At 46.1% G+C, this 72089-nt stretch overlaps 2 long non-coding RNA genes across 2 annotated transcripts; one reads left to right on the forward strand and one right to left on the reverse strand.

The window, feature by feature from the left end:
• Window positions 1-14344: 14344 nt before the first annotated feature.
• On the forward strand, window positions 14345-15325 carry LOC121005200. The gene is made up of 3 exons (XR_005779888.1): window positions 14345-14355; window positions 14488-14507; window positions 15199-15325. It is a non-coding gene; the product is annotated as an uncharacterized LOC121005200 (long non-coding RNA).
• A 15469-nt stretch (window positions 15326-30794) lies between these two features.
• On the reverse strand, window positions 30795-58570 carry LOC121005267. Its single transcript, XR_005779900.1, has 4 exons — window positions 58392-58570; window positions 51833-51842; window positions 35984-35990; window positions 30795-30804 (listed from the first exon to the last, which is right to left on the reverse strand). It is a non-coding gene; the product is annotated as an uncharacterized LOC121005267 (long non-coding RNA).
• Between the last annotated feature and the right edge of the window lie 13519 nt (window positions 58571-72089).

Here is a 72089-nt window from a genome sequence, read left to right on the forward strand (position 1 = left end):
AGGTGGTAGAAAGTTTTATTCTCTGATGAGAAAAAAATTAACCTTGATGGTCCTGATGGTTTCCAACGTTACTGGCATGACAAGCAGATCCCACCTGAGATGTTTTCTACGCGCCACAGTGGAGGGGGTGCCATAATGGTCTGGGGTGCTTTTTCCTTCAGTGGAACAATGGAGCACAAATAGCCGCTGGCTATTTCTAGATGTTGCAGAGAACATTCCTCATGACTGAGGGCCCTCGTCTGTGTGGTAACGACTGGGTTTTTCAACAGGACAACGCTACAGTACACAATGCCCGCAGGACAAGGGACTTCTTCCAGTAGAATAACATCACTCTTTTGGCCCATCCTGCGTGTTCCCCTGATCTCAATCCAATTGAGAACCTTTGGGGATGGATGGCAAGGGAAGTTTACAAAAATGGACAACAGTTCCAGACAGTAGATGGCCTTCTTGCGGTCGTCTTCACCACTTGGAGAAATGTTCCCACTCACCTCATGGAAACGCTTGCATCAAGCATGCCGAATTTTTTTTTTTAAGTGATAAACAATAACAGCGGAGCTACTCATTACTGAGTTCATGTTTGGAAGTTGGATTTCTGTTTTGGGGGGGGTTTAGTTTTTTTTTGGAGGTGTGGTCCTAAACTTTTGATCAGCTGAAAAACAGCCTGTTTCAGTTTATTCGTTGTTTTCATTAAATTGAATGCTCAAAAAATGTTTTGTCTCACTCCCATTTCTTCTTGTTGCATATTGAAGCTCTACTTGGAACCTTGTTAAGATCCAGCCATGCTAAATATTATTTTTTGCCATTTTTCAAGTGGTCTTAAACTTTTGATCAGGACTGTATATCATGGAGATGACTGGCTACCCCACAAGTAAGAAATGCCAATGTAAGGCCTCATGCACATGACCGTTGTTTTGGTCCGCATCCGAGCGGCCGTTTTTGCGGCTCGGATGCGGACCCATTTACATCAATGGGGCCGCAAAAGATGCAGACAGCACTCTGTGTGCTGTCCGCATCCGTTGCACCGTTCCGTGGCCCCGCAAAAAAATATAGCATGTCCTATTCTTGTCTGTTTTGCGGACAAGAATAGGCATGTCTACAATGGGCTTTTTGCGGATCGGAAGGCACACGGGCGGCTTCTGTTTTTTGCGGATCCGCAGTTTGCGGACCGCAAAAAACAGCACGGTCGTGTGCATGTAGCCTAAGTGAAATCCTCCCTTTCATTTTATATGAAGGGCCACATTATACCTGATTAGGTTGTTCTGAGGGTTTGTCTCTTTGCTTTATTTTCAGATTTGTGTCAAGCCCTGTTTGTTTATTGGACCTCCTATATGGGACTGACATCTTGTTACTTTTGGCACATAGTAGCTATGCTAAATATTATATAATATATTGATTAGTTTCCTTGACTTGAATTGACCACTCCCATATTATTTGGATTAACCGTTTTCATCGCTGTTTTACTTCATCTTTATATCTATACGTCTATGTATCTACATGTACTACTTTCTCATTTATGTTTGTACTTGAGTAGGGATCCACCCATTATACTGACCCCTGAGGAACCCAGTGTCTGGGGGAAATGCGTTGGGGTATGAGGACCCATTAGGGCCATCCAGGGTGTGAAGGGGTATGAGGACCCGTTAGGGCCATTTAGGGTGTGATAGCCCAGGTACGAGGACAGAGAGTCCCCACCATTAGGGGCCGTCTCTGGGCTGAGCTACATCATAGGGTGATCTCAGGGAAAGAATTCCCTACCCTACACCTCTATATGTACCTCCATCATTATTATCTGGAGTCTATGGGCCAGATTTATCATTAGTTCAAGTCAGAATAATGGAGTGAAAAAGTTGCAAATTTTTGCGCAATCGCTTAAACTGCACAAAAATTTGCGACTTTTATTGGCTCTGCGCTATTTAGCATAGTGCTGTAACCAACACCTCCAATCTCATATCATTGATTGGACTCCAGTTGGCTGACACCTCACTCCAATTAGCTCTTGGAGAGGTCATTAGTCTAGAGGTTCACATACTTTTTCCACCTGCACTGTGAATGTTTACATGGTGTGTTCAATAAAAACATGGTAACATTTAATTCTTTGTGTGTTATTAGTTTAAGCAGACTGTGATTGTCTATCGTTGTGACTTAGATGAAGATCCGATCACATTTTATGACCAATTTGTGCAGAAATCCATATCATTTCAAAGGGCTCACATACTTTTTCTTGCAACTGTATATATATATATATTACTTGTGATATATATGAATGCATAATATGTGGGAAACAACTACTGATGTTTTTAGCCATAATATATTTACATATATTATAATATATTATATATTCTATATAATAATAATATATGTAAATATATTATGGCTAAAACTTATATATATATAAAAATGTTTCTGAAGGGATTCAAACTCTCAACCTTGTACATTAGAGGCAAGGATGTTAACCACTACACTATAGAGCTACATGGTAACCTGCACAGAAATATAAAATAAGTCTTCTGCTGAATAGAAATACTCACTACATCAGAAACTTCTATGAGGTTTTTCTGACACAGTTTAGAATTCAGCTTTATAGTTCAGTGGATAAGGTCCTTGCTTCTAATGTACAACGTTGGGAGTTCAAATCCTGGCAGAAACTTCAGAAATTAGATTTAAATACACTGGGGTGTCCCCAAGCACTGACTCCATATATTGATATAGCTATATATGGAGTCAGAGCAGGGACTCCTAAGCTGAACTGATACCCTCCCCTATCCAGAGCAGGGGGTGCCTGGGGTTCTCATATTGACTTCCATTGTGCTCGGTAGAATACCCGAGCATCGCGTAGTGTTCTACACGAGCACTTTGGTGCTTGATCAACACTAACCATGATCATGACTGTCATTCATTCTCAACATTCACAGTATGTTCACAACAGTTACTGCTATAGTTGGGACACTGTAATAGAATAAGTCTCTGTTATAATACTTACACTGTTCACTATTATAGTCTGTTCATAGCGCTACTCTTCCACTTCTGGAGCTATATTCATAGCATTCTGCAGATCTGTTTACTATACATCTGTAAATTTGTATATGCTGTGAAGTATTAGCTCTATCTCTATTCTCGCTGACAACCGTGTTGAATGTCTAAACAGTGCATTTATTTTGATACAAGCAAACACAATACAAAATGAAAACCTGCCCGTCTGGGCTCTACCTATACATATAACATGATCCCTGACTCATGTATACAGAGCGCTGTTCACACATGGAACATAAATGCGGCTTTCTCCAGCCATACAGTCCAGCAGCTTCCGGGTTGTGACCATTCAACACGTTCTGGGGGATTGTGGCCCAGTAGTCCTCCCAACTCTGGCCTCGTGACCCTTGTTCCCAGGCGTCATGGCTTCCCCCAAAGTTCCAGCTAGCACCTAGCCCCGTGGCTCCTCAGCCTTGCCCTGCTAAGACCACACTGACAGAGGCTCAGCAGGCCTCTGTCTGTACATTTCCCACTAACTGACACCCGGGGAGGATCTTTATCCCAGTCTGATTATCGCAGACCTCAACTGCGATCCTCTATGGTCCAAGGGAACACCCGTGCTGGAAAGGTGTGGATTGGCAGATCCCACTTCCAATCCTATCTGCCAATCCAACTATAATCCAACAACCTGGTCCCAGCAACCTACATCCTGCTGAGACTATTACCTCCCATATTTTAGCTATTCCACCCAGCTGAGGTATCTGAGTGGGATATACACCTCTTCCTGCACTGTCCACCTGATCACACTTATCACAATATGTAGAACATCTGTATACTTGTTCATAGTACATCTGTATATTTGCCGTCTGTATAGCAATATAGAAGCAGTCCATCTGTATACATCTGTATATATGTATACATCAGTATATCTGTATATTTGTCCATAGTACATCTGTATATTTGCTCTCTATATAGCAATATAAACACCTGTATACTTAATTTATCTGTACCTAATCTGTACATAATTATTCCTACTTTCTATACTCTCCTTATCTGTATTTAACTTGTTTTTATTGCAATTGCTGCTCTTTGTACTTCTGATTGGATGCAAACTGTATTTTGTTACCCTGTATTTATACATATGTAATGACAATAAAGTTGATTCAAATCAAAAACGAAATTAGGTGAATCAACCGAATCTAATATTTTAAAACTTCACTCATCACTAACAGTGACCATGGGACTCTTGGGTGCTTCTCTAATTAGTGCTCTCCTTGCCTGGGCTGTCAGTTTAGGTGCACGACCATGTCTTGGTAGGTTTGCAGTTGTGCCATAATCCTTCCATTTTCGGATGATGGATTGAACAGTTCTCTGTGAGATGTTCATAGCTTGGGATATTTTTTATAACCTAACCCTGCTTTACACTTCTCCACAACTTTATCCCTGACCTGTCTGGTGGGTTACTTGGTTTTCACGATGCTGTTCGATCACTAATATTCTGTAATAAACCTCTATGGCCTTCACAGAACAGCTATAGTTATACTGAGAGTAAATTATACACAGGTGGACTCTATTTACCAATTAGTTAGTTCTAAAGGCAATTGGTCACAATCAGAGTACAGGGGGCTGAATACAAATGTACGCTACACTTTCCAGACTTTTATTTATAACAAATTTTGAAAACCATGTATCATTTTTTTTCACTTCACATATACTTGCTATTTTATTTTTTTTGTCTATCACATAAAATCCCAATAAAATACATTTAAATTTGTAGGTGTAACGTGACAAAATGTGGAAAAATATTTTTTGAAGGCGCTGTATATAATAGTACAAACAGGACAGCCCGTTTCTGCCATAAGCAAGATGAGAATCTCTCCTCAGGTGGCAGTTTGCAGTGTTTTTTAGGGGGCAGCATCCACACAGCAGTTAACAAACACTGCTAGGTGCCGCATCCTTTGTGCCTGCTCCCTGCCTCCAAGCTCCACAAGCGTCAGGGCAGGCTTCTTAGTTCCTGCTCCCTTCCCTCCTCCACAGCCCTGACTGTGATCTGTGATCCCATCAGCAGTCAGTGTTGTGCAGGAGGAAGGCAGAGAGCAGGAACTAGCTGGTTGCTCTTAAAGGGGTTGTTCCAGTTTAGAACTGAACCTGGACATACCCATATTTTACGCAGGCAGTGCAGTGTCCCACTTATGTGACTGTGGGCACCGCAAACGTGATTTAATTATGTATTAATGTCATGTAATATGCCTGCATTTTGTATTTTATCTCCTGTCATATTCTCAATGTCACAATGTGATTCTATATGCAAAGCTCCTTTACACAGGCCTAATCAGGGTGCACTACACTTGTTTCTCCACAAGATGGAGCAGTGTCAGTGTGTATATATAGCTTAGGCTACTTTCACACTAGTGTTCGGGGCTGCGCTTGTGAGCTCCGTTTGAAGGGTCTCACAAGCGGCCCCGAACGCATCCGTACTGCCCCAATGCATTCTGAGTGGATGCGGATCCGCTCAGAATGCATCAGTCTGGCAGCGTTCAGCCTCCGCTCAGCAGGCGGACACCCGAACGCTGCTTGCAGCGTTCGGGTGTCCGCCTGGCCGTGCGGAGGCAAACGGATCCGTCCAGACTTACAATGTAAGTCAATGGGGACGGATCCGTTTGAAGTTGACACAATATGGCTCCATTTTCAAACGGATCTGTCCCCATTGACTTTCAATGTAAAGTCTGGACGGATCCGTCTGAACTACTTTTACACTTAGAATTTTTTCTAAACTATAATGCCGACGGATCCGTTCTGAACGGATCCAAACGTCTGCATTATAGGAGCGGATCCGTCTGTGCAGACACCAGACGGACCCGCTCTGAACGCAAGTGTGAAAGTAGCCTTAGATAAGTTAGGCAGAACAAGTTTAAATCAGATCAGTTCCTGGTTGAGGTCAATCCAAACCAGTGCAGATGAGCTCAGGTCAATCCAAGTGAGAGTTCAGTTCAAAGCGGTTCTCTCATGAGCCTACCTGGAGGGAGGCATATTCCTAGCCTCTCTGCTCTGTCCCTGTCGGCTCCACAGCCCAGGGTTAAAGCCTGCAATTATTCTACCTAGAGGTGAGCAATCCACTACTATAGATCGCTCGTCCAGGGTGACCAATGTCCAAACTGTATGCAGCCGAGTATTTAAGGAATTATCACATTTATGCAAGACAAAGGATTAGCAACATAGTCATTACCTGAGGACTTATTAGGCACCTTTGTAGTTGGTGTAGGAGACAGCAAGAAGCATCCACACCTCCAGTTCAAACTCTGAGGACAGTCAGGCCAACTGTCAGAACTGCATTGGAATAGAAGTTCTAGGATTTAGAAAAGCACCTTTAATCAAGGATTAGAATCAGGCCGGAGTTTTGACCAGTGTAAGGCCTTATTCACACGTCCGTTTTTTCTTTCCTGATCTGTTCCGTTTTTTGCTGAACAGATCTGGACCAGATCTGGACCCATTCATTTTCAATGGGTCCTGGAAAAAAACGGACAGCTCAATGTCTGATTTTTTTCAGGACCCATTGAAAATGAATGGGTCCAGATCTGGTCCAGATCTGTTCAGCAAAAAACGGAACAGATCAGGAAAGAAAAAACGGACGTGTGAATAAGGCCTTACACTGGTCAAAACTCCGGCCTGATTCTAATCCTTGATCCATTCACAACGGACGTGTGAATGGACCCGACTTTCATATTATTACCAGCCTAGTCTGAGCAGTAGTCTTCTTATGTATTACAAGAGCCTGTACTTCATTGAGGATTTGCATTTTCCTTTCCCCATATGTATGGGAGATTGTGCTTAATGCCGGATTGTATCAAGAGACTGTTTTAATGCTTTGGATGTACTGTTAGCAGAAGTCATCTTCAGTAAAGTTCCACCTTGAATTTCATCCTGCTTGCCTCAGTCTCAAGTTCCTCAATTAACACTATAGTAAATGGTTGTACCTCCATACAAAAGGTACTGGCATCACGACTACAAGGGACCTTGCCACTGGTACATTAATACAGACCATCAAGGGCACCTCGAACCACCATCTGGCCAGTGTCCCTTACACAAGAGTGTGCCCCAGAGAATTCCTGTGCCGTTCTCCTCTTCACTTATGCGAGCCTGCCCAGGGACGACATAACCGTGAGTAACCAGAACTGTATTTACCTCGGCTCATCTATTGCTCACACCGTGACCTCACACATAATTCCCCTGCAAGGTCTGGCATACCGCATAAAATAAATTGGCGTCACAAACAGGATTTCTGATAAATATCCTCTGTGCCTTATAGAACAGGATAAATGTCCTCTTTGCCTTATAGAACAGGATTTCTGATAAATTCCTATGTGCCTTTAATAAACTGTGGGAACAGGATTTCATATTCCTCTGTGCCTTTAATGAACTGGACTTGTGCATTGTTGTATTTTTGCGCACTGCAATAATTTAAATTGGCGCTGTGTGAGAACAAGACTTGCAAAACCCTGCTTTATTGTGGATTGCCTATTGTGAATGAGCCCCAATTGCTTATCGCTTCTATTGGGCCAAGGAACTGTTAGAACTGCTTAAAGACTGTCTGCATGTATTGCGCTATCCTTCAACCACAAAACCACATCGTTAAAACGGCGAAATTGTGTATTTTTGAAAAGTCAGTAACGTTGCTTGCTGTATTTGAATGGACTGTTTTGTACCTAAAATGGCCGCCGAAGCACTTGTAATTGTTTGTTGCTTGGCGGTAAAAGCTAGACACTCCCCTCTAAAAGCGGGAAAATTTGGCGCCACTGCATTTGAAAAAAACTGTAGTAATATTTCTGCTGCGCCACAGACCCATTCTAGGTGCACCGCCTCCGCTATACTGGACTACCTAGGGGGCGTGCCAGAAAAGTCTGACTGAGCAGTGGGAAGGATTGATGCATGTCCTGCTGCCTGCAAGGATGCCGGAGACTGCTCTCCCAAGAATGAAGGGCACCGGAGCAGTTACTAAGACTCCTGCACCTGCCGATGCACAGCCCGGAGCTACAGCACTAGAAATGGGTGAGCCACCTGCTTACTCTCCGGGGCAGGAGAGGCCCCCCTGCCCCTGCCTAAATTTAAACAGAGACTTTCCTAGGCAGAATCCCTTATGGCCTACTATAATGAAGGAAATACGTGCCGCTGCGGTACGCAAGACGACCCAAGCTAAAATATACTTTGAGGAAGTCGCCAAAGCCATTCTTGAAAACCCTAGAGATTGTCAGCCCCGCCTGGAATGGAGGTCGGGCATTGTAATCACACAAGGAACGTGGGTCCGGCTTCATTTAAGATCTTACCACTGGCCGCAATCTATTTGTAAACCGCAGATCAGTGAAGCGGAGCTACTTGCCGGGATACATGCACAACCTCCGGGAAGGTGAGCCCGTGGAATTTACCCCTGCGGAGGGTCTGAGAGGTCCGTACACCACAGCAGTGACGCGCCCGCGGCCTAAATAGGAAAACTGGGAGGACGCTGATGAACTACCTGAGACTACCCCAGAGGTCCCAGTAAGCTGATCCACACCACTTACCAAGAGAGAGCCACCTTTATTGGACCCAACGTTTTCTGGCAACCCACTGTGCTGGAGTGCCCTATCAGTCCCTATCCGTCACCAGAACTGCAGCGCAAAATTCAAACGCCTGAGGACATCGTGAACCAGGAACGGTTCAGCGCTTACCTGGATCAGATGCGCCAAGAGAAGACTAAACCTGCTGCTGCAGAGCCAGATGCCAAGACCCAAGCAATACAAGAAAGGATTGCCAGACCAGAGATACATCTAGAAGATCTGCGCCACATTGCTGCACTCCAGACAGACCAGTGTGAACGAATGCAGCCACATGAGAAAAATCGCACTCCTATGGACTCTGCTACATCAGAGCCAGTTGCTACTGTCCCTTTAAATGCAAACTCTACCCGTGAGGTTCTCATAATTTCCGAGGAAACTTTCTTATGCGACCAGCCGGGTCCGTCCGCAGAGAGTGTCTGCACCGCAACCTAAAGAACCAATGCAATAGGTAGGTCCTTTCCCAATTTACCTGCCAGCAAACACAATTGCCAAGGTGAACCTTTTATTTGATCCAAACTACCGGCCTCAGTTGAGAGCAGAGCCTGGATTCACCATCTTTGATGACCAGGGCAGTGTGTTATTGTAAATAAAAAAGCCCTTGCCCTGCGCAGGGCAGGGGAGAGCATGGAAGCATAAAATGCTTGGATGGCATCAGAGGGCTGCCTGGGTGAAAATATAGGTATGTCTGTGTTCAGCTCTGAACCCAGAGAACCCCTTTAATACTTCCTGTAATTCAGTGAAGAGGGGCTCCTGTATGTGGACTCCTCCTATAGCAAGTGGGGAGCCCAACCCCCACTCACTCCTGATTGGCTGAAGTCCTCTTCACTGAGGAAGGCAGCCCATTCTTCAGCTCAGGGCAGAGGCCCCGCCCACCCGTCTCCTCATGTACAGTGTGGAACTGTGAAATGGCTGCCGCTGGCTGTAAGTAGTGACAGCCCCCCAATCAGCCAGAGTGACTTACACAAGATTGGGGTTTGATAAGACACAGAGCCTGCAGCTGCCCCTCTCCCCTGGTTCTGCATCTTACTGCTAGTAGTCGGACAGAGGGGGAGGGGATAGTCTGCAGACAGTGAGGAGACTGCAATAACCCTGTCCTGTGCATTCCCCCCTCCCCCCCTTCCCCATAGCTGATTTCCTGGGATGTCTGGACAGCCATCTGCAGGAATGGTAAGTGTAATGTGTGTGTACATGTGTATGAATGTACATGCATATATCTGTAACAGACGTGTCATGTGTATATGTGTGTATGTGTAATATGTATGGCAGAGTTTATAATTAGTATTGGGTGAACTTATGTTTTAAAGTGATTCTGTCATCAGATTTTACCCCTCTAACCTAAACATATGCTCATGTCCAGACTAATACAAAGAACGCCTTATTAAACCTCACTGTGGCTCTATTTGCCCAAAAAACTGGTTTTTATAACCTGTCAACCACTTACTTAAGGTGCCTAAGGGGAGGTCCATTAATACAGGGTGCCCGGCCGCACCCCACGCCGTCCGGTGCCCAGCGCCACCTTCCCTGTCTTCAGCGCCGCCTTCTACAGCTCAGCGCCGCCTCTGCAATCCTCTCCGTCCCTCTGCCAGATCCCGCGCCTGCGCACTAGGCTCAGCCTGATGCGCCCATGCGGACTCCTGGCAGCGCCTTAGTTGAGCGAAGTGCGCATGCGCCGGCCTGATGCGCACTTCGCTCAACCCTGATATGACCTGCAGATTGGCTGAGCCTAGTGTGCAGCGCGGGATCTGGCAGAGGGACGGGGAGGATTGCAGGGGCGGCCCTGAGCTGTAGAAGGCAGCACTGAAGACAGGGAAGGCGGCGCTGGGCACTGGACGGCGAGGGGTGCAGCCGGGCACCCTGTATTAACGGACCTCCCAGGCACCTTAAAGGGACACTGACAGGGCCAATAAGCATATTGAGGTATATATATGGCAGTACAGGTCTTATAATGGGTATTACAATCATCTAAGTATCCCCCCTGTCCACATTATACATACAGTAAACTTAAGTTTTATAACCTGCTCCAACGGTCTTCAATCTGCCCAAGGGGCGGCGTTTCACCTCTCTTGCGCCCAGCCAGCCTCCCCCAACTGCCGCTTTGAAGCGCCGCACAGCTCATGAATATTCAGTTTGCTGGGCGGCTTCTGCGGTCCCCGCTCTGAAGCGCTGCGCTTAACAGTGCCCTGCGCATGCGCCGGATCTTGTGAAGTCGGGGACAGTAAGCGCCGCCCAGCGAAGTGAATATTGATGAGCTGGGCGGCGCTTACTGTACCGGACTTCACAAGATCCGGCGCATGCGCCGGGCACTGTTAAGCGCAGCGCTTCAGAGCGGGGACCGCAGAAGCCGCCCAGCAAACTGAATATTCATGAGCTGTGCGGCGCTTCAAAGCGGCAGTTGGGGGAGGCTGGCTGGGCGCAAGAGAGGTGAAACGCCGCCCCTTGGGCAGATTGAAGACCGTTGGAGCAGGTTATAAAACTTAAGTTTACTGTATGTATAATGTGGACAGGGGGGATACTTAGATGATTGTAATACCCATTATAAGACCTGTACTGCCATATATATACCTCAATATGCTTATTGGCCCTGTCAGTGTCCCTTTAAGTAAGTGATTGACAGGTTATAAAAACCTGTTTTTGGGGCAAATGGAGCCACAGTGAGGTTTAATAAGGCCAGCTTAGGATTCTTCGTATTAGTCTGGACATGAGCATATGTTTAGGTTAGAGGGGTAAAATCTGATGACAGAATGCCTTTAAGTTCGGCGTCCAAGGTTTGGGTTATCAGAGAATCCAGATATGGATTCCGTTACCACGGACCATAACGGAATTTTTTGACAGCATGCACCACGAAAGCCTGTAAGAGGCATTCCGTCATGCTGGCCATAGACTTCTATTATGACGGAATGCCTCTTTTGTGGTGCATGCCGTCATAGAATTCCGTTATGGGCTGTGGTAACGGAATCCATATCGGGATTCTCGGATAAACCTAACCCTCAACACTATTTATAATATATACTGTAAATAGTGTGTGTATATATTGTATATAATGTCTTATAATGTATATAATATCAAGCTTACTTTTGAACATATTGCCCGGCCCTGACAGTCTTGCGCCTGCGTAGCTGTGCACAGAGGTCGCGCTACATTTTTTCTGGAAGAGTAAAAATACTCCTCTTACCATTTTTGAGGAGTATTTTCAGCCGATGAGGAGTACGAAAGTTACAGTAATTCAAATGGTTAATACGAAGGCCTACATAACATTAAGGGGTTGCTATTTGTGCATGAAAACCATTACTAGTATCTAGAACTGTCTTCCATGCATAAATGGCAAATTTAGACAATTTTACATTTAGCGGAGGTCCCTGTTGCGCTGAGGGGGTCGGCACCGCTGAGGTCACTGTTGCGCTGAGGGGGTCGGCACCACTGAGGTCCCTGTTGCTCTGAGGGGGTCGGCACCACTGAGGTCACTGTTGCTCTGAGGGTGTCGGCACCACTGAGGTCCCTGTTGCTCTGAGGGGGTCGGCACCACTGAGGTCACTGTTGCTCTGAGGAGGTCGGCACCACTGAGGTCACTGTTGCTCTGAGGGGGTCGGCACCACTGAGGTCACTTGCTCTGAGGGGGTCGACACCACTGAGGTCCCTGTTGCGCTGAGGGGGGTCGGCACCGCTGAGGTCACTGTTGCTCTGAGGGGTCGGCACCACTGAGGTGACTGTTGCTCTGAGGGGGTCGGCACCACTGAGGTCACTGTTGCTCTGAGGAGGTCGGCACCACTGAGGTCACTGTTGCTCTGAGGGGGTCGGCACCACTGAGGTCACTTGCTCTGAGGGGGTCGACACCACTGAGGTCTCTGTTGCGCTGAGGGGGGTCGGCACCGCTGAGGTCACTGTTGCTCTGAGGGGTCGGCACCACTGAGGTCACTGTTGCGCTGAGGGGGGTCGGCACCGCTGAGGTCACTGTTGCTCTGGGGGGTCGGCACCACTGAGGTCACTGTTGCTCTGAGGGTGTCGGCACCACTGAGGTCACTTGCTCTGAGGGGGTCGGCACCACTGAGGTCACTGTTGCGCTGAGGGGGGTCGGCACCGCTGAGGTCCCTGTTGCTCTGAGGGGGTCGGCACCACTGAGGTCCCTGTTGCGCTGAGGGGGGTCGGCACCGCTGAGGTCACTGTTGCTCTGAGGGGTCGGCACCACTGAGGTCACTGTTTCTCTGAGGGGTCGGCACCACTGAGGTCACTTGCTCTGAGGGGGTCGGCACCACTGAGGTCACTGTTGCGCTGAGGGGGGTCGGCACCGCTGAGGTCCCTGTTGCGCTGAGGGGGGGTCGGCACCACTGAGGTGACTGTTGCTCTGAGGGGGTCGGCGAGGTCACTGTTGCAGTGATTTTATGAGGTTTAAAGGGTTTTTCCTAAGATCGATATTTATCACCTGTCGTTAAAAAAGGACCCCTCACCTCTCCTGATTTGTCTGTTTTGGTAACTACTTGCACCCCCCCCCCCCCCCCATGTAATAACAATCCTGGAGCCACTTTTCCTCACTGCTGACTGCGGTGGTGAAGACGGTCTCCTGCCTAGACCTTCTATTGAGGCCGTCTTCACCACCGCAGTCAGCAGGGAGGAGCGCTCGGCTGAGCGCTTCAGACTCATCACTATAGGGTAAAAACAAGGCGCTCAGACCACCACTTACCCCGCCAGTGAGGATCGCGCGCCTCCTTCCTCTCTCTTCAGAGTGGTGTGTCCTAAGCTCCGGCAGCCTGCTCAAACTGACCAATAACAAAGCTCCTCACTGTAAGGAGCCTTGTTATTGGTTGTCTCAGGCAGCAGCAGCATCGCTGCGCCGTTCACAGCATTCACTACACTTATGAATGGCAGGGAAAAGTCTAAGGCGTATCGGTACGCCTTAGACTTTTTCCAGGGAGTAAAATGGCCTGAACAGGCGTCTATGACGCTTGTACAGGCGTTATTGCGACCTCTGGCTGTGCAGACGCTAAGGCTCTACTTAAGGGCTCATGCACACGCCCGTTGCACCCCCGTGGCCGTATTGCGGTCCGCAAACCCCGAGATGCGGTGCGGAAGCACGGATTGGAACCCCACGGAAGCACTACAGAGTGCTTCCGTGGTGTTTCTGGCCGTGCCTCCGCACCGCAAAAAAATAGTGCATGCACTACTTTTTTGCGGTGCGGATCGTCGGATGCGGATCCAAGTAAATGGGTCCGCGATCCGCATGCGGCTGCCCCATAGTCGGTGGCCGGGCATTGCGGACTGCAATTTGCAGTCCGCAGCACGGGCCTGGCCAGCACACGATCAGTGCATGAGCCCTAAGAAACAGCGACTGTCCATCTCTTGGTACCCAGAAGCTCATGCGCTGGTATATTTCTGTGTGTGCGGTATAATCATTGCTGCTGGAATATATTTATGTGTGCAGTCTACAGTAGTTATTGCTGGTATATACAGTATGTGCGGTATAATAACTGCTGGAATATATTTATGTGTGCAGTATATATAATGGGCTACTTGGCTTTCATACTGTTTTTTAATGGGGGGGGGCACCATTAAAAAATCAGCCCTGTGTGTACATACCTCCTAACTTTTGAAAAGCTCAAAGAGAAAATATCAATGGACCACTGCAATATTTTTTACATTATTCCATACTTGCTCTGAGGGGGTCGGCACCACTGAGGTCACTGTTGCGCTGAGGGGGGTCGGCACCGCTGAGGTCCCTGTTGCTCTGAGGGGGTCGGCACCACTGAGGTCCCTGTTGCGCTGAGGGGGGTCGGCACCGCTGAGGTCACTGTTGCTCTGAGGGGTCGGCACCACTGAGGTCACTGTTTCTCTGAGGGGTCGGCACCACTGAGGTCACTGTTGCTCTGAGGGGGTCGGTACCACTGAGGTCATTGTGCTGAGGGGTCGACACCACTGAGGTCACTGTTGCGCTGAGGGGGGGTCGGCACCACTGAGGTCACTGTTGCTCTGAGGGGGTCGGCACCACTGAGGTGACTGTTGCTCTGAGGGGGTCGGCACCACTGAGGTCACTGTTGCTCTGAGGAGGTCGGCACCACTGAGGTCACTGTTGCTCTGAGGGGGTCGGCACCATTGAGGTCACTTGCTCTGAGGGGGTCGACACCACTGAGGTCCCTGTTGCGCTGAGGGGGGTCGGCACCGCTGAGGTCACTGTTGCTCTGAGGGGTCGGCACCACTGAGGTCACTGTTGCGCTGAGGGGGGTCGGCACCGCTGAGGTCACTGTTGCTCTGGGGGGTCGGCACCACTGAGGTCACTGTTGCTCTGAGGGTGTCGGCACCACTGAGGTCACTTGCTCTGAGGGGGTCGGCACCACTGAGGTCACTGTTGCGCTGAGGGGGGTCGGCACCGCTGAGGTCCCTGTTGCTCTGAGGGGGTCGGCACCACTGAGGTCCCTGTTGCGCTGAGGGGGGTCGGCACCGCTGAGGTCACTGTTGCTCTGAGGGGTCGGCACCACTGAGGTCACTGTTTCTCTGAGGGGTCGGCACCACTGAGGTCACTTGCTCTGAGGGGGTCGGCACCACTGAGGTCACTGTTGCGCTGAGGGGGGTCGGCACCGCTGAGGTCCCTGTTGCGCTGAGGGGGGGTCGGCACCACTGAGGTGACTGTTGCTCTGAGGGGGTCGGCGAGGTCACTGTTGCAGTGATTTTATGAGGTTTAAAGGGTTTTTCCTAAGATCGATATTTATCACCTGTCGTTAAAAAAGGACCCCTCACCTCTCCTGATTTGTCTGTTTTGGTAACTACTTGCACCCCCCCCCCCCCCCCCCCATGTAATAACAATCCTGGAGCATCTATTCCTCCGACCTTATGTTGCACAATTCCTTTGTTATTCCTGTTATTAGTTATGAATGACTTGCTGGTAGTTTGCAGTAAAGGTCCAGATGGGGGTGTCACCGCACAGCCTGATATTATTCAATCAGTGCTCTCAACTGGTAACATCCAGCTGGACCTTTATTGCAGACTACTAGCAATTAGTTCATAAGTTCTAGTAGGAATAATAGAGTAATGGTACAATATAGAGTCACAAGAATTGACTCCCCAGAATTGTTATTGCATGGGAAATGCAAGTCGTTACTAAAACAGACATGTCCCCTTCAAGTACATGATCGCGGGGGGTCCCACCTTGGTTACCATGTTCTAGTGTTCTCTGGGTCAAGTATGGATAGGTAAATCGTGTTGATCTTGGGACAATCCCTTTAATTTTTGCTGCTGTTTCTGTGCTGCTGGTCACTGGGGTTTGCCATCCATCACGTGGCCATTGCTGCCCACCAAAGTTACGTTCTTGTAGATGAGCTCTCAGGTGGGTATGTCGGTGCCACCGGGGCTGTTGGTAGACTCTGAAGAGACCTGAGGCACTGGCGGAGCAGGACACAGGCACAATGGATGGTGGTGCATGCTGGTGCCAAGGGCACAAGCGAAAGACCCGGGCACATACCTTGCAGGGCCACAGTCACATGTTGTTGATCTGGATGATGACATCACGCAGTGATAACCACTGATCTAGGGAGCAGCAACCTTTGGCACTTCAGCGCTGCTGTGAAACTACAACTCCCAGCATGCACACTTGCTCAGCTGTTCTTGTAACTCCCAAAGTGAAAGGAGGATACTGGGAGTTGTAGTTTCAGCACAGCTGGAGTGCCGGAGGTTGCTTAGCCCTGATCTAGAGGCTGTCATTTTGTGTTATGCTTGATCTTGCTATAAAGGGGAGTTTGTCTTCCATGACCCATTGCCCTATCTCATTCCACAAAAAAGCCACCACCGCTGTGGTTATTGGATTATACAGTTTTACAGTGAAGTACTTCATGTGCTTGGCAGAGGGACTGTGTCCTGGAGGCTGTAAATGGCCACATGCGGCACCGCTTTACAGAAGAAATCCTTATAAGCATCTGATGGAACATGCTGCAATAAATCCTTGATGGATTCATAAGAAAGCTGACAGGTGACAGAGGTCTACGGGTGACAGGTCTGTCGTTATGGAGGTCTCCTGTGTCCTGTGCTGGGACCCCCGCTGACTTCTATAAGCAGGAGTCTGAAGCGCTCAGCCACTTTTCCTCACTGCTGACTGCGGTGGTGAAGACGGTCTCCTGCCTAGACCTTCTATTGAGGCCGTCTTCACCACCGCAGTCAGCAGGGAGGAGCGCTCGGCTGAGCGCTTCAGACTCATCACTATAGGGTAAAAACAAGGCGCTCAGACCACCACTTACCCCGCCAGTGAGGATCGCGCGCCTCCTTCCTCTCTCTTCAGAGTGGTGTGTCCTAAGCTCCGGCAGCCTGCTCAAACTGACCAATAACAAAGCTCCTCACTGTAAGGAGCCTTGTTATTGGTTGTCTCAGGCAGCAGCAGCATCGCTGCGCCGTTCACAGCATTCACTACACTTATGAATGGCAGGGAAAAGTCTAAGGCGTATCGGTACGCCTTAGACTTTTTCCAGGGAGTAAAATGGCCTGAACAGGCGTCTATGACGCTTGTACAGGCGTTATTGCGACCTCTGGCTGTGCAGACGCTAAGGCTCTACTTAAGGGCTCATGCACACGCCCGTTGCACCCCCGTGGCCGTATTGCGGTCCGCAAACCCCGAGATGCGGTGCGGAAGCACGGATTGGAACCCCACGGAAGCACTACAGAGTGCTTCCGTGGTGTTTCTGGCCGTGCCTCCGCACCGCAAAAAAATAGTGCATGCACTACTTTTTTGCGGTGCGGATCGTCGGATGCGGATCCAAGTAAATGGGTCCGCGATCCGCATGCGGCTGCCCCATAGTCGGTGGCCGGGCATTGCGGACTGCAATTTGCAGTCCGCAGCACGGGCCTGGCCAGCACACGATCAGTGCATGAGCCCTAAGAAACAGCGACTGTCCATCTCTTGGTACCCAGAAGCTCATGCGCTGGTATATTTCTGTGTGTGCGGTATAATCATTGCTGCTGGAATATATTTATGTGTGCAGTCTACAGTAGTTATTGCTGGTATATACAGTATGTGCGGTATAATAACTGCTGGTATATATTTATGTGTGCAGTATATATAATGGGCTACTTGGCTTTCATACTGTTTTTTAATGGGGGGGGGGGGGGCACCATTAAAAAATCAGCCCTGTGTGTACATACCTCCTAACTTTTGAAAAGCTCAAAGAGAAAATATCAATGGACCACTGCAATATTTTTTACATTATTCCATACTTCTAACTCTGCCCAATGCCTATCTATACATGCCCAATCCCACCGAGTCGCCTTTCCTCCCGCTCACAGTAGTGATTCCTTCTTAGGCCTCGTTCACACTTCAGTGACTGGTCAGTGATTTCCATCAGTGATTTGTGAGCCAAAACCAAAAGTGAAGCCTACCTGCTCTCTGGATTTGACCTGCACCTTGTTTTTCTCACAAATCAGTGATGGAAATCACTGACCAAACACTGAATTGTGAACGAGGCCTTAGGCTCCATTCACACGTCCGCAATGTGTTTTGCGGATCCGCAAAACACGGACAGCGGCAATGTGCGTTCCGCATTTTGCAGACCGCAAATTGCCGGCACTAATAGAATATGCCTGTTCTTGTCCGCAATTTTCGGGAACGGAATTGCGGACCCGGAAGTGCGGGTCCGCAATTCCGTGTCCGGGCAGCACATCGTGTTGCCCCATAGAAATGAATAGGTCCGCAATTCCGTTCCGCAAAATGCGGAACATAATTGCGGACGTGTGGATGGAGCCTTAGGGTACTTTCACACTAGCGTTTTTCTTTCACACTATTTTTTGCATTTTGCGGACTGCACATGGTCAGCACTATAATAAAAATGCATTTTCTTGTCCGTGTCTGCGGGCAAGAATAGGACATGTTCTATTTTTTTGCAGGGCCGCGGAACTGAAGTGCGGATGCGGACAGCACGCGGTGTGCTGTCTGCATCTTTTGCGGCCCCATTGAAAATAAATGGGTCCACACCCATTCCGCAAAATTGCGGAACGGATGCAGACCCATTTTGCGGAAGTGTAAGGCTCAATTCACACCTGAGCGTTTTACAGCGCGTTCCTACGCGCTGTAAAACGCTCAACAAGGAGAAACCAATGCTTCCCTATGGGAATGGTTCTCACCTGGGCGTTTTACAGCGCGTACGATCGCGCTGTAAAACGCCCGACGCTCACACAAGTTCTGTAGCGTTTTTTTGGGCGCTTGTCGCGCGTTCCCGTACTATAGACTTTCGGGAACGCGCGACACTGTGTGCACGCTTGTCTCTGTATGCGCGCTTGTAAACGTCCGTACAATCGCGCATACAGAGCGCTCCTTTCAGAACGCTCAGGTGTGAATTGAGCCTAAATGGACCTTAAGAATGTTATTATAAAGTTACAAGAGTTCAGGCTGGGAAATCAGGAAATCACGCTCCCCCAGAGAGTGTGCGTTTCCCGCAGACAACTCATTAGCAGTGATGGCCAGTTCGCATTGTTCGCCTGCGAACATATGCGGGCTGCCATCTTTTTTCATAAGTCCGGCGAGGCACAGGTAAGCTCTTACCTGTGCCTGTGCAGCGAGCCGGTCTGAAAACAAATGCAGTCACCGGGAGCAGGCAGTTCCGAGAACAGCCGATGAAGGCCCCTGGTGGCTGTTCTCGGAACTACCTGCTCCCGCTGACCGCACTTGTTTTCAGACCGGCTCCCGGCACAGGCACAGGTAAGGGCTTACCTGTGCCTCGCCGGACTTGTGAAAAAAGATGGCAGCCCGCATGTGTTCGCGGGTGAACAATGCGAACTGGCCATCACTGCTCATTAGTTAAAACTGGCCTAAGAGTATGCAGACAAAGTTTTTCCGCATGTGCTTAAGGGCAGATTTGGTGCCAAAAAATGTGCCAAATCCACACCAAAGCATATAATAACCGCAATTAAATCCTATTTATTTCTGTTTTAGTGTATTTTTTGTGAGGTTATTATTAGAGATGTCGCGAACATAACATTTCCTGTTTGCGAACGCGAATTTCTGCAAATGTTCGCAAATGGGCGAACCGCCATATACTTCAATAGGCAGGAGAATTTTAAAACCCACAGGGACTCTTTCTGGCCACAATAGTGATGGAAAAGTTGTTTCAAGGGGACTAACACCTGGACTGTGGCATGCCGGAGGGGGATCCATGGCAAAACTCCCATGGAAAATTACGTAGTTGACGCAGAGTGTGATAAGTTGAATTCGCAATGCGATTAATATAGCCTGCATTAATTGCATTGCGATTACAGCTTAGAGCTAAGTTCCTAATGGTTGTATTGCTAGAATTGACGAATATAACGAATATAGCACTATATTCTCAATCTTCGTTATATTCTAGCAATACAACCATTAGGAACCCAGCTCTAAGTTGAATCACAATGCGATTAATATAACCTGTATTAATCACATTGCGATTACAACTTATTCAAATTTGTGACACTGCAGCTTCAGAATGAATCTAAGATGGATGCTGTCCTTGCTTTTTGATAGGAGGTGGGAGGGTCTGGGAGGGAGGGTATGCTGCTGATTGGCTGGAATGTGTCTGCTGACTGTGAGGTACAGGGTCAAAGTTTGCTCAATGATGATGTATAGGGGGCGGACCGAACATCGCATATGTTCGCCCGCCGCAGCGAACGCGAACAAGCTATGTTCGCCGGCGAATAGTTCGGGACATCACTAGTTATTATGTGGTTTTTGTTACAGATTTTCTGTATATGTTAACAACCCCATTAAAGTGAGGGCAAAACCACAGCAGTTCAATTTCCACACGTAAAAAATACGCACGTATATGAGATTTGACAATTCTCATTTATTTTGCTGGTACTAGGTTACTCTGCACACACATAATCCGTAGTTACCCTAATATTCTTGTATTGTAGAGGCCAATATGGGATAAATGATTGCCTGTATCTGAAGCCTCATGCACGTGTCCGTTATGAGGTCCACTAAACACAGATGCTGGCCGTGTGCGTACTGCATTTTGGGGAACCGTCCGGCCCTCAGTAGAGCAGTCTGTGATACGGACAAGAACAGGACACAGCACCACGGCGCTGTTCAAATCAAACCCCTCCCCTTTCACCCCTCTTGATTTGAACAGCGCCTTGGGGCCTGGGCACCGGCCGCATAAACGCCGCCCCTGGGCACCTTTAGAACCTAATTAGCATATGGCGTTTTTAAGAGAAAATAGGCGATGGACAACAATATGAAAAGGTAAGATTATAATATGGGGAATGTAATGGATATCATCATGTTTGTGGTGTATAATGGTCATTTTAGGTGAAAGACTCCCTTTAAATCTACACCAGCAAGGCAGCTGGTGTAGATTTAAGTTTGTCATATAGGATCCAACCCTTCCGGACTCATATCGCCCTATTTTATTAATCAATACTGACAACAAAATATTGGCTAGGATTCTGGCAGCTATACTCAGAAGTGTGGTGTCGGGGGTTGTTCACGAGGATCAGACGGGATTTATGTCAGGCAAAACTACAACCGATAATATTATGCTTGAACCAACAAATTGTGGTAAACGGTTGATTGTCACTATAGACGCCTCAAAGGCATTTGATACGATAGAATGGCCTTTTTTGATTATAACACTGAAGAAGATGGGATTTGGTGAAATTTTTTTTATCATGGGTAAAATTGTTATATACTAAAATCTCAGCAAAAGTGATATTAAATGGGGAATATTCTGACAATATATTTATTTATTCGCAGGGGGGTTAGACAGGGATGTCCTCTTTCCCTTCTGCTTTTTGCCAAAGCCATGGAGCCGTTAGCTAACATGATTAGGCAAGATGAAGAAATTGTGGGGTTCAGGTTCGGTGAGCACGAGGAAAAAATTGCTTTATATGCAGATGATATTATGCTGTTTGTAGGTTCACATAGATCACTTACGAAAATTTTCCAGGTATTTGACCAATATGGCAAATACGCTGGTCTAAATCGGCCTGTGTCCCGATCAATCCTTTGAACAATTTTATACCAGGAGGACTGGAAATCAAGAAAATTAATGAACCCGTCAAATATCTGGGTATTCAAATAACCCCAAATCCCAAGGACTATGTCCAATTGAATGTGGTCCCCAAAATACAGGAAGTTTGGAAGAAAATAGATGCATGGAAAAGACTATATGTCTCGATGGCAGGTCGTATCTCCTTGGTAAAAATGTGTCTACTACCCTCCCTGAATTATATTCTGTGGAATTCACCGGTAATAATCCCCCAAAAAATATTTAAAATAATAGCTAGCCTTTTAATGGATTTGATATGGCGAGGGAAAAAACCAAGCATAAAAGCACACATATTGTGTATTCATGAGAAGGAGGGTGGATTATCTGTCCCAGACTTGGAACTTTATTTAATCTCCGGTCATATAAAAAATATGATAATGTGGAGTAATACGCAAAGATACAAGTCCATGATTGCAGGGATAAATGATAGGTTAGATAACTGTACTATCTTTCAATTAATAGAAGCTGATATTCTGGCACAACAGTAAGATACCGCTATTTGAGCTGATGGATAGGGTCTGGAAGCAAGCAAGAGCATTGTGGAACCAGATTGGACTCCATGTTGATACCATATTGTGGGAAAATACCCACCTCACAGAACTAAAGTCAATCGAACTGAAAATTTGGTGGAAACATGGAGTTTACAAACTGGGCCAGGTATGGAGACATGGGGATGTAATACTGGGTGAAGATCTTAAAAAGGAGTATGGACTGGGTAATATAGAATCGAGGTTATTTTATCTACAATTAAAACATGCATTACGAACGTCGCTAGGAAAAGGTATACAAATTGTTACTCTTCCGCAGACGCTAGTTAATATTTCCGAACTGACAGCAGGGGGGAAATTAGTTTCTAAAATATATGAATGTCTGTTACAACAAAAGACTAAGAAGAGAGCAGCCATTAGCTTAATGTACAAATGGCTAGATGTTATAAACCACCAGTGAGAAGAGTTTGGGGATTTGGCTATACAGGAAAAAAATAGGGTTTCAAAGAACTTTTCCTATAGGATCACCCAATTTAATATACTATATCGTCTTTACTACTCCCCTAAGATATTAATGAAGTGTTATAAACCTAAAGTCTTTAGCTGTTTAAAATGTGGAGAAGTAGGGGTGGATGATGTCCACATACTCTGGACATGTATAAAGACTCAAGAGTTCTGGGGAAAGGTCAATGATAGAATAGAGCAATACCATTGGTTTAAAGTCCCCAGGCAATTTGAGATATGCATACTGGGGGTGATGGATAAAATGGACACCCCCCCCAGCATCAAGAAATAGCATTAAAAATCCTTTTTCAAGCTAGGAAATGTATTATTGGACATTGGGGAGGTAGTGCTGTACCCACGGTCAGGGAATGGGAAAGCTTACTAGGACCTCACTTGCCAGAGAGGAATTTCAATTGGAAAATATTAAGAAAAAACATAGATTTGTTAGAACATGGCAGAAATGGTTAACATAGTGATTTTTTTTTTGAGACGATGGGTGTGGTGGGTTGGGGTCGTGGGGCGCAGGGGCGAGAGAAAAGGCGGGGTGTTTTTTTTTTGAGCAGACAACGAATAAGGGACCTGGGTGGGGGGTATATATAATGTTATGAAATTAAAAGATTGTTATAACTTTTTGTATGATGTAAAAAAATAAAAATAAAGATTTATCTATAAAAAAAATAAAAATAAAAAGTTTGTCATACAGGATGCTGGAGGAAGTGCCGATGTTATGTGAAGGCCTGCTCCTCCACATAACCTTGGTGCTTCCTCCGGCTGTGCAGAGACCATTAAGACTAGCATATCAGGGCTCCAGATGGCGACCAAAATGGTCGCAAATGCGACCTAGAATTGCTAAATGGCGACAAGACTTTGTAGTCTTGTCGCCATTTGCGCCTAGGACCGCCGCTGCTCTGCCGCTTTCACAAACTGACATGACACGCGCTGCTCTCAGCGCGGCCATGTTCTCAACAACACGGGAGAAGGAGGCGGTCCCTCCCCCCTGTACTGCTGCTGCCACCACCAATGGGCTGATAGCAGGGAGGAGGAGGGGAGGGGCTATGGCCACTGCACCACCAATGAATATCGTTTATGCTTACAATACAAACGCAGGCTGCCATGCGGGTGCCGGACATATCCCATACCCGGCACCCAGCCTCTATGACTGCGCGCTGCGATCCGCCGCTATTAACCCCTCCGGTGCGGCACCTAGGGGGTTAATAGCGGCGGATCGCCTCGCGCAGTCATAGAGGCTGGGTGCCGGGTATGGGATATGTCCGGCACCCGCATGGCAGCCTGCGTTTGTATTGTAAGCATAAGCGATATTCATTGGTGGTGCAGTGGCCATAGCCCCTCCCCTCCTCCTCCCTGCTATCAGCCCATTGGTGGTGGCGGCAGCAGCAGTACAGGGGGGAGGGACCGCCTCCTTCTCCAACTGCGGGGACGCTTACGGTATATTTCCCTATCGCCGATGTTGCATGCACCGACAATGAGGAGGATGAGCGTCGGCGCCGACGATACGAGATGGATGTGTCACATTTGGCATACGTACGCCGTTACGGGGTATGCAGTTATGTCTACTGTACACAGTACGTGTGTGGCCTCATGAAAAATACATTAACCACGCGTGTGCTGGCGGAGGAGAGCGAGGGTGGCTCCTCCACAATTCATCCCAGCTGCCAAACTGTTTGGGTTCTGGGATTTACTGGCATTTCATTCAGCCAGAGTAATAGGTGCCAGCTATCCCGGGGCTCGCAGTGTACAGCAGGATGCTGCATGCGTGTGCCCTGTCTGTGTGCAGGCGTCTTTGTACCTCAATGTTTGCGGTTCTCCGCCATGCACTGTCCATTGGTACTATACTGTCTCTACTCATGACCCATTACACATAGGGTTAATCTATACCGCCATCTGCTTCTGTGCCAGTGTGGAAAAGTACATGGGCTGTCACCCATGTGATGCCCAAGCTCGGTCCTCACGCCGTATGTGTCCTGTCAGTGTACACCAAGACCCGTGTTGGTCAGCGCCGGTGGCAACTTCTGATTTTGATGCACACGTATACCCAGAGCTCAGGCGCATCCCATGTGCTGCCTATAGTATGCCCCTTGTAGTGTACCCATCCACAGTATTATAAATTAGAATCTTTGGTGGTGCAGTGCCCCCCCCCCCCCCTCCCCCAAGTATTATCATTGGTGGCAGTGGCAGTTCTGATCGGAGCCCCAGCAGTGTAATCCTGGGGCTTCGATCGATTACCATGGCAGCCAGGACGCTACTGAAGCCCTGGCTGCCATGGTAAGCTCCCTGCTGTTGAGTGCACAAAGCACAGGGCAGCAGGAATAGTGTGAGGTCCTATTCACCCTGATGGAGCTCTATCAGGGTGAATAGGACAAGGGATGAAAGATCCCAGGTTCTAGTCCCTAAGGGGGAAATAAGTATTAAAAAAAAAAGTAAAAAACACCAAAATATTACGTTTAAATCACTCCCTTGCCCAATTTTACTTATAAAATATATAAACACCAAAAATAAATGACTCACAAAAGTGAGTACCCGTGCAGAGCCAGCACGTATGGTAGAACGCCAAAAAAAGAGAGATAGGGCTCGCACTCAATAATATAATGAATATATAAATTTTTATTAGTGTCTCCATATGAGACAAATCGCAATAAAAACACATACAAAACAGTAGATGGTGAAAAATGAACACACAGAATGACACGGAGCACAGCTAATATCTAAAATGGCAAATGGAAACATCCACAGTGGGTATATAGAATATAGCACTGATGTGCATATGGGCCAAAAATAGAGTATCAGAAATACATATAATCAGGCAAGGCTATGGAAACTGAATAAAGGTATCACATGAAATGACAAAAATGTGCATATAAAGTGCATAGTGCAAATATCAAAGTACATGGATAGCGAAAGCTGGATAAATCATAATACAGCCATATACAAAAATACCTGTGTAGTGCTCCTAGCAACCCCGACGTACGTTTCACGCAAGGCTTCTTCAGGGGGAGGTGTGTCATACACACCTCCCCCTGAAGAAGCCTTGCGTGAAACGTACGTCGGGGTTGCTAGGAGCACTGCACAGGTATTTTTGTCTATGGCTGTATTATGATTTATCCAGCTTTCGCTATCCATGTACTTTGATATTTGCACTATGCACTTTATATGCACATTTTTGTCATTTCATGTGATACCTTTATTCAGTTTCCATAGCCTTGCCTGATTATATGTATTTCTGATACTCTATTTTTGGCCCATATGCACATCAGTGCTATATTCTATATACCCACTGTGGATGTTTCCATTTGCCATTTTAGATATTAGCTGTGCTCCGTGTCATTCTGTGTGTTCATTTTTCACCATCTACTGTTTTGTATGTGTTTTTATTGCGATTTGTCTCATATGGAGACACTAATAAAAATTTATATATTCATTATATTATTGAGTGCGAGCCCTATCTCTCTTTTTTTGGCGTTCTCTTATAAAATATATAAACAATAAAAAAAATTACATAACACCACAGTGCAATTTGCCATTTTTTTGTCACCTTGTCCCGACAACAATTAGGATCGGACTGTTCTATTATGGTCCAGACGTTCCATAAAATGTGGAATCCACACAGTTTTTTTGGTGTTTTATTTTTTTCACGTGGTATCGAGTATCGCAATACTTTTTTATGGTATCGAAATCAAGTCAAAATTATAGTATCGTGACAACCCTAGGTAAGACATGTTTTTTTTATTTTTATTATACCATAGTTATATGTATTATAAATTTGGCGACTAAATTTTTCAGGTTAGGAGCCAATGGCTCCTTGATATTTTTTTTAGTCTGGAGCCCTGCATATAAATTGCTGGTCTTAATAAATGAGCCCCATAATATGTAAATCTGTGGCAAGAAAATGTCTGATTCTTGTAACCAATGGTAATAATGGCAAAGCACTGAAAGTGTTAATGTCACTGTATTTCATGTATTATGTGCATTTACTACATATACCATAAGGCTGTATAGGAGTCGGAGGTTCCATGTGGCTAGTCAGGACTGGCTCCACCCTTCCTCCCTAAAAGGAAGACTCTGTAGTCATGGCTGCCTGCTGGAGAGAGAACACCTCAGAGCAGCAGGGAGTAAATCCTGCATGGTTGCATCTAGATTGGAGTTGTTCCTGGTAGGTCTTCCTTACAGCAACTCCATTCTAGACACTTCACTGGTGAGTTGACTAGAATGGAGTTGTTGGAGGTAGGATCTACCTGGAGCAACTCCAATCTAGACAGTTCAGCAGTGAGGAGGCTAGAATGGAGTTTCTGCAGGTAGAAACTGCCAGGAGCAACTCCAATCTAGACAGATCACTGCTGACAGGACTAGAATGGAGTGGCAGGGAGGAACTGCTCATAGAGACTCCATTCTAGTGGTTTCTCTACAGAAAAGACTAAATTGTAGTTCCTGTATGGAGGATGCTGGAGAAATGGGAATATAAAATATATTTATCAGTATTGCTGCAGAGCAGTTTATTAATGGGTATAAATTATACATCTACTGTATATATATATATATATATATATATATATATATGTACACCGTATTTTTCGCCCTATAGGACGCACCGGCCCATAAGACGCACCTAGGTTTTTGAGGAGGAAAATAAGAAAAAAAATATTTTGAACCAATAGGTGTGCTTTTGGTGGGGTTTGAGCTAATTGTGGTCTGTGGATGGCGCACTGTTATGGGGATCTGTGGATGGCGAACTGTTATGGGGGATCTGTGGGTGACGCACTGTTATGGGGGATCTGTGGGTGACGCACTGTTATGGGGATCTGTGGGTGACACTTATGGGGGATCTGTGGGTGACACTTATGGGGGATCTGTGGGTGACACTTATGGGGGATCTGTGGGTGACACTTATGGGGGATCTGTGGGTGACACTTATGGGGAATCTGTGGGTGACACTTATGGGGAATCTGTGGGTGACACTTATGGGGAATCTGTGGGTGACACTTATGGGGAATCTGTGGGTGACACTTATGGGGAATCTGTGGGTGACACTTATGGGGAATCTGTGGGTGACACTTATGGGGGATCTGTGGGTGACACTTATGGGGGATCTGTGGGTGACACTTATGGGGGTCTCTGGATGGCACTGTTATGGGGATCTGTGTATGACAGTTATGGGGGGGATCTGTGGATGACACATATATAGCATCTTATGCTATGTGTGATCCACAGATCCCCTCCATAACAGTGTCCCTGTAGTGAATGACCCTCAATACAGGGGGTGGGGGTCGCATCTGCTTTTATAATGACAGCGGGGCCCGTGCAGTGACTGTATTCTACTACACGGGCCCCGCTCACTGTATAATCGTATCTGTAATAGTTAATTATGTATATACCGGTAATCGCATAATCAGCGCCTGTATTACTTACAACTACAAGAGCTCGGTAGGTAGCAGAGAGGAGGGAGGAGGTAGGCCGAGAGGACGGGCGCTGGCAGCGTGAGTCACTACGTCACGCGCCTGCCCTGCCCACTTTATGAATGAAGCAGGCGGCGTGGGCGCATGACGTAGTGACTCACGCTGCCAGCGCCCGTCCTCCCGGCCTGCCTCCTCCCTCCTCTCTGCTACCGAGCGCTTGTAGTTGTAAGTAATACAGGCGCTGATTATGCAATTACTGGTATATACATAATTAACTATTACAGATACGATTATACAGTGAGCGGGGCCCGTGTAGTAGAATACAGTCACTGCACGGGCCCCGCAGTTATTATAAAAGCAGATGCCGGCCCCCAGCCCCACCTCCCTCACAGCTGATACACCCACCGCGATGCCGCGCGGCAGGTGTATCATTGAAAATATGGCAAAATCAGCAGCATTTGCCCCATAAGACGCACTGCTATTTTCCCCCCACTTTTGGGGGGGAAAAAGTGTGTCTTATAGGGCAAAAAATACGGTATATATATATATATATTTTTTTTTTTTTACATATAATCAGAATTTTATCTTTTTCATCCTTTTTTATTTTTTTTCTGGTTAATATGAATTTCTTTTAAAGTAAATTTTTATTTTTTTGCGTTTTTAGTTTTTTCCTTCCTTCGTTTTTTTCAACATTTTTATAAAAATTTTTATTTGTTTTGACTGTTTTATGTAATTTTTTTAAAAATGTTGTTTTTGCTTTTTGTTTTTCCCTCCCTGCCGTCAAAGATCAAAAACGTTTTACTTTTCTTTTCATGCAGCCTTAGGGCTCATGCACACGAACGTATTTTTTTTCAATTTCCGTTCCATTTTTTTACAGGTCTGTTTGCACAACCATTCACTTCAATGGGTCAGCAAAAAAACTGAAATTACTCCGTGTGCATTTAGTTTCCATATGTCCATACCGCAAAAAATAGAACATGTCACAATGGATCTGCAAAAAAAACGGATGCAATACAAATGTCACACGGATGTCATCCGTGTTTTTTTTTTTGCAGATCTGTCTTTTGCGGACCACAAAATACATACTGTCGTGTGCATAACCCCTTATTGTGTCTTATTCTTGAGCGTCGAGTTGTATTTTTTAATACTACATTGTAAACTTTTTTTTCTTTTTCATTTTGATAGTTCGGCCATTTTTGGCCTTGAAGATACCCATTATGTTTAAATTTTTCTTATATGGAAAATTAGGAATGTGCCTAAATAATAAATAAAGTTATGGGATGCCTTGAATTTTTTAAGTAATTTTTTTAGGGGACCTGTACTGCGATTTTCTGATCTCTGGTAATTGTGACAGGCTGCCGATGAAGCTGTTCAGGCTATATTCACACAAATGTGTGCTGGCCGTGTCCGTGCTACGCACTGGACAGGCACCATCTGTCTACCCACCGTCTGCAGATGCGTAGGCATTCACTTGAATGTGGTTCACCATCCGCATCTAGGTTCCACAACGCAAAAAAAGTAGCTCATGCACTACTTATTTGCGTCGTGGGAGCATGAACAGTAATCCCATGGAACCACTCCGTGTGCTTTCAATTCATGCCTCCGTTCCACACTGCACTGGACCCATTGGAGTGGCATGGCCATTTCCATTTTTGTGGTTCGCAAATTGCAGATCCACAAAATGCAGATAGCGGCTGTGTGCATTCCACAATTTGTAGAAGAGTCCTATCTTTGTCCATAATGCGGACAAGGATTGACAATGTTCTATTGGAACAAATATACGGATGCAGATAGTACACGGCTGTGCTGTCCGCATCATTTGTGGCCCCACTGAAGTGAATTGGTCCTTATCCGACCAACAAAAACTGAGGATGCGATGTCGACCAAAAGTACGTTCGTGTGCATGAGCCCTTCGCCTAGGAGGTACTCTATAGAGCAACTCCATTCTAGCTGGTTCAGTACTGAAATGACTAGAATGGAGTTGCTGAAGGACGGTTCATCATTTCTAGGAAGGCGGTAGTTGCTACAGGGAGGTCCACCTTACAGCAACTCCATTCTAGCTGGTTCACTACTGAATTGACTAGAACGAAGTTGCTGAAGGGAGGTTCATTGATTCTGGGCAGGTGGTAGTTGTTACAGGAGGTCCTCCATACAGCAACTCCATTCTAGCTGGTGACTACTAAAATTACTAGAACGGAGTTTCCTAAGGACGGTTCATCTTTTCTGGGTAGGCTGTAGTTGCTACTCCATTCTAGCTGGTTCACTACTGAATCGACTAGAACGGAGTTGCTGAAAGGAGGTTCATTAATTCTGGGCAGGTAATAGTTGCTACAGGGAGGTCCTCCATACAGCAACTCCAATCTAGCTGGTTCACTATTGAAATGACTAGAACGGAGTTGCTGAAGGGAGGTTCATCATTTCCAGGCAAGTGGTAGTTGCTACAGGGAGGTCATCCATACAGCAACTCCATGCTAGATGGTTCACTACTAAAATGACTAGAACTGGTACTCCATGGCATACCCCGCAAGGCTGCGCGTCGTTGATGGGGAACATACCAGGTTCTTCAAAACCCCGATGGAGGCTGCAACCTGGCTGGACGGCAGGAGGAGACAGAACAGACCTTGAGCCCTTCTCATACGATGATTGACATCACCTATTCACAATGCTGGGACTTTGAATCAGCGCTGAAAGTCTGTTTGTGAGACATTTCTACAGTATGTTTCTATATAACCTTTGGTGTATTCAGTGGCGGTATGCTTGTCCTCGCCTTTTAAATTTTCTTTTTGTGCTGTTCTGGGCTCTCATGTATATTCAATTGCAGCCCTGTCCTTCTTTTCTTTTATATGCTGCCACACATTCACTTATGTACCCAGCTACAGGCTATTTAGTTCTGCTCCTCTATGTTATTTAATGATCACTTGTGTATTCAGCAGGGGGCTATTTAGTCTTCCTCCCCTTCCCTACTTTACATTCACCTGTATACTCAGCACCTGGTTATTTAGCCTTGCCTCCATCTGCTATCCCATGACCATTCATGTAATTAGGGATAGGAGAGTTGGCCTTTTTTTTTTCTATACTATTTTATGACCGTATGTGTACTCAGCAGCGGACTATCTGACCTTGCTTTTATATATGTGTCACGGCGGACGTGCACTCAGACTAACAGATAAACCACCAACCAGGCTCTAGGCGAGAGGCAGGGGAAGGGTCACCTCCTAGCTAATCCCTGACCTTTCTCCCTGCACTGCTCAGCCCACATGCAGACCTTGGTGGTAGGTATGATATGTCCCCGTGCCTGGGCTGAAACACCCTAAATTCCCTGAAATGGTGAAGAGGGGAAATAGGAGTAGCCTGCTCGCACAGAACCTGGATGGGAGAGATGACACAAAACAATCAAACTTGAAGCCACACTTATCTTTCTGAGCTGGAACAGACAACCTTCCTTCCTAGCTTCCAGGACCAAAGTGATTCCTATAATCCGCTCAGAGCACTGGCTGGAGTGCTATTTAAACTAATGACCCCACCCAGTGCACCTGATGGGAGGCGGATCCAGCACGGCTCCAAAACAAAACACTAAACTCGTGCTGCTATTCTGGCCGACCTCCGCACATAGTCAGGGCGGGGCATGACAATATGTCACCTGAGGCTCATTCATGTACTCAGCAGCAGGTCACTCAGTTCTGCTCCTGTACCCACAGGTGGGACATCTGACCTGGCTTTCCCTTTCTACACTTCCTCTTTGTCCATGCCCCTCTTTCCTTTTCCTCCCTATCGTCTTCTCCACTTCACTCACCCTTCTCCCTCTACCCTGTCTACCCTCTCTTAATACCACTATCTACTCGACCCAATCGAAATCTATACCATAAATATATGGTGTCTATGTTTTAGCTCAGTGCTGAGTTCCGTGGCGGCTATGTCCTCCAAATAGAGCTGGAGCTCCAACGCAGACCTCTGTTCTTTCTCGTGGCTCTGTTAGTGCGGACACTGATGTTAGTTATCTGCACTCCCCGTATAGCTTATAGTCACGGCTGCTAAATCCCTAATCTGTTGCTTGTTAGCATCTGCTTAGAGTTTTATTTAGGTCGCATCTATGTGCGATAGTTTATATGTTCGCTGTATTTTCTTAAAGTTTGGGCGAATTATGTTTACGTTACAGATGGTTATTTCTTATCATATGCACCCGTACATGTCTCAGTGTCCACAATTAGCTATTATGTCCGAAGTGGTGGGACGTACCACATAGTACATATTGGCTGCACACCCCTGCCACACAATATTGGTTGGGATGTTCAGTATGAGAATGCTTTTTAACCAATGTCATGGCTGAAATATGTGTTCTGTCTTGGAATGTTAGAGGTTTGGGTTCACATATTAGACATTATTATCCTCATATTTTATGCATCCAGGAAACACATCTCATTCCTGATTTTTTTAGCAGAATACAGAAACCATGGGTCCAGTGGGCGAGACATGCTTGCCACACCATGTACTCCAGGGGTGTGTCCCTAATGGTACACAAGTCTGTCAGGTGGGAGGTGGAGAGTTTGGTAGTGGATCCGGAGGGACAATATATTTTTGTCTCAGCCTTTGTTAATTGTATGCACTATGTTATTATAGGTGTTTATATCCCCTTGCCAGCTAATATTACGATACTCAACCAAGCAGCCACGTTCGCTGCAGCGCATCCACAAGCCTTGATTTTGTGCATGGGTGATTGTAATATGGTACTTAACTCCTCGTTGGACAGATTTACACAGGGGGCTCCGGCAGACCCCCCTTCTGTCACTCCCACTCCGCTGGCAAGCTTGATGGGGGAGATGGGATGGGTGGATGTGTGGAGACACAGACACCCGCACGACCGCGTCTACTCCTGCCATTCCTCTTCCCACCAGACTTTCTCTCGCATTGACTATGTATTCAGCAACCCAACATTATATAATCGTATCGCCCAGATCGAATATGGGGTTAGAGGCATTTCTGACCACTCCTCTCTGTACCTAGTTGTTTCCGCAACTACATTGACTCCCTATGCTAGTATGAGAATTCCTCCCTTTTGGTTGACCCTGTTGACGCTGCATAAATCAAATCCCTGACCAATTATCGGTGTGGCTGGCTTGCCAGGATCCCTCCGAGAACCCTCTTTTGTTGTGAGAGACACTGAAGGCTTATCTCAGAGGTTGTCTGAGGTCCTCCATAGCATACGTTAGGCTACTTTCACACTTGCGTTGTTCTTTTCCGGCATAGAGTTCCGTCATAGGGGCTCTATACCGGAAAAGAACTGATCAGGTATGTCCCCATGCATTCTGAATGGAGAGTAATCCGTTCAGTTTGCATCAGGATGTCTTCAGTTCAGTCGTTTTGACTGATCAGGCAAAAGAGAAAACCGTAGCATGCTACGGTTTTATCTCTGGCTAAAAAAAGTGAAGACTTGCCTGAATGCCGGATCAGGCATTTTTTCCCATTGGAATGCATTAGTGCCGGATCCGGCATTCAGAATACCGGAATGCCGGATCCGTCCTTCCGGTATGGGCATGCGCAGACTGAAAAAAAGGTGAAAAAATAAATGCCGGATCCATTTTTGCCGGATGACACCGGAAAGACGGATCCGGCATTTAAATGCATTTTTTCGACTGATCAGGCATTTTTAAGACTGATCAGGATCTTGATCAGTCTTACTAATGCCATCAGTTAGCATACATTTTGCCTGATCCGGCAGGCAGTTCCGGCGACGGAACTGCTTGCCGGATCTCTCTGCCGCAAGTGTGAAAGTAGCCTTAAACGGGCTTCTGCCCGCCAGGAGTCTGATATGGTGCAGGATTGCATCAGACTGGAGGCTGCATATGTCGCTAACCCCTCCGACTCTAAGGCCTCTTTCACACGGGCGTTGCGGGAAAATGTGCAGGTGCGTTGCGGAAACACCCGTGATTTTTCCGCGCGAGTGCAAAACACTGTAATGCGTTTTGCACTCGCGTGAGAAAAATCACGCATGTTTGGTACCCAAACCTGAACTTCTTCACAGAAGTTCGGGCTTGGGATCGGTGTTCTGTAGATTGTATTATTTTCCCTTATAACATAGTTATAAGGGAAAATAATAGCATTCTGAATACAGAATGCAAAGTAAAATAACGCTGGAGGGGTTAAAAAAATAATATATTTTTTTTAACTCACCTTAGTCCACTTGATAGCGCAGCTGGCATCTCCTTCTGTATTCTTTCTTTAGGACCTGGGTAAAGGACCTTTGATGACGTCACTCCGGTCATCACATGATCCATCACCATGGTAAAAGATCATGTGACGTACCATGTGATGACCGGAGTGACGTCATCAAAGGTCCTGTAACTGTATTTAATGCTCACCACAGGTCCTATTCAACAAAGGAGACACAAGGAGATGGATTAAGGTGAGTTCATTTTTTTAATATTTTTTTTTAACCCCTCCAGCGCTATTTTACTTACTGTATTCAGAATGCTATTATTTTCCCTTATAACCATGTTATAAGGGAAAATAATAATGATCGGGTCTCCATCTCGATCGTCTCCTAGCAACCGTGCGTGAAAATCGCACCGCATCCGCACTTGCTTGCGGATGCTTGCGATTTTCACGCAACCCCATTCACTTCTATGGGGCCTGCGTTGCGTGAAAAACGCAGAATATAGAGCATGCTGCGATTTTCACGCAACGCATAAGTGATGCGTGAAAATCACCGCTCATCTGAACAGCCCCATAGAAATGAATGGGTCGGTATTCAGTGCGGGTGCAATGCATTCAAATCGCGCATCGCATCCGCGCGGAATACTCGCCCGTGTGAAAGGGGCCTAACAAACAGTCATGGCTTTTCCAGGGTCGCCAATATCATAACCTCCTGAAAGAAAAGGCTCAGCGTAAACTTTTTTTCACTAAACAATCTTATTTTGAACTGGGCAATCAGTCTAGTAAATTATTGGCACACATAGTACACCAAAACCAACACTCTCCTGCAGTGTTAAAAATCCACAATACCACAGGTTCCACGTTGATCGAAACGGAAGCGATCGTTCACCGCTTTCATGAGTTCTATCAAGAACTATACAGCTCTAACTTGCAGATGAAATAGAGGAATACCTTTCTAAACTAACTTTACCTCAACTGTCCTCCCAATATGTGGATTTTTTGGATACCCCTATTACAGCTGAGGAAATTAAATTGCCAATCGCATCTATGTACAACGGGAAATCACCAGGCCCGGATGGCATTCCATTGGAGGTGTATGCCAAATATATTGACTCCCTTATAGAACCACCCCTTACACAGCTGTACGCCAAGGCGCTCACCAAGGACTCCCTACCTGCGTCAATATATGACTCTACTATAATAGTTATCTTAAAACGGGACAAAAACCCGCTGAACAAATGTATTTTGAGTGTCATTCACCATGACCAGTCTGGCTTTATGCCGGGGAAATCAACCTCGGAAAATATTAGAAGAGTCCAGGTTCTAGCACAAATAGGTATTAAACAACAACAGCGGTGGGCCTTTGCGTCTCTCGACGCAGCCAAGGCTTTTGACTTGGTCAAATGGCCCTATCTTCTGAAAACTCTTAAAAGCTTTGGTTTTGGCCCATTCTTTATCAAGTGGGTATCTATTCTATATAAAAAAACAGGTCTAATGTCAATATAAATGGTATCCCCTCCTCTTACTTCACTCTCGGTAGAGGCACGAGACAAGGGTGCCCACTATCACCCTTAATATTTGCTTTGGCCATTGAACCATTGGCGGTTAGTATACGACAGGATGGTGTGTTCCATGGCATTGTCCTGGGTGACATAGAATACAGATTGGGCCTATATACAGACGATATGGTATTATTTATGTCTGATGTGGATGACACTTTCCCTCAGGCTATGCGACTAATTAATGATTTTGGTAGATACTCTGGTTTATGTATAAACTGGTCGAAATCCTTTTTCTTTCCACTATACAATGTACATGACAGAACTACTTTTTATGAATTGCCCATTGTTCAACATTTTAAATATTTAGGGATAACAATCACTAAAGACTCAGGGACTTTCCATTCCATGAACACTCTTCCCTTGCTGGCATATTGCAAAGATAAGTTCAAACTCTGGGGATCGCTCCTATTGTCAGCGGCTGGTCGCATAAACCTTATAAAGATGATAGTGCTACCCAAATGCCTATATATTCTGAAGCACTCCCCTTATACTGTCTCTAATAGATTTTTTCAGCAGTTAAACTCTCTACTCTCACCATTTATATGTGGATCTGGCAGACCCAAATTATCTTTATCCACTTTAACTCGTCCTAGAAATAATGGAGGTATGTCCCTACCTGATATGCACTTTTACTACTTGGCAGGTCAACTGAGATATTTGAAGTCTTGGTTGCTCCCTAGAGTCCAGATGCCGAACTCGGAGGCTCACCTGGCATGCTATTTGAATATTCAATATCTATGGCCGGTGTTAGAAAAAACACAATTATTTTCATGCCCACTATTACCCATTCACAGAGTAGCCATTCAAGTATGGACAGCAGCGAAGAAAATACATGATTATACAGACATAATTGAGGAGCTCCCACTATGGGATAACCCCCTTTTTTCTGATTTATTGTCATTCCATGATGCTAATTTTTGGGAAAACCACAACATTCGCCATATAGGAGACATTTATCATAATAAAGTAGTTATGTCATTTACCGGTCTCCAAATTAAAACCCAACTACCCCACAATGCATTTTACCATTACTTGCAGCTCAGGCATGTTCTCAACACTCAATTCCCGGGATTGCCCTCTATTTCTAAATTTCCCCTTATTGGAGTCCTAAAGTCACAGGGACCTAAGGGGATCATCTCTTTCATATACACCCATCTGATAAACACCCGAATCAAATCCACTCAATTGCCTTTGTTGCATAGATGGCAAAGTTTGATTCCTGACTTGACTGCGGATGACATATGTGAAGTCCTGGAATCATCAGGGTGAGATACACCCTGTATATACAGGGCTTATATTATTTAATTAATAAAACACCCTTTTTGGGCAAAATACACAATATTTCAGGCCTTGCAGCATAAGCACGTTTGAAATTCCTGGGTTATATACTGCTACCATATTGAGTTATAAAACAAACACCCGTTTGGGCAAAAAAAGTTTATTTGGCAGCCTTTGCTGCATATGTCATTGTGAGATACACCCTTAATACATTTGGGTTAGATTCAGAGATTTGAAATACCGCCATTTGGTGCACCAATATTGAATTCAGGCAATCACTGATTCAGGCCGTGTGAGATACACCTTCTACATACAGGGGTTTGATTCAGCCATTTGAAATACAGGCATTTGAAATACAGCCATTTTGGGCAAAGAAATCTTTAATTTAGGCCTACACTGATTCAGGCCGTGTGAGATACCCCCTCTACATACAGGGGTTTGATTCAGCCATTTGAAATACAGCCATTTTGGGCAAAGAAATCTTTAATTCAGGCCTTCACTGGTTCAGGCCGTGTGAGATACACCCTTTACATACTGTCATTCTATTCTACTATTTATTAAACACCCATTTAGGGAAAGATCCTAAATTCGAAAAATATGAGGAGAGCGTCAGATAAGGGACGTGGCCCAGGTCGTGGTGCTGCTGGTGGAGCTCCTGTTGCAGGGAGAGGACGTGGTCGATCTGTGCCAGCTACACGCACAAGTGAAACCCCTTCCTCAGGTGCTAGTAGGCAACAAAACCTGCAGCGGTATGTGGTCGGGCCTAATGCTGCTCTACGAATGGTGAGGCCTGAACAAGTACAGGCGATAGTGGATTGGGTTGCTGACAGTGGATCCAGTTCCTTAACATTGTCTCCCACCCAGTCTCCTGCTGAAAGACCACAGTTGGCACCTGCAGCCGATGTCCATCAGTCTTTCACCTCACCCCCTTTCAAATCAGCCAAGCAGTCTGAACCCTTAAGTCATGCAGCGGTCTCTTCTGCTTTTTGATGACTCTGTTAGCAGGGTTTACCAGGGCCATCCACCTAGCCCTGCCCCAGAAGTGGAAGAGATTGAGTGCCCAACCACTTATCTTTCAAGATGAGTACATGGGAGGACCATCGCAGCTCGTCTCGGATGATGAAGAAACACAGGTGCCAACTGCTGGGGCTTTCGAAAGTGTGCAGACCGACAAGGAAGGCAGGGGTGAAGACTGGGTGGAAGATGATGTGGAGGACGATGAGGTCCTCGACCCCACATGGAATCAAGGTCATGCGAGTGACCTATGTAGTTCGAAGAGGCGGTGGTCGCACAGAGCCACCAACACAGTAGAAGAGGGAGCAGGGTGCAAAAGCGAAGCGGCTGTCCTCTAGACAGTACGCCTGCTACTGCTCACCGCAGCAAGGGACCAAGCACACCAAAGCCAGCTCCAAGGAGTTCCCTGGCGTGGCAGTTCTTCAGACAATGTGCTGACGACAAGACACGAGTGGTTTGCATGCTGTGCAATCAGAGCCTGAAGCGAGGCATAAACGTTCTCAACCTGAGCACAACCTGCATAACCAGGCATTTAAGTGCAAAGCACGAGCTGCAGTGGAGTAGACACCTCAAAAACCAAGAAAGGTCTCTGGCTCCTCCTGCTTCCTCTTCTGCTGCAGTCGCGGCCTCTTCATCCACCTCTGGAGTGACAGTGCCACCTGCCACCCCGCAAACAGAGGATCTGCCAGCAACACCAACACCTGGGTCACCAAGCATCTCCACAATGTCCCACAGAAGCATTCAGCTCTCCATCTCCCAAACGCTGGAGAGGAAGAGGAAGTACTCCCCCTACCCACCCGCGATCCCTAGCCCTGAATGCCAGCATTTCTAAATTACTGGCCTTTGAAATGCTGTCATTCCGTCTGGTGGAGACGGATAGTTTTAAAGGCCTTATGGCGGTGGCTGTCCCACAGTACATCGTGCCCAGCCGCCACTACTTTTCAGTTTGGCGCATGTCCTTCCACCACGAAGGATTGCAGGGCGCTTCAGTTTGCCTCCTGTTGCATCTTCCTCCTACTCTGCTTCCTCATCCTCTACCATCTCCTCATCCGGTCAGCGTAACACCTTCACCACCAACTTCAGCACAGCCAGGGGTAAACGACAGCAGGCAATTTTAAAACTTATCTATTTGGGGGACAAACCCCACACCGCGCAGGAGCTGTGGACGGGCCTTGAACAACAGACCGATGAGTGGTTTGTGCCAGTCAGCCTTAAGCCCGGCCTGGTGGTGTGCGATAATGGGCGAAATCTCGTAGCAGCTCTGGGACTAGCCGGTTTGATGCACATCCCTTGCCTGGCGCATGTGCTGAATTTGGTGGTGCAGAGATTCTTTAAAAATTACCCCGATATGTCAGAGCTGCTGCATAAAGTGCGGGCCGTCTGTGCGCGCTTTCGGCGTTCTCACCCTGCTGCTGCTCGCCTGTCAGCGCTGCAGCGTAACTTCGGCCTTCCCGCTCACCGCCTCATATGCGACGTGCCCACAAGGTGGAACTCCACCTTGCACATGCTAACCAGACTGTGCAAGTAGCAGCAGGCGATAGTGAAGTTTCAGCTGCAGCACGCACGGGTGAGTTGCTCGGCGGAACAGCACCACTTCACCACCAATGACTGGGCCTCCATGCGAGTCCTGTGTTCCTTGTTGACCTGTTTCGAGTACTCCATCAACATGGCCAGTGCCGATATTGCCGTTCTCAGCATTACTATCCCACTTCTATTCCTCTTTGAAAAAACGCTCCTGGAGATGATGGAGGAGGATGTGGCACAGGAGGAGGAAGAGGGATCATTTCGTAGGGTTTCCGGCCAGTCATTACCAAGTGGCTTCGAGGGTGGGTTATTGCACCGACAAACACAAGGTACACAATTGTCCAGACAGGGCACAGTTCTGGAGGATGAGGAGGAGGAGGAGGAACCATATTCACAGCAGGGTGGCACCCAGACCAGCTCTTGGCCATCACTGGTGCGTGGATGGGAGGATACAGAGGACACAGACGATACACTTCCCACAGAGGACAGCTTTTCGTTGCCTCTGGGCAGCCTGGCACACATTAGCAATAACATGCTGCAGTGTCTCCGCAACGACCGCCGAGTTGCCCACATTCTAACTTGTGCTGATTACTGGGTTGCCACGCTGCTGGATCCCCGTTACAAGGACAACGTACCGTCCTTAATTCCCTCACTAGAGCATGATCGTAAGATGCGCGAGTACAATCGCACGCTGGTAGACACGCTGGTGGCATTGCCACCTGAAAGCGGGGGCACAGTGGAAGCACAAGGTGAAGGCAGAGGACGAGGAAGAGGTCGCCAACGCAGCTGGGGCACCGCCAGCACCTCAGAGGGCAGGGTTAGCATGGCCGAAATGTGGAAAAGCTTTGTCAACACGCCACAACAACCAGCACCACCAGCTGATATGGAACGTCTTAGTAGGAAGCAGCATTTCACCAACATAGTGGAGCAGTATCTGTGCACACGCCTACATGTACTGAATGACGAGTCTGCCCCCTTCAACTTCTTGGTCTCCAAATTTGGCACATGGCCTGAGCTTGCCCTTTACGCCTTGGAGGTGCTGGCCTGCCCTGCAGCCAGTGTATTATCTGAACGTGTGTTTAGCACGGCAGGGGGCGTCATCACAGACAAGCGCAGCCGCCTGTCCACAGCCAATGTGGACAAGCTCACATTCATTAAAATGAACCAGGCACGGATTTCTCAGGACTTGTCCGTACCTTGTACAGAATAGACATGTATACCTGCACTAACCAGCCATTGTTATACTGCAGCGCAATTGCTCATTCTTGTATTTTGGATATTTCACACTCTTTTAGAGTGTACCCTAATTTTAAAAAATAAAATTAAAACCAAAAACCTGTGTTGGCTACCTCGTCCTCCTCCATCGCCGCTTCCACTTACACCGCTACGTCCACCGCCTCATCAAACTCCTACTCCATATGGAAGTCCACCTCATAAATCAAATTTTTTATTTTTATTTGTACGTATTATATTTTATATCATTTCACTACTTTGTCATTTACATTTTCTGGTGAAATTCACAAATTTTTGGGTGTATAGTACCACTGCTATACCTAGTAGGCTGGTTAAAAAATAATAATAATAATTGTCGTTAACATTTTCGGGTGAAATTCACTAATTTTGGTGTGTATACTACCACTGCTATACCTAGTAGACCGGTAAAATAAAATCAATAAATAGTCAGTTACATTTTCTGATGAAATTCACCAATTTTTGGGTGTGATGTACCACTGCTATACCTAGTAGACAGGTTTAAAAAAAATTATTGTCAGTTACATTTTTTGGTGAAATTCACCAATTTTTGGGTGTAATATACCCCTCCTCTACCTAGTTGACAGCTTAATAAATTTCAATAATTTTTCTGTTTCATTCTTCAGTTGACATTATAGAATTTTAGACGTGAATAAACACCTGCTATGCATAGGTGACGGAATAAAATTTAATATATTATTCAGTAATTAATGTGCGCCACATCCTTTCATTCAATGCTTAAACTTTGAAAAGTTGTCACACTTTTACTCTTTAATAATTTCTCCCATATTTCAACTCTATAATTTTAAATGTGAAAAAATGAATCCTCCCTTGGATGTGGTCTCTCTTTCTCACGCTCCCTCTCTGGCCTGGAACCCTGATTCCCCACCACCCGTGATCACCATGGTAGGCGCATAAAAGAACATCGAAAGTTGATAGAGCAGATATCAAATTGGATCGTGAACATAACGGGGACGTGCGACATGGTGGGGCAGTAAGTGTGCACACGCCTACACAAACTGACTGACAGGGGTCTGCCCCTGCAACTTCTAGGTCTCCAAATTGGGCACATGGCCTGAGCTTGCCTTTACCCCTTGGGGGTGCTGGCCTACACTGCAGCCAGTGTATTGTCTGAACATGTGTTTAGCCTGACTGGAGGGGGTTATCACAGGTTATATTTCCCAACGTTTTGGGGTGTACCACCGCCTCTTCCACCTACACCGCCACATCCACCGCCTCCTCAACCTCCTACTCCATATGGACCTCGTCCTCCTAGATCAAGATTATTATTATTTTTTTTACCTATTTTATGTTATTTAAAGTCATTTCCCTATCCACATTTTTTTGCAGAGCACTTGCCATGCTCTTAATCACATTTTGATGCCATTTGCAGCCCTCTAGCCCTTTCCATGACATTTTTACAGCCATTTTAGTGCTCAAAAGTTTGGGTCCCCATTGACTTCAATGGGGTTCGGGGTCAAGTTCGGGTCCCGAACAAACTTTTTTCTGAAGTTCGGCTGAACCCTTCGAACCCGAACATCCAGGTGTCCGCTCAACTCTAGTGGTAAGCCCAACACTCACCTAGGGACGACCGCCTTTAAGAAGGCACCTGTCCTCCCATCACCGAGCCCAGTAGGAGCAACGCTGTCGGAACCCACAAAGCCACACTCCTGGCGCTCCACGTCCTGCCTCTTCTCCTTCTCCTCTCTCCTCCCATTTGTCCTCTACTCCACCTTCCACCATGCCGTCGTCGCGTTCATCTGGCAGAAGACAGGCTTACGTGGCCCAAATGTTCAAGCATAAAAAGTTGATGACGCCGGATAACCCTCTTGCTCAATGGCTGACCGCTGGCTTATTGGAACTGCTTGCCCGCCAACTACTGCCATATAAACTGGTGGAATCGGAGGCCTTTAGAAAATTTGTGGCCATTGGCACACCACAATGGAAGGTCCCCGGATGGAAATATTTCTCCCAGAAGGGCATCCCAGAGCTATATGGCCACGTTCAGTGGCAAGTGAATATATATCTGGCACACAGTGTTGGTGCCAAGATACATCTGACCAAGACACGTGGTCAAGCAAATACGGGCAGGGAAGAGACATAATAACTTGTTCTTTTCTGTCAGGTGAATGCATAATTTTTGGGGCCTGTACTCCACTGGCCTACAGTAAAATTGTTATCCACTGACCGCCTAATATACCTCCAGCCACATAATCATTTGTTCTTTTCTGTCAGGTGAATGCATAATTTTTGGGGCCTGTACTCCACTGGCCTACAGTAAAATTGTTATCCACTGACCGCCTAATATACCTCCAGCCACATAATCATTTGTTCTTTTCTGTCAGGTGAATGCCAAATTTTGGGGGCCCGTACTCCTGTGGCCTAAAATAAAATGTTTCTATGCTCCAGAAGGGCATATTTTTGAGAGTTTCCCTTTAAGACGCATAAAAATACATATTTTTTGTGGGAATTTTTACCATTGATCCCACTCTGGTATGTCACTGTCCATGTTGTGGGACTATTTGTGCACTTCTAGTAAGTATTTAATGGCTGAAAATATGACCTGAAGGTTTTTCAAGTTCGCCTGCCATTAAAGTGAATGGGGCCCGCCGTTCATCATTTCCAGGCACGTGGTAGTTATTATAGGGAGGTTCTCCATCCAGCACCTTCATTCTAGCTGGTTCACTACTGAATTGACTAGTACAGAGTTTCTGAAGGGATGTTCATCATTTATGGGCAGGTGGTAGTTGCTACAGGGAGGTGCTCCATATAGCAATACTATTCTAGCTTGTGACTACTGAAATGACTAGAACGGAGTTGCTGAAGGGAGGTTCATAATTTCTAGGCAGGTTGTAGTTGCTACAGGGAGGTCCTCCATACATCAACTCCATTCTTGCTGGTTCACTACTGAAATGACTAAAACGGAGTTGCTGAAGGGAGGTTCATAATTTCTGGGCAGGTGGTATAGTTGCTACAGGGAGGTCCTCCATACAGAAACTTCATTCTAGCTGGTTCAGTACTGAATTGACTAGAACGGAATTGCTGAGGAAGCTTCATTGATTCTGGGCAGGTGGTAGTTGCTACAGGGAGGTCCTCCATACAGCAAGTCCATTCTAGCTGGTTTACTATTGAACTGACTAGAACAGAGTTGCTAAAGGGAGGTTTATCAATTCTGTGCAGCTGGTAGTGTAGTATCCCACTAGGTAAATGTGGGCACTACACAAGGGTCAATATGGCCACGTTATTCTCCACCTCCTGTGGAATATGGCCATTGTACTTTATATGATGTTTCATGTGAATTTCCCTGTGTATTACCTGTATCAGGCCTGCTAGGGGTAGTTCCTCCTCCTAGACAGTAGAGGGAGCTAGGGAACCCCTAGTATATATAGTTAGGTCCAGACAGGAAAGGGGAGGATAGTAGTCCAGGAGGCTAGTGAGTGCAGTCTAGCCTGCCTGAGGTTCCTGAGTAAAGCAAGCTCAGAAGTTTACCACCATGAGAGGGTTTTGCCTCCTGAGAAACCTGAAGTTCCTTTAAGAGTCCAGAGCAGAGCTATTGTTCCAGCTAAACAGAGCTGAAGGGCAGAAGGATTTATTCAAAGCAAGGAGATATATACCTGAGGAAGTTTCCCTAACCAAGGATAAAGCCAGCAATAAGGCATACGGGCCTTGGGATAAAGACAGACAGGATTCTGAGGAAAAGTGCAGCCTGATCTGTAAGTGTTTAACCCTCTGAGTATCTTGCAAGAACATTGTGCCTGCCATTGGATGTAAAGCCTGCCTGTTACCTTCTTGTACATGTGGAACTGAACAAAGAACTGTAAATAGATATGTTTCAGTAAAAGGAAGTTTTGGTTCACTGGAACTTGTGTTCCTCCATTATTACTGCAACAAATCGGTGTGCCACCGTTACCGACACTGGCGTCACAAACTTTAAGGGATCTTGCCACAGGCACATTAAACCTACAACATCTAGGGCACCTCACCTACCACCTGGCCTGGTCCCTATATACAGAGAGTGCCCCAGAGGATCCAAGTGCCAGCCTCTCCATCACTGCTGTACGCCTGCCCAGGGTCTTTCATAAACTGTGAGTAACCAAGAGCAACCCTCGTTTTGCCTATTAACCGTGATCTCACCATCGCAATACCCTGCAGGGTTGCGTACTGCATATTTTGGCGTCACAAACAGGATTTACTGATTATTCCTACGCCATTGTGGAATTTAAACTGTGTGCCATTATTGCCTATAAAGTGATAAATGCCCTATCCGTTTATTTGAAAAAGTTGGGCCAAGAACTGTGAAAATCGCGGTGTGAAGACTATATATTGTTTGCCGCTTCTTAACCCCTTAAGGACTCAGCCCTATTTCACCTTAAGGACTTGGCCATTTTTTGCAAATCTGACCAGTGTCACTTTAAGTGCTGATAACTTTAAAACGCTTTGACTTATCCAGGCCATTCTGAGATTGTTTTTTTTGTCACATAGTGTACTTCATGACACTGGTAAAATGAAGTAAAAAAAAAAATGTTTAAAATATTTTAAAATTGCAAATTTCCACGTTTCAATTTCTCTACCTCTATAATACATAGTAATACCTCCAAAAATAGTTATTACTTTACATTCCCCATATGTCTACTTCATGTTTGGATCATTTTGGGAATGATATTTTATTTTTTGGGGATGTTACAAGGCTTAGAAGTTTAGAAGCAAATCTTGAAATTTTTCAAAAATTAAAAAAAAAAACAATTTTTAGGTACCAGTTCAGGTCTGAAGTCACTTTGCAAGGCTTACATAATAGAAACCACCAAAAAATTACCCCATTCTATAAACTTCACCCCTCAATGTATTCAAAACTGATTTTACAAACTTTGTTAACCCTTTAGGTGTTCCACAAGAGTTAATTTCCGAATTTAGATTTTTTGGCAAATTTTCAATTTGAATAAATTTTTTTCCAGTAACAAAGCAAGGGTTAACAGCCAAACAAAATTCTATATTTATTGCCCCGATTCTGTAGTTTGCAGAAACACCCCATATGTGGCCGTAAACTACTGTACGGGCACACAGTAGGGGGTAGAGGGAAAGGTGCGCCGTATGGTTTTTAGAAGGCAGATTTTGCTGGACTGGTTTTTTTGACACCATGTCCCATTTGAAGCCCCCCTGATGCACCCCTAGAGTAGAAACTCCATAAAAGTGACCCCATCTAAGAAACTACACCCCTCAAGGTATTCAAAACTGATTTTACAAACTTTGTTAACCCTTTAGGTGTTGCACAAGATTTAATGGAAAATAGAGATACAATTTCAAAATTTTTTCCAGTTACATAAACATCCCATATGTGGTCGTAAACCGCTGTACGGGCACACGGCAGGGCGCAGAAGGAAAGGAATGCCATACGGTTTTTGGAAGGCAGATTTTGCTGGACTGTTTTTTTTGACACCATGTCCCATTTGAAGCCCCCCTGATGCACCCCTAGAGTAGAAACTCAAAAAAAGTGACCCCATTTTAGAAACTACGGGATAGGGTGGCAGTTTTGTTGGTACTAGTTTAGGGTACATATGATTTTTGGTTGCTCTATATTACACTTTTTGTGAAGCAAGATAACAAGAAATAGCTTTTTTGGCACCGTTTTTTTTTTGTTATTTACAACATTCATCTGACAGGTTAGATCATGTGGTATTTTTATAGAGCAGGTGGTCACGGACGCGGCGATACCTAATATGTATTAATTTTTATTGGCACTATTTTGGGGTGCATATGACTTTTTGATCGCTTGCTATTACACTTTGTGACGTAAGATGACATAAAATTGCTTTTTTTACACCGTTTTTATTTTAATTTTTTTACGGTGGTCACCTGAGAGGTTGGGTCATGTGATATTTTTATAGAGCCGGTCGATAGGGACGCGGCGATACCCAATATGTATACTTTATTTTTATTTATGTAAGTTTTACACATTGATTTCATTTTTGAAACAAAAAATATCATGTTTTAGTGTCTCCATAGTCTGAGAGCCATAGTTTTTTTCAGTTTTTGGGCGATTATCTTAGGTAGGGTCTCATTTTTTGTGGGATGAGATGACGGTTTGATTGGCACTATTTTGGTGTGCATATGACTTTTTGATGGCTTGCTATTACACTTTTTGTGACGTAAGATGACAAAAAATGGCTTTTTTTACACCGTTTTTATTTTTATTTTTTTACGGTGGTCATCTGAGGGGTTAGGTCATGTGATATTTTTATAGAGCCGGTCGATACGGACGCAACGATACCTAATATGTATACTTTTTTTTAATTTATGTAAGTTTTACACAATTATTTCATTTTTGAAACAAAAAAAAAATCATGTTTTAGTGTTTCCATAGTCTGAGCCATAGTTTTTTCAGTTTTTGGGCGATTATCTTTGGTAGGGTATGATTTTTGCAGGATGAGATGACGGTTTGATTGGTACTATTTTGGCGTACATGCAACTTTTTTGATCACTTTTATTACCTTTTTTGGGAAGTAAGGTGGGCAAAATAAAATTTTCTCATAGTTTTTATTATTATTTTTTATGGCGTTCACAGTGCGGGGAAAGTAACATGACCGTTTTATAGATCAGATCGTTACGGCTGCGGCGATTAGGGATCGACCGATATAGATTTTTTAGGACCGATACCGATAATTTGTGAACTTTCAGGCCGATAGCCGATAATTTATACAGATATTCTCGGAATTTTCATTTTTGGAAAAAAAAAAATTCTACACAAATCTGCTGAAAATTAATATGTTTATTGTTAACGTGTATTATTTTTTTTTGTAAATCTTTCTTTTTCATTTATACTTAATATTTTTGTGTTGTTTTTTTTTTTACTAACTTTTAGCCCCCTTTGGGACTAGAACCCTTGTCCTATTAACCCTGATAGAGATCTATTAGGGTGAATAGGAGCTCACACTGTCCCTGCTGCTCTGTGCTTTGTGCACACAGCAGCAGGGAGCTGAACATGGCAGCCAGGGCTTCAATAGCGTCCTGGCTGCCATGGTAACCGATCGGAGCCCCAGGATTACACTGCTGGGGCTCCGATCGGAGGAGCAGGGGAGAGGGGATCCTGTGGCCACTGCCACCAATGATTAATACTGGGGGGGGGCGCACTGCGCCACCAATGATTAATACTGGGGGGCTTGGGGGGGGCGCACTGCGCCACCAATGAAGATAAGTCTTTCATTAATTCATATACAGGAGGTGGGAGCTGGCTGCAGAATCACATAGCCGGCTCCCGACCTCTATGAGCGGCAGCTGCGATCAGCGGCACCTAAGGGGTTAACTACCGCAGATCGCAGCTGCCGCTCATAGAGGTCGGGAGCCGGCTATGTGATTCTGCAGCCAGCTCCCGCCTCCTGTATATGAGTTAATGAGAGACTTATCTTCATTGGTGGAGCGATGGCCACAGCCCCGCCCCTCCTCTTGTCCTCTCTCCTCTAATTGGCGGCAGCAGCAGCACAGGGGGAGGGAGACAGTGCTTCCTTCTCCCCTGTGCTGCGGAGGGAACACAGAACGCGCTGAGAGCAGCGCGTTCTCTGTTCCCCATACGTTATCGGTATATCGGCAAAATAGATGCCGATACCGATAACGTTCAAAATCCTCAAAGGCACAAAGGCACAGCAGCTGTCACGACTATGTTCATGGTCGTGACTCTTAGACCCGCATGCAGTTGCCAGCGGTCAGTTTGGTTGTTCACCGCAGGTGAGGGCTGTGAGTTGTTTGCCCCACCTGTGGTTGCCGCTGGCAATATGATGTTGGCAGTGTAGCAGCCTGAGCTGGTTGCTGGGCTGCTCGCTGTCTATGCATGTGGTTGCCTCTGGCAACCTGTGTAGTGTATGTGTGCACTTTCCCTGTTCGGTGTGCACAGGGTTTTGTTGTGTGTGCATTTCCCCTTTAAGTAGCTTCACTACCCTGTCTGGTGTTGGAAGGGTTAACTCCCATCCTGGTGTGTGTGAGTGGGTGTGGCTGCTTGGGCTATTTAGCTTCCACTAAATGCCTGAAGCGGAGGGGTACTCCAGCCATGCTGTATGCTGGAGTCATCCTCCTGGTCTTCTTATGCCATTTCTCCAGTGAGGGCCACCCTTGTGGTCATACTGTCTCGGTGAGGAGTGGGGGAAACCCCCCACCGAGCGATGTTAAAAGGATAAGGAAGCTGGGTTGGCTCATACAGTTAGGAGTCAGGGTCAGTATTAGGGACATTTTAGGAGGTGACCTGCTCCCTGATCCTGTCGTCCTGGCCTAGCAGCTTCCTTATCCTTTTAACATCGCTCGGTGGGGGGTTTCCCCCACTCCTCACCGTGACAGCAGCCCCCCGATGGGAGAGGGAGATCCCTGACCCTGACTGTTAACCTTTTCCATACAGCGGTCCGTAAGGTGACCAATGAATTTTTTAAGAGGAGGCGGGTGGGGGATCGCGATCCCGCCTGCCGCACCGCCCGCCTCTCGCACCGCCTGCACCGCCTGCAACCCCCCCCCCCCCCCTTCACCACTCGCCGGCATAAAATCATTCAGGGGTGCAGGCGGGGGGGGGGGGGGGGGGGTGAAAAATCAACATTTTGGGCATTTTAAAGTTTCTGATCAGAAACTGCAGAAAGCGCAGCAAACCGCAGGTCTGAATTGAAAGCGCCGCAATCGCGATTTAAACTAAGGACGTCCTGAGTCCTTAAAGATTCGGCAAATAGGGCGTACCGGTACGCCCTAAGTCCTTAAGGGGTTAATGTCACCGCTTGCTGTCAGTGAATGGACAGCGATATACTTAAAGATGGCCGCCTAAGCTGACTGGACTATCGGTGCGCCTCGTTGTGTCTGTTTGGCGCGAAAAAGAGAAGAGAAGGTACCGCCCAGCCTGTGGAAGAGAAAGTACCACCCTGTCTGTAAAGAAGATACCGCCTACCTTGAATCCCGGAGCTCAGAGAGGCCGCGCCTATCTCCTGACGCTGCGTGTGGGAACTCCGCACAACGTATTCCTGTGCCTTGCGAGACCTGGACTGCGCATCACCGGAGTAAGTAAACTTTCGGTACGAACCGATTCCTTTATATTTGAGCACCGGGTGAATTCCGATCTTGCTGGAAAGCTGGGGGGAGGTTCCTCCTTAGCAATAAGAGACTTAATCCAGGGGGGAACACATCCGATTCAGATCTTGGCCTGCTCCGCTGCTCCTTAAAGGGCCATACTCACTCCATAGTCCCCCTTAGCAACGCTTGAGCCAGCGAAACCCAGCGTGTGTCTGCCTAAAGAAGCTATCTCCAGAGATCACGCCATCTCCGCACCTGAAGAAGCGGGGCAGATGGCCCCCGATATACCTTCTGAAGTGCACGCAGCTGATAACAGGGCGCCTGCCGCTGCGGCAACATCTAGCCTGATGCCACTGACCATGCCATATTATTTTGGGGCCATCTGGTTCCCGCGATATTCCGGGGAAGCCCATAAATTGAAGGACTTTAGAGACCAGATCCTGGCCTTATTCCGGCTCTACTCTATCTCCGCTGAGCAACAAATGGAGATCCTCTTAGCACAGTTAGAAGGGGCCGTCCGCAGGGAGGTCATGTCATGGCCCCGTTCCGAAAAGAATAGCCTGAAACAGATCTTTGATCGCCTCGGCACCACGTTTGAGGCCAGAACGGTGTCAGAAGTTAAGATGCGATTTTTCAGCAGGAAGCAACAGCCTGGTGAGTCACTCCAGGATTTCGCTTTCTCCCTGCAAGAGACCCTGAGGGCTGTGGTCCAGATGGACCCCCGGGAGGCTGAGGACCAGGACCGGACTCTAAGAGAGAAGTTCATTGCGGATGTAAACACTAAGCACTTAAAGGGCCAGCTGAGGATGCTGTCGGCCCAAAACCCCAATTGTGCGTTTTTGGACTTTACAGAGCTGGCCATCAGTATTATAGGCCAAAACCCGCCCACGGGGCAAGTGGCCTCCCTTGAACCTCAGGCCTGCCAGTCAAAAACTAATGTGCGGCCGTCCGGAGCCGGTCAAGCCACCCAGGCTCCAGTAACAGATGTGGTAGCGGCATTAATGGAGCAAGTTAACCATCTCACTAAGAGCTTAGAAAAAGTGTGCAGGAAAATAGAGGAATGGGAAAGACCATTGTTATTAGAGGATGAGAGCCCCCTACCTCAAAGGCTCCTCCCACCTGCATATAAAGAGGTATACCCCAAAGAACTGGATGGACGACCGAGTTACCAGTCTAAGAATCGCAAGCAGCCTGCCACTATTGTAAAAAAATATGGACACACTGAATCAACGTGTTGGCAGTTAAACAGGCCACCCCCGAGGCCGAGGACCGCCCCTCGGGAGGTAGAACAGTAGGTCCAAAGGATCCAAGTTGGATGCCTAGATACGTAGGATCTCGTCCAAAAATTAGCATAAGCATCAACGGGATACCTTTTGAAGCCCTGCTGGATACTGGGCCTCAGGTCACAAAATTCTGGGATTCAAGTTTCCTCACCCTGCCACCAGAATCCTGGCTGGATATCATTGCTAGCAACGGCAAGCCGGTGAAAGTCCATGGGTACTGGGAACCTACCCTTCAGGTAGGAGAAGTCACCTTACCACAGCAAGGTGTGATTGTGGTGCAAGCCTGAGATAAAGGGGGACACCCTGTGATCTTAGGGACTAATGTCTTTAAAAATTGTTACTCTGAGGTGCTTGAGGCATTGAACCAATCCATACCGTCAGCTTCACCTGCTTCTAAAAGAGTCATTCAAACGACTATCAGTGTGCTGTGTGCTCAGCAAAGATTCGCAAATGGAAAAGGAGAAATCTGTACTGCCCGGGATAACCGGCCGGTAATCCTGCCACCGAATTCCCAGATCATCCTATGGTGCTGTGCTGTGCTAGGGATCCAGAGTCAAGACTATCAAGCCCTAGTAGAGCCTATCCAAATTGAGAATCATCCCTTTGTGCGAGCAGCCAAGAGCCTGGTGACCGTATCGCAAGGAAAAAGTGCCTGTCCGTTTGATTAATTTTGGTGATCACCCTGTTACTCTCTCTAAGCACTGCCCCGTTGCTTAGCTTTTTGAGGTATCCTTCCAGGATGTTATCCGTCTGCCTGCCACGGAGACGTTCCAGACCGCACAGAGCAGCAGCACACCTGCCAGCGCCTCTTCAGTATCCTGGTGGGAGGAACTTCATGTGGGGAACAAATCCACCCCGAAGAAGCAAATGGAGGGAGTCCTGAATCTGGTGAAAGAACACCACAAGGCCTTTAGTAAGCACTCCACGGACTACGGAGAGGTCAGTGTAATCAAACACACCATACCCACTGGCTCTCATCCTCCTATTAAGGAGAGATACAGACCCATACCGCCTACTACCTATCAGTCCGTGAAAGAGATGATACAGGAAATGAAGGACTCTAATATAATCCGAGACAGTCATAGTCCCTGGGCTGCGCCCCTAGTTCTTGTTCGAAAAAAAGATGGCAGCATTAGGTTCTGCGTGGACTATAGAAAAATCAATCAAATCACCCATAAAGACGCTTATCCGTTGCCACACATTGAAGAGTCCTTGACTGCCCTGGGGTCATCAGCCTACTTCTCCACTCTGGACTTAACCAGTGGGTACTGGCAGGTACCTATGGCCCCAGAAGATTGGGAGAAGACCGCTTTCACTACGCCTATGGGCCTGTTTGAATTTAATTACATGCCTTTCGGATTGTGTAACGCTCCAGGGACGTTCCAGCGGTTGGAGCGTTGTTTAGGCCATAAGAACTTTGAGACTGTACTGCTATACTTGGATGACGTCATTATCTACTCCAAGACGTATGAGGATCATTTAAAACACCTGGCTGAAGTGTTTCAAGTCCTTGTTAAATATGGCCTTAAAATCAAGCCATCCAAGTGCCATCTGCTGAAACCAGCAATAAAGTACCTAGGGCACGTTGTTAGTGCTGAAGGAGTCCAGCCTGATCCTGATAAACTTGCTGCTGTCCGTAATTGGCCTACTCCCACCACCGTGAAAGAGGTGAGAAGTTTCCTCAGCTTTGCAGGATATTATAGACGCTTCATCCCACATTTTGCACAAATTGTGGATCCGATCCAGGAACTCCTAAGGGGGCATCCCAAGAAGAGTCCAAAGACTCCTATCCGTGTTGAATGGAATGAAGAACGGGAGATTGCCTTCCAGCTCCTAAAGAAGAAGCTGACTGAACCCCCTGTCCTGGGTTACCCGGATTATCAGAAGTCGTTTCACCTCTACACGGATGCCAGTAAAAGAGGCCTGGGAGCCGTGTTGGCTCAGGTGCAAGACAATAAAGAGAGGGTGATTGCCTATGCCAGCAGATCCCTGAGGGGAGCTGAGAAAAACGATCAGAATTATAGTTCCTTCAAGCTGGAGTTCCTTGCCTTAGTGTGGGCTGTGACTGAAAAGTTCAAGGACTACCTTGCTGCCACTCCGTTTGTCGCCTTCACGGACAACAATCCCCTTGCACATCTGAATACAGCCAAGTTGGGAGCTCTGGAGCAAAGATGGGCCTCCCGCCTTGCCAACTATGACTTCACTGTGAAATACCGGGCAGGCCGCTCCAATGATAATGCTGATGCCCTGTCTCAGCTCCCCACTACAGAAGCACCAGATGAACCTAAGGATGCCTGGGAAGAGGTGGAGATGCTGGCGTTTTACAACAAATTTGCTCAGCAGGATTATGTTCGCACTGAAAATCACTCAGCTGCTGATCCCTCTTCATCAAATATTCAGGGGCGAACAAGAAAGGTGGATTAAGCTCCAGTCAGAAAGAAGAGTCCCGGGTAAACTGCTCGACTTCCTTACTGGGGGGAGAACTCCTGAGAGAGTCCGCAGGAAGAGTGCCTACCCAGAACTATTGAGACTGTGGAGACATCGCCACCAACTCTTCCTTCAAAAAGGCCTGTTGCTTAGAAGGAGCCTGGATCCAGTGTCCTGCGATAGGGTGTACCAGATCCTCATACCACGTCGAGACGCCAGTCTGGTGTTAGAGATGTATCATAACCAGTCCGGACACTTTGGCGTGCAGAAAACTGAGGCCACCATTCGCAGGAGGTTCTATTGGATCGGGATGAGAGAAGACATTGATAAATGGTGCCGGGAATGTACTGCCTGTGCCGTCGGGAGAAGTGAACGCCATGACCAGAGAGCGCCTCTCCATCCTATCGTGAGTAAAAACTTCCCATTGATCATGTGAAGTTGGAGCCAAGTCGCTCAGGGTATACTTATGCCATGACCATTATTGATCACTTCACTAAGTTTGTCGTAGCAGTGCCTGTGAAAGACCTGACAGCCAAGACTGCAGCGGGGGCGTTCTGGAAGTATTTCCTCCTGCCATACGGCTGCCCAGAGAGGATCCTCACGGACCAGGGGTCTGCGTTTGAATCACAGTTGTTCCAAGAGATGTGCCTGCTACATAATTTCCAGAAGGTCCGGACCACAGCCTATCATCCGCAAGGTAACGGACTCTGAAAAGATGAATCCAACTCTCATTGAAATGTTGAGAGCAGTACCCCCTGAGACAAGGGGTAATTGGCCTACTCTGCTGCCGCAACTCATGTATACATATAACAATACAATTCACTGCTACACTAAGTACACGCCCTTCTATCTGATGTTCGGCCGTCAAGGGAGGCAACCTGCTGACCACTCCCTGGATGTACAGGGGCCTGATGTCATCAATCCACTACCAAGGACTGATTAGGTGGTGGAGCATCAAAGACATCTCCTTAATGCTAAGGAGATTGTTCAGGAGCGCATGGAAAGTGCCCGAGAGCGACAGCAGAGAGACTTTGACCTGGCTGCTCATGCAGAACCTCTAGCTTTAGAAGACATGGTGTGGCTCAAAAATAACCACCGAACCAGTAAACTGGACAGTAAGTGGGAAAGGACTCCCTACGTAATTTCTGCTATCCCTAATGCTGAGGCCCACATTTATCAAATTTCCAGAGAAGATAAAGGCTCCCAAATTGTACATAGGAATCGTTTAAAACCCTGCATAGAAGGAGAAATTGCAGCAGAGGATATTGAGCCGGTGTCTCCTGAGCCGGAGTCTCCTGAACCCGAGTTGCCAGCCCAACCTGCTGATCCTATGCAGGCTGTTGAGAACCTGATACATGACAAAGAACCACTTCATTGGTTCCTCACACCCTGGTTGAACTTGGTGGTACCAGCTCTAGTTCCTACTAGTCCTCAACCCCAGGATGACCTGTCCTAGAGTGTACCTGAAAGAGCTCCAGAGCCTGTGGACTCTTCTGGCCCTTCTGAACCAGGGCAGGAAGAGCCTCTGCCAGTAAGAAGGTCCACGCGGCCTACTAAGGGGCACCCACCTGTGAGATTTGGAGACTACATTGTGGACCAGAGTAGCTCCTCTCGGGAAACCCCTGTTTAACTGTCTACAAGACCTGGGTACGGACTCATTTTGTTTGTTGAGCCTCTAGGAACTTATGTTATTGTTGCATTTTATTATCATGGACTATCCTGTTTATTCCTGATACGCTGTACCAGGTCAGCGCCCCTGTTCCCTATACTATCCTGAGTGAAGAGAATGACGCCCCTTTTCACTGCACTTGTTCTTTTGCCAGCGGAGCTGCCTGATATTTGTATTGCAAATGTAGATGTGTGTGCCTGCTTTGCATTTTTGTCTTTCAGGTTGCAGTGTCCAGCTGGGTGGGCCCCTTGTGTTGCGCCGAGGACGGGCAACGGCAAAGCAACGGGGTATGTAGTGTCCCACTAGGTAAATGTGGGCACTACACAAGGGTCAATATGGCCACGTTATTCTCCACCTCCTGTGGAATATGGCCATTGTACTTTATATGATGTTTCATGTGATTTTCCCTGTGTATTTCCTGTATCAGGCCTGTTAGGGGTAGTTCCTCCTCCTAGACACTAGAGGGAGCTAGGGAACACCTAGTATATATAGTTAGGTCCAGACAGGAAAGGGGAGGATAGTAGTCCAGGAGGCTAGTGAGTGCAGTCTAGCCTGCCTGAGGTTCCTGAGTAAAGCAAGCTCAGAAGTTTACCACCAGGAGAGGGTTTTGCCTCCTGAGAAACCTGAAGTTCCTATAAGAGTCCAGAGCAGAGCTATTGTTCCAGCTAAACAGAGAGCTGAAGGGCAGAAGGATTTATTCAAAGCAAGGTTAAAGCCAGCAATAGGGCATACGGGCCTTGGGATAAAGACAGACAGGATTCTGAGGAAAAGTGCAGCCTGATCTGTAAGTGTTTAACCCTCTGAGTATCTTGCAAAAACATTGTGCCTGCCATTGGATGTAAAGCCTGCCTGTTACCTTCTTGTACATGTGGAACTGAACAAAGAACTGTAAATAGTTAACTGTTTCAGTAAAAGGAAGTTTTGGTTCACTGCAACTTGTGTTCCTCCATTATTACTGCAACAAATCGGTGTGCCACCGTTACCGGCACTGGCGTCACGAACTTTAAGGGATCTTGCCACAGGCACATTAAACCTACAACACCTAGGGCACCTCACCTACCACCTGGCCTGGTCCCTATATACAGAGAGTGCCCCAGAGGATCCAAGTGCCAGCCTCTCCATCACTGCTGTATGCCTGCCCAGGGTCTTTCATAAACTGTGAGTAACCAAGAGCAACCCTCGTTTTGCCTATTAACCGTGACCTCACCATCGCAATACCCTGCAGGGCTGCGTACTGCAGTAGTTATAAGGACGCCCTCCTTACAGCACGTCCATTCTGGCTGGTGACTTTTGAATTGACTACAATGGAGTTGCTGAAGAGAGGTTCATAATTTCTGGGCAGGTGGTAGTTGCTACAAGGAGGTCCTCCTTACAGCAACTCCATTCTAGCTGGTTCACTACTGAATCGAATAGAACGGAGTTTCTGAAAGGAGGTTCATCATTTCTGGGCAGGCGATAATTGTTACAGGGAGGTCCTCCATATAGCAACTCCATTCTGGCTGGTGACTATTGAACTGACTAGAATGGAGTTGCTGCAGGGAGTGTCTATATGCCAGTGCTATAACAAGTTCCTTCCATATGTCTCCTTTGTTAACCATCCATTCAGCAGTTGGGCCACAACTTATGGACAGCTATAATCCATTATTTTGTTTTATTTTTGGAAAACAAGTTTTGGGGTCTGTTGCTTGTTTTTCCCGCCAGCCAGATACTTGCCGTGTAATGTTTTTCAATTTCTATGAATTACATCTTCACTCCAGAGGTCTGGTAGGAGTTATACTCCAATGACATAGGCAGTCTTGTAGAAGTTAGATATCAGTGGGGTTACACCCCGGCAATGATGTGCTACCAGCAGAAATGTATAGTAAATATTATTGGCTCTCCATTTAATAAATGTTTTCCATGTTCATGAGGGTCCTCTGCCACAATAATGATTTTGAAAGAGTTTGTGCAAGTTATCCACAGGATAGGGGATAACTGACTTATCGGTGGAGGTTTGACTGCTGGGAATCCACTGAGCCAGAGAAAGGGGATCCTGTTCCTCCAGCCATGTGCCCTGCGCTCCATTCATTCTCTATGGAGCCGCCTGACATTGTTGTACTTGACTATCTCCAGAAGTCTCGTAGAAAATGAATGGATTCATGCCTGACCTGCTGCTCCATCACTCTTGTCACAAATGCATGGGAATTCACACAGAAAAATGTGCATATTTCGCAATGTGTGTAGGTACCCTAAACATTTCAGACCACATGGCATCCTTAGTGACAGAATGGAAGTACATAGTTAACTTAACATATTTAAAGGGGATGTCTGGTTTTAAGAGGAAACCAGTTAAGTAACCTCTAATAAAGAGTAGTGGGGTAATTTATCAAACTGGTGTAAAATAGAACTGGCTTAGATGCCCATAGCAACTAATTAGATCCCACCTTTAATTTTCCAAAGGAGCTGTCAAACATGAAAGGTGGAATCTGAATAGTTGTTATGGGCAACTAACTTGGTGTTACTTTACACGAGTTTGATAAATGACCCCATAAATGATTACTTACCTGCCAGATCTCTCTCCAGTTTATTATAGTTAATGGGGCTATCGGGCATTCCAGTAGCCTCCGGCAGTGCTGGATCAGAGAACTCCGACAGGCTGTTCTCTGCTGGAAAAGCCTGTCTGAATTTTTGCCACAGATGTGAAAGTAGTCTAATTCCAACTTTATTGTTGTAATAAAATTAAAAATAAGAAAATCAAAACTTTCTCATCCAACTGTTTTATTGAAACATATAACTAGGGATGAGCGAATCGACTTCAGATGAAACTTTGTGGTTATATGTAGGGATGAGCAGGAGCTCCGTAAAATATTAGAATGTATTGGCTCTAGTGAGCCAAAATTATTGCTTTGCGAAGTCTCGCGAGACTTCGTGCAATAACTTCAGAAATTAATTTGTACTGTAAAAAAACATTTCCCGAACTTGGGTTTGTTTTGAAGGTACCACTTGGAACCGAACCATAGTTCAGAAAATGTTTTTTTACAGTACAAATTTATTTCTGAAGTCATTGCGCAAAGTCTCGCGAGACTTCGCAAAGCAATAACTTCAGCTCATCTGAACCAATACATTCTAATACTGTACGAAGCTCCTGCTCTGTAGAGTTTTAACACAAAGTTTTATGCAAATCGACTTCGGATGTTTGATCCGAAGTCGAATCGCTCATCCCTACATATAACCACAAACCACGTAATACAGATAGAAATGTTTAAATATAAAACTTAACAAGCATCTATCATCATGATCCTAGCACTAAAGCAGTGTTTCCCGACCAGTGTGCCTCCCGCTGTTGCAAAACTACAACTCCCAGCATGCCCGGACAGCCTTTGGCTGTGCGGGCATGCTGGGAGTTGTAGTTTTGCAACAGCTGGAGGCACACTGGTTGGGAAACACTGCACTAAAGCATTCATACTACTGGATAGAAGTGATCATGGTGAATTAAAGGGGTTATCCGGAAATTTATATTGATGACCTGTCCTCTGGATTGGTCATAAATATCAGATCGTGGGGGATCGGATGTGGGGGTCGCAGCAAAATCTTAACTTTTATTTATATGCAAATTTGGTGATTGGAGGACTAGGGACCTGTCCTAGTCTGGGAGTGCTGCTTCACCTTCTCATCTCCCCCCAAAGCTATTACCCTCATGGTCTGATTGACAGAGTCATACATCCTCATTGTTCAGAAGCCTGGCCCTGAAGTCTTGTGCTTGCACTGGTGACACTTCATTGGCACATGTGCTGTTGATCTCACAAGACTTTCCCTGCTGAGATCTGCAGTAGGTAAGTGTCTATGATGCGAGTCTCCTCTCAGAAGAGTCTTCTTCTTTTTGAAGGAAACCGACATCAGTACGCAGTGCAGGTCTCAGTGGGGGGAGCCTAGTGAGATCAACCGTACATGTGTCTATAAATCTCACAGATGCAAGCATTAGTGTTGCTCCAGCACCGAAGTGCTCGGGGTCTCGGGCCGAACACCTTGGGATGCTCGGGTACTCTACCGAGCACAATGAAAGTCAATGGGAGAACCCGAGCATTAAACCAGGCACCCCCTGCTCTGAAGAGTTGAGGATGTCTGGTTTATACCAAAAGGTCCGAAATTGATAGAAACACCACTGAAATGGTTCGGGAACAGCATCGGGAGGATGTGTGGATGCATTTTGGACTCCCAGGTTGCTGCTGGGAATGATGTTGTCCGAGTAGTACGCCACTTTTACAGACTGACAATAATATGCACAAAACCAAAGATAAAATCGATTTTAGAGGAAAAATTGTTAGGAGACATTCATTCCTGTATATTTACTTGTATATAAATTGCAAGTGCTGCCAAAAATTACAAGGTAGAGGCACTCCGATACAACCTGTATATCACATAAAGGAGGGCCTCATTCACATTGTGGTACAATTGTTCAGGTAGCCGGACTCCTACACTCATAAAGCCTATGCACTAAGTGAAAGGGCTGCCAAAAATTACAAGGAACCGACACTCCAATACACCCTTTATTACACATAAAGGAGGCAGGCATCATACACTCTTGAAAAATTATGATTGATGGCCTGCAGGTGAGCTGACCCTGTAAAACATTATATGCGAGGGCCTGTAGGTGAGCTGACCCAGTAAAACATTATATGTGAGTGCCTGCAGGTGAGCTGACCCTGTAAAACATGAAATACAAGGGCCTGCAGGTGAGCTGACCCTGTACAAAATTGTAGGTGAGGGCCTGCTGGTGAGCTGACCCTGTAAAAAAATATATGCTAGGACCTGCAGGTGAGCTGACCCTTTAAGAGATTGCAGGTGAGGGCCTACAGGTGAGCTGAGCCTGTAAAAGATTGTAGGTGAGGGCCTGCTGGTGAGATGACCCTGTAAAAAATTATATGCGAGGGCCTGCAGGTGAGCTTACCCTCTAAAAAATTATATGCGAGGGCCTGTAGGTGAGCTGACCCTGTAAAACATTATAAGCGAGGGGCCTGCAGGTGATCTGCCCCTGTAAAAGATTGTAGGTGAGGGCCTGCAGGTGATTTGCCCCTGTAAAAGATTGTAGGTGAGGGCCTGCAGGTGAGCCGACTCTAAAAAATTATATGCGAGGGCCTGCAGGTGAGCTGACCCTGTAAAAGATTGTAGGTGAGGGCCTGCTGGTGAGATGATCCTCTAAAAAATTATATGCGAGGGCCTACAGATGAGCTGACCCTGTAAAAAATTGTAGGTGAGGGCCTGTTGGTGAGCTGACCCTCTAAAAAATTACACTGCGTGCAGAATTATTAGGCAAATGAGTATTTTGACCACATCATCCTCTTTATGCATGTTGTCTTAATCCAAGCTGTATAGGCTCGAAAGCCTACTACCAATTAAGCATATTAGGTGATGTGCATCTCTGTAATGAGAAGGGGTGTGGTCTAATGACATCAACACCCTATATTAGGTGTGCATAATTATTAGGCAACTTCCTTTCCTTTGGCAAAATGAGTCAAAAGAAGGACTTGACAGGCTCAGAAAAGTCAAAAATAGTGAGATATCTTCCAGAGGGATGCAGCACTCTTAAAATTGCAAAGTTTCTGAAGCGTGATCATCGAACAATCAAGCGTTTCATTCAAAATAGTCAACAGGGTCGCAAGAAGCGTGTGGAAAAGCCAAGGCGCAAAATAACTGCCCATGAACTGAGAAAAGTCAAGCGTGCAGCTGCCAAGATGCCACTTGCCACCAGTTTGGCCATATTTCAGAGCTGCAACATCACTGGAGTGCCCAAAAGCACAAGGTGTGCAATACTCAGAGACATGGCCAAGGTAAGAAAGGCTGAAAGACGACCACCACTGAACAAGACACACAAGCTGAAACGTCAAGACTGGGCCAAGAAATATCTCAAGACTGATTTTTCTAAGGTTTTATGGACTGATGAAATGAGAGTGAGTCTTGATGGCCCAGATGGATGGGCCCGTGGCTGGATTGGTAAAGGGCAGAGAGCTCCAGTCCGACTCAGACGCCAGCAAGGTGGAGGTGGAGTACTGGTTTGGGCTGGTATCATCAAAGATGAGCTTGTGGGGCCTTTTCGGGTTGAGGATGGAGTCAAGCTCAACTCACAGTCCTACTGCCAGTTTCTGGAAGACACCTTCTTCAAGCAGTGGTACAGGAAGAAGTCTGCATCCTTCAAGAAAAACATGATTTTCATGCAGGACAATGCTCCATCACACGCGTCCAAGTACTCCACAGCGTGGCTGGCAAGAAAGGGTATAAAAGAAGAAAATCTAATGACATGGCCTCCTTGTTCACCTGATCTGAACCCCATTGAGAACCTGTGGTCCATCATCAAATGTGAGATTTACAAGGAGGGAAAACAGTACACTTCTCTGAACAGTGTCTGGGAGGCTGTGGTTGCTGCTGCACGCAATGTTGATGGTGAACAGATCAAAACACTGACAGAATCCATGGATGGCAGGCTTTTGAGTGTCCTTGCAAAGAAAGGTGGCTATATTGGTCACTGATTTGTTTTTGTTTTGTTTTTGAATGTCAGAAATGTATATTTGTGAATGTTGAGATGTTATATTGGTTTCACTGGTAAAAATAAATAATTGAAATGGGTATATATTTGTTTTTTGTTAAGTTGCCTAATAATTATGCACAGTAATAGTCACCTGCACACACAGATATCCCCCTAAAATAGCTAAAACTAAAAACAAACTAAAAACTACTTCCAAAAATATTCAGCTTTGATATTAATGAGTTTTTTTAGTTCATTGAGAACATGGTTGTTGTTCAATAAAAAAATTAATCCTCAAAAATACAACTTGCCTAATAATTCTGCACTCCCTGTATATGCTAGGGCCTGCAGGTGATCTGCCCCTGTAAAAGATTGTAGGTGAGGGCCTGCAGGTGAGCTGCCCCTGTAAAAAATTGTAGGTGAGGGCCTGCTGGTGAGCTGACCTAAAAAAATACACTCACCTAAAGACTTATTAGGAACACCATACTAATACTGTGTTGGACCCCCTTTTGCCTTCAGAACTGCCTTAATTCTACATGGCATTGATTCAACAAGGTGCTGATAGCATTCTTTAGAAATGTTGGCCCATATTGATAGGATAGCATCTTGCAGTTGATGGAGATTTGAGGGATGCACATCCAGGGCACGAAGCTCCCGTTCCACCACATCCCAAAGATGCTCTATTGAGTTGAGATCTGGTGACTGTGGGGGACATTTTAGTACAGTGAACTCATTGTCATGTTCAAGAAACCAATTTGAAATGATTTGAGCTTTGTGACATGGTGCATTCTCCTGCTGGAAGTAGCCATCAGAGGATGGATACATGTTCTCATTCTGTTTACGCCAAATTCGGACTCTACCATTTGAATGTCTCAACAGAAATCGAGACTCATCAGACCAGGCAACATTTTTCCAGTCTTCAACAGTCCAATTTTGGTGAGCTTGTGCAAATTGTAGCCTCTTTTTCCTATTTGTAGTGGAGATGAGTGGTACCCGGTGGGGTCTTCTGCTGTTGTAGCCCATCCGCCTCAAGGTTGTGCGTGTTGTGGTTTCACAAATGCTTTGCTGCATACCTCGGTTGTAACAAGTGGTTATTTCAGTCAACATTGCTCTTCTATCAGCTTGAATCAGTAGGCCCATTCTCCTCTGACCTCTAGCATCCACAAGGCATTTTTGCCCACAGGACTGCTGCATACTGGATGTTTTTCCCTTTTCACACCATTCTTTGTAAACCCTAGAAATGGTTGTGCGTGAAAATCCCAGTAACTGAGCAGATTGTGAAATACTCAGACCGGCCCGTCTGGCACCAACAACCATGCCACGCTCAAAATTGCTTAAATCACCTTTCTTTTCCATTCTGACATTCAGTTTGGAGTTCAGAAGATTGTCTTGACCAGGACCACATCCCTAAATGCATTGAAGCAACTGCCATGTAATTGGTTGACTAGATAATTGCATTAATGAGAAATAGAACAGGTGTTCCTAATAATTCTTTAGGTGAGTGTATATGCGAGGGCCTGCAGGTGAGCTGACCCTGTAAAAGATTATAGGTGAGGGCCTGCAGGTGAGCTGACCCTGTAAAAGATTATAGGTGAGGGCCTGCTGGTGAGCTGACCATGTAAAAAATTATATGTGAGGGCCTGCAGGTAAGCTGACCCTCTAAAAAATTATATGCGAGGGCCTGCAGGTGAGCTGACCCTGTAAAACATTATATGCGAGGGCATATATGTGAGGGCATTGTATGCGACGAATAAGCAAGTTGATATGATGGAAGAGGAGGAGGAGAAAAGGAAGATTCAACCATACAGGGAGTGCAGAATTATTAGGCAAATGAGTATTTTGACCACATCATCCTCTTTATGCATGTTGTCTTACTCCAAGCTGTATAGGCTCGAAAGCCTACTACCAATTAAGCATATTAGGTGATGTGCATCTCTGTAATGAGAAGGGGTGTGGTCTAATGACATCAACACCCTATATTAGGTGTGCAGAATTATTAGGCAACTTCCTTTCCTTTGGCAAAATGGGTCAAAAGAAGGATTTGACAGGCTCAGAAAAGTCAAAAATAGTGAGATATCTTGCAGAGGGATGCAGCACTCTTAAAATTGCAAAGCTTCTGAAGCGTGATCATCGAACAATCAAGCGTTTCATTCAAAATAGTCAACAGGGTCGCAAGAAGCGTGTGGAAAAACCAAGGCGCAAAATAACTGCCCATGAACTGAGAAAAGTCAAGCGTGCAGCTGCCAAGATGCCACTTGCCACCAGTTTGGCCATATTTCAGAGCTGCAACATCACTGGAGTGCCCAAAAGCACAAGGTGTGCAATACTCAGAGACATGGCCAAGGTAAGAAAGGCTGAAAGACCACCACTGAACAAGACACACAAGCTGAAACGTCAAGACTGGGCCAAGAAATATCTCAAGACTGATTTTTCTAAGGTTTTATGGACTGATGAAATGAGAGTGAGTCTTGATGGGCCAGATGGATGGGCCCGTGGCTGGATTGGTAAAGGGCAGAGAGCTCCAGTCCGACTCAGACGCCAGCAAGGTGGAGGTGGAGTACTGGTTTGGGCTGGTATCATCAAAGATGAGCTTGTGGGGCCTTTTCGGGTTGAGGATGGAGTCAAGCTCAACTCCCAGTCCTACTGCCAGTTTCTGGAAGACACCTTCTTCAAGCAGTGGTACAGGAAGAAGTCTGCATCCTTCAAGAAAAACATGATTTTCATGCAGGACAATGCTCCATCACACGCGTCCAAGTACTCCACAGCGTGGCTGGCAAGAAAGGGTATAAAAGAAGAAAATCTAATGACATGGCCTCCTTGTTCACCTGATCTGAACTCCATTGAGAACCTGTGGTCCATCATCAAATGTGAGATTTACAAGGAGGGAAAACAGTACACCTCTCTGAACAGTGTCTGGGAGGCTGTGGTTGCTGCTGCACGCAATGTTGATGGTGAACAGATCAAAACACTGACAGAATCCATGGATGGCAGGCTTTTGAGTGTCCTTGCAAAGAAAGGTGGCTATATTGGTCACTGATTTGTTTTTGTTTTGTTTTTGAATGTCAGAAATGTATATTTGTGAATGTTGAGATGTTATATTGGTTTCACTGGTAAAAATAAATAATTTAAATGGGTATATATTTGTTTTTTGTTAAGTTGCCTAATAATTATGCACAGTAATAGTCACCTGCACACACAGATATCCCCCTAAAATAGCTAAAACTAAAAACAAACTAAAAACTACTTCCAAAAATATTCAGCTTTGATATTAATGAGTTTTTTGGGTTCATTGAGAACATGGTTGTTGTTCAATAATAAAATTAATCCTCAAAAATACAACTTGCCTAATAATTCTGCACTCCCTGTATACCCTTGTTTGTGGCGGAAGGGGTGCATGGGAATACAGTGTATTCAGTACATTATAAACAATACATTTAAAGTGCCTTTATGTTGATCAGCTTTCTTGTCGTGGAGTCGAGAAGTCATGGTCAATCCAGGCCTTGTTCATTTTTTAAAGAGTCAACCTGTCAGCATTTTCATTTGACAGGCGGATACGCCTATCTGTTATAAGGCCACCAACAGCACTAAATGCCCGCTCAGACAAAATTCTGGCAGCAGGGCAGGCCAGCACCTCCAAGGCGTAGAGAGCCAGTTCGTGCCACGTGTCCAGCTTGGACACCCAGTAGTTGAAAGGCACTGAGGGATCATTGAGGACGCTGACATGGTCTGCTATGTACTCCTTCACCATCTTCCCTTCTTGTCACAGTAGGCTGCGCATCAGGGTGAGAGGTGTGAAGTTTGAGGAAAATGGTTTTGTGAGATGTCTCCCTGGTGCTACCGCTAGCAGGGCTAGACAATGTATCCTTAATAATGTTAGGCAAGCAAAGCTGGAAAGGGAGGTGGATGTTATTGTCCATCTTGGGACAAATTATCTGGCTTGCAATGAGGTTTCAAAGATGAAGGAAGCTTTTCACACACTTGGAAATGATATACGGGAGGTTGCATCAACTGTTTCATTCTCTGCAGTTTTGCCTGTGCATAACCTTCAGCATGACAGGAAGATGCGCATTAAGGAATTCAATGTTTGGCTTGGTGAATGGTGTTTGAACCAAGGGTTTGGCTTTGTGTCTCAGGTTAGCTCTCGTTGGAATAAAAAAGAACTGTACAAGAAAGATGGTTTGCATCTTTCTCTCAAGGGAACGAATGTCCTCAGTGAACAGTTCCAAGTATTTGCTAAGGAGCATTTAAACTAGGAAAGGGGGGCAAAAGGGTGATAATCCAGCAGTCCGACTGCCCCCCGGAACAATGCCAGAAGATGCCAGTAGCACAGAGGTTAAGAAATGACAAGCTCAGAGTCTTGTCTACAAATGCTCGCAGTTTAGGGAATAAGATCAATGAACTTGAGTCTATAATGGCATCTGAGAATATAGATTTAGTGGCTGTTACCGAGACATGGTTTAATGGGAGTAATGACTGGGATATAACAATACCAGGGTTCTCTCTATATAGGAAAGACAGAGAAGGCAAGAAAGGGGGAGGGGTGGCTCTGTATGTGAAAGATAGCATAAAATCTAATTTAATACAAGTTAGCGAGACCAATTTAGAGTCAGTTTGGGTTAACTTGCAGCTTGATAATCATAAGGTAACTCGTGTAGGTGTGATATATAGACCACCTAGCCAAGTCAAATAATTTGATGATCTACTAGTTGAGGATATAGATAAAAGGACATTGAAAGGGGAAGTTATCATTATGGGAGACTTTAATCTTCCTGATGTAAACTGGAAAACCAAAATAGCTAGTTCTGCCAGGAGTACAGATATTCTAAATTCCCTACTGGGATTATCTCTACAGCAAGTAGTTGAGGAGCCAACCCGGAAGGAGGCCATTTTAGATTTAGTATTCACAAATGGGAATTTGGTGTCTGATATTACTCTAGGGGAAAGCTTGGGATCTAGTGATCACCAGTCAGTGTGGTTTACTATAAGTACAGTGACTGAGTCACACCACACAAAAACAAAAGTTTTAGATTTAAAAAAAACTGACTTTTCTAAAATTAGATTAGTGGTATACGAGTCCCTATCAGATTGGAACAGTTTCAATGGAGTCCAGGAGAAATGGGACTACTTAAAAGTGGCACTATTGAAGGCCACAGATAATTACATTAGGCTTGTCAGTAAAAGCAAAAAAAGGAAGAGACCACTGTGGTACTCAGCAGAAGTGGCCAAAATCATTAAAAACAAAAGAAGGAAGGTTTATGAAAAGATAAAGAACTAGCTGACTGCCTCAATGAATACTTCTGTTCAGTTTTTACAAAGGAAAATGAAGGAAAAGGACCTCAGTTAGGAAGGAAGACTAATGAATCTTTTGATGCATGTGTCTTTACAGAGGAAGAGGTTCTAAGTCAGCTGTCTAAAATTAATACAAATAAGTCACAGGGGCCTGATGAGATACACCCAAAGCTATTAAAAGACCTTAGCGGTGAACTAGCAAAACCATTAACAGATTTATTTAACTAATCACTGATAACAGGAGTCGTCCCAGAAGATTGGAAATTAGCAAATGTAGTGCCCATTCACAAGAAAGGTAGTAGGAGGAATCGGGCAACTATAGGCCAGTGAGCCTGACATCAATAGTGGGGAAATTAATGGAAACCATACTTAAGGAGAGGATTGTGAAACATCTAAAATCCCATGAATTGAAAGATGAAAAACAGCATGGGTTTACTTCACGGAGATCATGTCAAACTAATCTTATACATTTTTTTGATTGGGTGACTAAAATAATAGATGGCGGAGGTGCAGTAGACATCGCTTATCTAGACTTTAGTAAGGCTTTTCATACTGTCCCACATAGAAGGCTAATCAATAAATTAGAGTCTTTGGGCTTGGACTCCCATATTGTTGAATGGATTAGGCAGTGGCTGAGGGACAGACAACAGAGGGTTGTAGTCAATGGAGTATATTCAGACCATGGTCTTGTTACCAGTGGGGTACCTCAGGGATCTGTTCTGGAACCCATATTGTTTAATATCTTTATCAGCGAAATTGCAGAAGGCCTTCAACGGTGTATTTTTGCTGATGACACAAAGATTTGTAACAGGGTTGATGTTCCTGGAGGGATACACCAAATGGAAAAGGATTTAGGAAAACTAGAAGAATGGTCAAAAATCTGGCAACTAAAATTTAATGTTGATAAGTGCAAGATAATGCACCTTGGGCGTAAAAACCCAAGAGCAGAATATGAAATCAGTGATAAAGTCCTAACCTCAGTATCTGAGGAAAGGGATTTAGGGATCATTATTTCAGAAGACTTAAAGGTAGGCAGACAATGTCATAGAGCAGCAGGAAATGCAAGCAGAATGCTTGGGTGTATAGGGAGAGGCATTACCAGTAGAAAGAAGGAAGTGCTCATGTCGCTCTACAGAGCACTAGTGAGACCTCATTTGGAGTATTGTGCGCGTACTGGAGACCATATCTCCAGAAGGATATTGATCCTTTGGAGAGAGTTCAGAGAAGAGCTACTAAACTGGTACATGGATTGCAGGATAAAACTTACCAGGAAAGATTAAAAGGACCTTAACATGTATAGCTTGGAAGAAAGACGAGACAGAGGGGATATGATAGAAACTTTTAAATACAAAGGGAATCAACAAGGTAAAAATGGAGAGAATATTTAAAAGAAGAAAAACTGCTACAAGAGGACATCGTTTTAAATTAGATGGGCAAAGGTTTAAAAGTAATATCAGGAAGTATTATGAAGTATTACTTTACTGAGAGAGTAGTGGATGCATGGAATAGCCTTCCTGCAGAAGTGGTAGCTGCAAATACAGTAAAGGAGTTTAAGCATGCATGGGATAGGCATAAGCCATCCTTCATATAAGATAGGGCCAAGGGCTATTCATAGTATTCAGTATATTGGCCAGACTAGATGGGCCAAATGGTTCTTATCTGCCGACACATTCTATGTTTCTATGGGGTTTAATGAAACTGTCCCAGGCTTTGGAGAGTGTTGCCCTGCCTCTGTTGGAACTGCTGTATGTTCCCCTTGTCTCCCCTCCTTGGTTGGCCAAGCAACTCCGGACTCTGCTGCCAGCGTTGTCAGATGGAAATTTTTGGAGCAATTTTTCAACAAGGATCTTCTGGTATTGCACCGATTTGCTCGTCCTCTCCACCTGAGGAATGAGAGATGAGAAGTTATCTTTGTAGCGGGGGTCGAGAAGGGTGAACCAGTAATCCGTGTTGTCTAAAATGCGTATAATGCACGGGTCCCGGGAAAGACAGCCTAACATGAAGTCAGCCATGTGTGCCAGAGTACCAACAGGCAAGACTTCGCTGTCGTCATCAGGAGGATTACTCAATCTCCTCATCCTCTTCCTCCTCTTCTTCCCACCCATGCAGAACAGATGGAATTAAACTTCCATGGGTACTACCCTCTGTAGCAACCGTCTCCTGCTACTCCTCCTCCTCTTCATCGTCCAATTCGTGCTGAGAAGATGAACTGAGGGTGGTCTGGCTATCACCCTGTGTAATGTCTTCGCCCATTTCCACCTCTTCCACATGCAAAGCGTCTTCCTTAAAAATGAGCAGCGAGCGTTTGAGTAGACACACAAGTGGGATGGTTACACTGATAATAGCGTTATCGCCGCTCAAAATCCGTGTTGATTCAACCTCACAGAGGTCAGACATCATCCATGCACACTCCTCGCTTGTGAATAGCGGAAGCTGACTGGAAAGGCGATGACCATGTTGCAACTGGTATTCCACTACTGCCCTCTGCTGCTCACAAAGCCTGGCCAACATGTGGAACATCGAGTTCCAGCGCGTGCTCCTGTTGCACAACAGCCAGTGAGCTGGCAATTTCCAGTGCTGCTGCAGCGTTGACAGAACGGCTGAAGCTGTCAATGACTTGCACACATGTGGCGCACCTTCACCAGTAGCTCAGGCAAATTGGGGTAGGTTTTGAGAAACCGCTGAACCACTAAGTTTAAGACGTGAGCTAGGCATGGGAGGTGTGTGAGCTTGCCAAGCTTCAAAGTCGCCACCAAGTTACGCCATTATCAGACACAACCATGCCTGGTTGTAGGTTGAGTGGCGAGAGCTACAGCTCAGTCTGGTCTCTTATCCCCTGCCACAGCTCTGCGGCGGTGTGCTGTTTGTCCCCTAAGCATATCAGCTTCAGCACGGCCTGTTGCCGCTTCCCCACTGCAGTGCTACACTGCTTCCAGCTACCGACTGATGGCTGACTGGTGCTGCACGCGGATAATTGGAAGTGGAGGAGGAGAAGTGGGGGTTAGAGCCACTAACGTAGGTGCTGGCGAAAACCCTGATCGACATAGGGCCGGCAATCCTTAGCAACGGTAGCACCTGTGCTATCCCAGGGTACGACTCGCTCCCGGCCTCCACAACGTTCACCCATGTTATTGTAAGTCGGGCATAGCACACCTTGAAAAATAGTGGCGGCTGGGGACTGCGTAATGCGGGATGGCCGCCGACATCAGGCTGCGGAAGGCCTCAGTGTCCACAATCCTAATGGCAACATTTCCAGGAGCAGTAATTTGGAAAGCTGTGCATTTAGTGCTATGGCCTGTGGGTGGGTGGGTGGGTGGATGGGTATTTGTGCCTGCGTTCAAAGGCCTGGGGTAAGGACATTTGTACGCTGCGCTTGGACACGGAAGTGGATGTTGTCGCTGATGGTGCTTGCAAAGGTCCAGGTGCAGGGCGGAAGGCATCAAGGCCTGCACCTTTGACAGGGGATTGGCCAGCATGTAACACAGGGGAAGAGGAGGCAGTGGTGTGACCCGCAGACACAGACTGTGGATCCAGGCGTTCGGCCCCCTTATTACGGTGCTTGGATGCCATGTGGCGGATAATGCTGGTGGTGGTGAGGTTGCTAGTGTTCACGCCCCAGCTCATTTTAGTACGGCACAGGTTGCAAACTACTAATTTTTTGCCGTCCGCACTTTTAATCAAAAAAGCGCCATACTGCGGAACATCTACCTCTTGGCAAGTGAGATTTCCGGAAGACTGTGCTCCGTGAAACAGTTGCGGGCCTGTTTTGTGTGGCCAGCCTACTCACTTTTGCCACCCCACTGCCTCTTCCAGCCTGTTGCGGTGCTGCAGATCCCTCCCCCTCTGTACTGCTGTCCTTGTTCGGCTTTCCACCTCAGTGACCTCATCGTCCACCACATCCTCTTCCACTTCTTCACGCTGCTCATCCTCCTGAGTTGTTGACCTAACCACAACCTCAGTGATTGACAACTGTGTCTCATCCTCTTCATCAACCTCTTGAGACAGTAATTGCCATTGACTTATTGGCAACTGTGTCTCATCATCATCCACCTCATTAAACAGTGATTGCCGTTCCCCACTGTCATCTTCTTGTGACTGTGGATGCTCAAGAGTTTAGGAATCAGGGCACAAGATCTCATGTCCCTCTTCAAGCGTGCTTGGCGAGAGGGCCAAATCAAGGAATGGCGCAGTAAAGAAGCTCCTCTGAATATCCTAGTGTGGGATCACTTGTTTGGTGAGGATTGGGTTGAGCAGACTCTTGGTTACTGAGACTGAACTTGGTGGAAGACAGGGTGTTGCTTAAGTGACTTAAAGCAATATCTGCTGCAATACAACTGACCACCTGGTCACACTGATCTGACTTCAAGAATGTTGTCCTGCGTTGCCCTGCAAACTGGGACATGAAGCTAGGTATCGTGGATGATTGTTTTTCTTGTGCTCTGGCAGCAGGCACAGTTTCACCGCGCTCAGGGCCACAGCCTCTGCATGCACCATCAGCATCACGGCCACTGCCCCGTCCCTTACTGCTCGCCTTCTTCATATTAAATGTTATATATGCTTGAAAGTCTGTCACATGTACAGTAGCATAGGATTTGGAAGTGTATGCGAAAACAAATTTAAAAAGATATGCAGTAAGCCGGATTGTAATGCACACTGGCGCAATATTAATAGTTTTTAGTTCGTGATGCCAATTGCAATGTGCGCAGGTTATAGTCTCAGGGCCCTTTAAGATGTAATAACTTACGTACCAGGTGAGGAAGGCCAGAGGGGGATAATGTCTCTGTGTAATGTCAACGGTGTCTCCTACCTTGGTATGGCTGGACTCCTGGATCCTGGCTCACTTGCAATAAAATGAGTGTTGTTAATAGGAGTAATTGAGGAATGAATGAGATCCAAACAGGCAATATGATCCAACTTGTTTTTACTTAATGGGTGCAGCATAAATTCATATGAATACAGCAATAGTCCTTAGGTCCCAGCAGGTATTGGCAATGTATGGCAGGGGTTAATGCCTCTTCTGCTCCTATACTATATGCCTGGAGAATCTGGCAGGTATTTATCTTCTGCTCTGTCTATCTTCTGCTTGATTTGGGCCCGACTAGCTGAGGAGGAATTTGGCTTCTCCTGGACTTTGGATTAAACACTTACAGTTCTGCTCGCAGGGAATGG

Source organism: Bufo bufo, chromosome 6, assembly GCF_905171765.1.
Source record: "Bufo bufo chromosome 6, aBufBuf1.1, whole genome shotgun sequence".
NCBI classification, from domain to species: Eukaryota; Metazoa; Chordata; class Amphibia; order Anura; family Bufonidae; genus Bufo; species Bufo bufo.